The sequence below is a fragment of the Diadema antillarum genome, unplaced genomic scaffold (assembly GCF_040938485.1).
Source record: "Diadema antillarum isolate AM-2024a unplaced genomic scaffold, OU_Dant_1.0 seq00000442_RagTag, whole genome shotgun sequence".
In the NCBI taxonomy this organism is placed as follows: domain Eukaryota; kingdom Metazoa; phylum Echinodermata; class Echinoidea; order Diadematoida; family Diadematidae; genus Diadema; species Diadema antillarum.
This window is the reverse complement of record NW_027271417.1, coordinates 5,686-77,774: the sequence shown is the minus strand read 5'-3', so window position 1 is coordinate 77,774 and position 72,089 is coordinate 5,686. Positions and strand designations below refer to the sequence as shown.

Below are 72,089 nucleotides of genomic sequence, written 5' to 3'. Positions count from 1 at the left end.
ATAAACTCCAGGTTTTGTATATTCTTGTGGTATGATTCGCAAGTTCGACATAAGAGAATCGAGAACACAGCATGCGCTGAATAGATACGAGGAAGGTGTAATAATGATTATCATTCTCTCGTTACAAACTATCTGTTTGGTAAAACATTATGTTATATAGCATGAAAATCATCTTTGCGTGCAGGGGTCCGTCTATCTATTTTCATTTGATTTCATTTCATTCATTCATTCATTCATTCATTCATTCATTCATTCATTCATTCATTCATTTCTTTCATTCATTCATTTTTTTCCATCTCAAAGAGAAACATATAGATATCTTACACAAATTGAATGCATAAATTACATCACAATGCATAATAAAAGATAAGTTTACTGAATTTTGTATACGGAAATACATGGTAACGACATTGATTAAGTGAATTGAATAATTCCACCTATCTAAAAGAAATTAACTGAAAGATAATGTACAGAGATTAAACGCTCTGTCTTTTTCCTTGTTTTCTTTTCAATTCGGTCGTATTACAGTAAGAGTGGGAAAGACACTATAGGCCCTACGCAAAATAGCAAAACAGAATCCATCGGAAGCATGGACCTTCAGGTCCATGATCGGAAGTAACAAGACAAATAAAACGTTACTTACGTCAACACGCTATAGTCAATGAAAAGGCGCGAAAAGGATTGTGCAATACCAACACAAGGTCAGAGATGTTTTGGTTGTATCGCAGGAAGTTATGAAAATAATACGCCAAATATCGTCTGGGAAGTCCCCGATGATGTTTTTCATCCCGCCGCGTCGTATAACAACCATACGCCCACTCACAGCCTGACATTTTTTTTTTTCTGACCAGTATAGCTATTAATCCATACCATAGTCAGCAGAATGAGACTGACTCGTGACCTTTGACCTCACTGGGTTGCATCGAGACAAGGGTGTGTATAGATATTAAGGTTCAAGTTGAAGAACGTGTCACCTGACTTGGAATACGCGTATGTGTTACGAAGCCCAATATGACTTGGTGATGAAATCAAGTTACAGCTATACAGTTGATACATTGAAGTGAAAATAATCATTCTACCGGAAGTTGACTTCTATTCCACTCCTCTTCGCGTCGTTGAATAGAACGGTTAAACATGCACGCTCATGTAATATTCGGAACCATCGCACTCATAAGAAATTGAATATTGTTTTGTATGATATAAAACGTGCATGTTCTATGTAACTTTCAGCAGAATATAATTATACAACATGCACTCTAGTAATTACCAAAATTAGGAAAACTTTGGCATCATATCCCACAGCGGTCTAATCTTCGTCACGTGACCGCCATTTCACCTGTTTGCACCCCTATGTGACCTTATTGTGTAGGCCAACATATTGTTTTAGACATGTTCAAGTTATCGATACAATGTATAATGACGTATATATATTGTCTAAATCAGTTAGGCTATTCTACCTATACCAGGTCGTCCAATCACCTGTTTGTTCAACGTATAGGCCCTGTTTAGTATTTCAATTGTCTAAATCTCATTCTTCTTCTTCTTCTTCTGATTAAGTCTGCCTTCTTCAATAGACTGAAGATTCTTGCAGAATCATCAGAATCATCCTTGCAGATTCATTCGTCGAATAATATCAATTTTGTCTTGTTACCATTTCGTAAAACACATAGTAGTAATGCACATTGGGCTACATCCACTTCGGCTAAAATCCACATAGGGAATTTAGCACCAACAATATCGCCAATTCGGCAGATTTCCAGTAAAAATCAGTTGCACTGTACTTGTTGCACTGTTGCACAGGCCTACTGACCAGCTGGTCGAATTAATGGCTACTTAATCTTTATACACAATAATGCACACTTTGTTTAATGTTCACTTCTTTGTAGGCAGCCATTCACAACCAGGTATTGCTGCAGTGTTGCCAGGTTTAATATATCGATCAGTTACTGAGTACCCTATCACCAAAATTAAAAGTTAGATCTATTTTTAAGACTCTCGCCGTTACTTAAAATCTGCAGGTATCTCCACCGTATATGTGAAAAATACGATTGAAGCACACTCACTCAGATTTAAATCTACTTTGGAGCCTGTTTAGACAAAGCGAGAAAAGCTTTTCGGGTATTAGAATATTCTAAAAATTAGAATTAGAATACTGGTAAATTGCTTTCTAGTCGAACCAAGCGGTATTTAAACGAAATGGCAATTGACTTTGAAAGGGCAATTAGCCAAAGTGGGCTTTAGACAGTTAGACAGTTAGTACTGACTGGACCAGACTGTAATAGTAAATCAAATGACCCGAATTCACACAATGTAGATGTATAGTTGAAATAAAATCCTTGAATTAGATTTAATCTACCATTTTTAATTCGGGCTAAAGGGTTTAGTCATATAAACCTCCCCATTTCCACCATTTCCGTCTTCTTACAATATTTTGTAAACTTATCCTTTATTATATACAATGATGACATTTATGTATTCAATTGGTGTAAAATATTTATATGTTTCTGTATGAAATGGAAAAAATGAATGAATGAATGAATGAATGAATGAATGAATGAATGAATGAATGAATGAATGAATGAATGAATGAATGAATGAATGAATGTGTGTGGGTATTCTTTCCTGCCTATTCGAAATTCCAGACAAACTTATAGCAGCAATGGGTATGGCGTCGAACCAGGAAATTACCTCATAGTCATATATACCAGCCATCGCCAAATGTTTGTCTGGAATTTTTGACTGCACTAACCTTTGAGTCAACTCAAACCTACCGGTGGCGTGGTTGGTGTTCTGGTCGCTCTGGATCCGTAATGTGTGTAGTAATTTTGAGTGACCGTGGAAACGGCAAACGGTTTCACGTCACGGACGGGCGAGCTTGCAGTTATCTTGCGGAGTCGTCTAACGTAGATCGTGTATCAAAAAGCTGTCGCGGTGCATTCTATTCTTTGCATGCATGCGTGAGGCTAGACCACTCATGTGTGACGTCACCTTCCGGCGTCGACAGGTCGAAGAATGATTAAAAGCCCCCACCCCACTCCCTGCGCTGTGTCAACATTGCATTTCTTTTTCAGCTTTCATCGTTGGTAATTATGACCTAATTTGAAGCCTTTGATCAAGGCACTGTCCAGTTTACGTCGTTAGTTTCCTTTTTTCACTCTTGTTTTTTTTTAAGGGCACAGATGTAGCCTAGAACTGTCGACTGTATATCTACTGTTCAATCTACGCCCCACCTTTGTTACGGAAAACAACCCCTTGTTGCTTGGTGTGTGTGGCGTTGTATAATTTTGTACTCTGTCTGTCTGTCTTTCGATCTTTCTCTTTCTCTCTCTCTCTCTCTCTCTCTCTCTCTCTCTCTCTCTCTATCTCTCCCTCTCTTTCTGTCTCCTTTCAAGTTCATCGGTTGAATAGCAGTTTGAACTTCGCCAGCAGGACACTGATGTGATAGACACGTCACCTTTCCGTATCGTACAGGGCAATAATTGTATTGAACTCGTCTTACCATTGTTAAACATTTAAATTCAATTCAAATTTGTATTTCATTTTTTTTTTACAAAACCTATGCAAATAACTTTTTTTTTAAATAACAACGACTAAGGTAAGCAAAACAATGTGAAATGAGTGTACAATATTGCGGAACCTTATAATGATATACATTGTCATGTATACTGAACTGTGATCAAAGTGAAGTAAAAGATACGCAAAGTGCGAAAAATGAAGGAACCCACTAGAAAGACAAATTTTGTAGGATGATGGCCCCTCTTGAGAAGAACATTGAGGTGAAAAATCAGGGCCGATGGAATTGGGGGGGGGGGGGGGGGGCTAGGCCCCCACTTTTTGGATAATACATAATTATAGAAATACCACTTGGGGCCCCCACTTTTGTTTGTCTGTTTGTTTGTGTGCTTTTTTTCCCCCCGGAATTAGTCATGGAAGTGGTAACAGAAATGTAAAGAAAAGAAAAGAAAATGCGGTTAAAGAGATGGTACAGTATTGGTGAAGATGAGAATTGGGTATTTAACTTTTTGCGAGATACCAAGAAAACACTTATGACATAGTACAGGACATACCATTCTAAGAGGAATTCAAAGTTTATTTAATGAAAATCGGGTTTTGGATATCTCAGCCATTTCAAAACCAATTTTCATCAAATAAATGTTGAATTCCTCATGGAATTACATGCTCTTTCATATTTCATAAGAGGTTTCTAATTATCTCACCAAAAAGTTAGAAACCTGAAATTAGGTCTCAACCAAAACTATAGGCTTTCTTTGTGTTCAGAAGTGTTTTTTTTTTTGCTGGTTTGTTTATTTGTTTGTTTGTTTGTTTGTTTTGTTTTTGTTTGTTTTGTTTTTGTTTTTGTTTTTTTGCTTGTCAGCTGGAGAAACCCGAAAGTGGCATCAGAAAGTAGAAGTAGATGTCGTCGTCGTCGTTGTTGTTGTTGTTGCTTTGCTTTATCATTTTTTGTTTTGCTTGTTAGCCGATGAAACCCGGAAGGGGCACCAGAAGTCGGGTCCCCCACGTGATAATGTTATCAACATGAACCAAGGAGGTGTGTGATACTCCGGGGTATAGCTCCATTCATAACATTGCTTTTGTGAGCTAAAATTGCAGTCTTTGGCCACATGACACTGTTCGTTACCAATCATGTTACAGTGTCAGAGGAATATCCCTTACAAGACACTAAGTGATTGCTTTTGGTTCTTTAAGTCACAATTTTATTTTGAAGGAGGGCAAAGAGTAGCTTTTGACTTTTTAAGAAATACAAATGGTCTTTTTAATGCAACATATATCAAGTCTTTGATATAAAGGAATATACAGCTGATTTATCTTCCTAAATTCAAAATATACTTTATTATTTAGATGGTCCTCTACATTCCAGTCATATTCTATATAGACCTACACTTTACTCTAAAATGCTCCCTCTTTTAGTGTACCAAACATTCAACGTATGTTATGATACATCTATATATCTTTACTTTAAACGTTTTTCTTGTGTGTGTTTCTTACGCAATAGTATAACTTTTTATTCAATTATACCAACACTGACATCTTGCTTGGTCAACTTGTTGGTTTGACGTTTCCAGTTTCATTCATCGATTCACGCTGTCCAACGGTGATACAAGAAAAACAAACAAAGAAATAAACGCACCCGAGCAAAGCCAAGTCAACCAAACAAAGATAAAGAGAATGTCTACAACAACCTGCAACAACAACAACAGCAACAGCAACAGCAACAACAACAGCACAGCAGCAGCAACAACAACAACAACAACGGATTCTTATTCATTCTGATTTGAGGCAGAAAGATCGTGTTTAATCTGTTTCATTTATCCAATATGAAGTACTTTAAGGGAGGAAATATATTGTCACTCGAAATTACTTACTGTGCAAAGTTTTGGAAAACGTAGTATACAATAGTTGTGAAATTTGCGAAAAAGATGATATTTATTCTCTCGAAAATTGATGCCTCTATATAGTCCTTCCTTGGTGTGGTGAGGCATAATATTCTCATTTTGTCTGTTGCAAAGAATATTAATTTCGTCTTCCAATATACAGACCTAACAAGACAAAAAGAAAAAGAAAAGTGAATTCAAGAAAAAAAGATGTAATAGTTAGATCCAGTTATCTGCAATATACACATTAATCTCATTTTCCATCTATAAGAAGAGGGATGCAGAGACTCCAACCCCAAGCACCTTCTGATCTGGAGATTCTCCCGCCTGAAACCCCTAGCGAACGGGAGACTCCAACTTGATATGCGCGAAGTGCGAAATGATAGGGTTCTAGATGCTCTCTCGTGCTATCTAAGGCTTATTTTTCAACACACTTAGTAACACACTAAGTATCATTTCAAATCGGAGACACAGAGCCAGGGCGGGAGAAATTAAATCTCAAGCGGGCTTTCGGCGGGAGATCTCCCATCGAAAGCGGGAGAGTTGGGGATAAAGGGGAACTTGCAGTCACTAATTCACTGCGACGCTAGATGAGGAAGAGAGAAAGCAGTAAATCCACATATATGATAAAACTGCCTGCTAAAGTACCGTCATAATATTGATAAGTGAGCCCATGGGAGACATGTTATTTTTCGTCCTGCTGTGCATGGATCGGCGTCTCGGGTGACGTCGATTTTTCAGAGTCAGTGTATTTAGGCAATGTAGGCGCGATATTAAACCGATCGCACGTGCGATGGCATACACAAGCGTGCTTCAAGTTCACGAGCTGTTCACAGATACCCAACTGTGGTTGACCCATCACCTTGAAACCTCAACACTGGCGGCAAACATGACATGACCCCCCCCCCCCCCCCCCCCGCCGCCCCTCCTCAAGTCTTCAGCTGTAAATTTTCGGTTTGCTTGCCGATGTCTTCACATGGAGGGATATGAATAAACCTTCTAGTCATGCATAATATTTTCCGTTCTGTGCATTTATTACGTATTTTGAAGAGAGCTTATTTCAACAATGCCATGGGATTAAAACGTCCTCTCGTAAAGACTTCTCTCTCGTTGGTCTACCTTTCAGTTTTCTTCTGGAACCATGCAGGGAGGTGATGCAGAAACTAATTTTGTTCTCCTTTAAAGTTACGGACGACATGCACCGCAGCGAAGTTTCGAACAGGATTAACCACAGGTGGTGGTACCCAGGTGCTTTGAAAAAGCTCACCAGTTATTAGGATTAGCTGCACTTAGTACTGCAGATGATACCTCCTCTGCCAAAACCTGTTGGCTATCTCTTTTAATGTGCTGGCAACACTGAATGTATTTGCTTTGAATTGGAGAAGCAAATCAAAATCGAATTGATTGAGCAAATCGACACACTGGCGCAAAATAATGTGCGCATCATGGAAAATAAGTTTTTGAGACCACTCAGTGTTCATTTAATTTCTATTTGCGCATTACGAGAAAAAGAGAACTACACATTAAAGTATAATTAAGATTTTTTTCTATCTGTTCTAAACTAATTTTTGTCTTGCTAAATTTTACGTTGAAATACAGTTTGCAGTTTGATGAAATGAGATTTTTTTTTTCTTCGTCACCAAATCTTACTTCAAAGGCACCTATACATGATCGTTAGACATCTGCTTGTTATTCTTTTGGACCAAACACGTATTTCTTTTTTGGATTATAAAGAGTTGCAAATTCTTCTACAACACCTCCATGCTTCGATTGTGAGCTCTGAGGTATTCTATAATTGTCATTGCATTATCACGTTTTTTTTTTCGTATCCGAACGTCACGGTTCGCCCCTTATGTCACAAAAGGAAAGGAAGTTCTCGACGCTGAAACCTTTGATATGGTGCAAAGAATAATTATGACTTCGTCGATACAACTTATTGCAGTGATACCCTTATCATGGTTTGGTGGCTAGTTTGTGAAGACAGCACGGTCGCTCTTTTCAGGCAGTTATTACTAGGCGAAGAATGAATGCGTCACAACTAATTCTGCTTTGTGTTATTTGAGTTATATAAAAGAAGACAGAAAACTGAAGGGAGAAGATTTGTGTTTTTTGGTTTCCACGTGAATGATTCGTCTTGGTTGAAATGGATCAAACAAATCGAACTCCATGCACAGACTCATTTGTGTATTTTCATTGATGTGCGAAGAGTTGGAATAGGGGCATTATTTCACCGACACAATAGAACAGGATGTTTTGTTCATGCACTTCTTTTCGTGTCGACCATGATGGAGCTACAAACGTTTGTACGATAGCTTCAACATTCCTTCCGTTGGCTGTCTTTGAAAAAAGATTAAGAACCGCTGGTCTATACCGCTGAAGACAGTAATCTCGCGATGACGACCATTGGGGAATCTTTCTATTTGTTATTCTATGATAATGTGCTTGTATATGATATAATATGTTGACCGTGACACTCACCGGGCGATTGTTATAATTTATAGAGGCCTACTTTGAATGGAACTGCGTCAATGAGTGACACCATTCACTTCCGGTTCTACAGCAGTCTGGCGCGAATTTAAGTTGCGAATGACAGACACTGGTCGTCACTGCTACACTCAATGGATAGGTAAATGATTTCAGGAAAGAAAGATGTATATTAATACATAATTTGTGTGTACATGTGTGTGTGTGTGTGTGTGTGCGTGTGTGTGTGTGAGATAGAATATGTCTGACACTCACATAATTATACGGTATGCCCCCCCCCCCTCCAAAAAAAAAACACCAGAATTTTTGCAACTATAACTTAAAAAATAGTAAATCAATAAAGTTTTAAGGTATTTTAAGGCAATTTTAAGGTATTTAACTACAGCTCATTATTATCTTCCGGCAAACCCCATTACGATTTGCTTCAGTGGTCACAGAGAAAATGAGATGTTTTTAAAGCTTGTCAAAAGTCCTCACGTTTCGTATATACAGGAAACGTGTTGTTCATTGTGTTTAAGCCTTATTGCAAAAACGAAGTTATTTACTGTGTTCTCGCACAAAAGTATCGCTTGAAAGAGTGATTGCTTGCTTCTTTTCATTTGCAAATGACGCAGTGAATAAATAATCACACACAAAAACGGAAGCACATTTCTGAGATTTGCAAACATTGGTAACGTGTGAAAATGAATGGTTGAAGAAAGATATTGAATATTAACTTATGGAAGATTGGATTTACCACTCCCTTCTTTTTTTGCTTTCTGTTTTCTGTTTTACTTTTCATTTTTTTCTCTCTTTCTTTCATCAAGGCGATGGTGAACAATAACTTTGACATATTTACGTAGTTAAATATTTACATATTGATATCATGTTGTACACAGAATTTGGATTCATTTGTTGGTTGCCTTGTGTCAATTGTGAGCAAAACATTTTCATTCATTTGGATGCCAAGAGCGTCCAAGTGCTAAACTTGGAAGAATCAGACCCTTGATATGCTGATAACAAAGATCCACATTTTCTCCGTGACCACTGAAGCAATCTGAATTGAGTTTTCTGCAAGATGTTGGTAACAAGTTATAGTTTCATTCCCTGAAATAGCATTTGGAAAGTTCGATTAACTTGAAAGTTATCAATTCGGAAACTCCGACTGTTGTTCTTGCTGTTGTGAATATGGGTGTATAGCTGTATTATTGTGTTGAACATCTAAACAATCTGTTTTCGTACAAGTAGTGCTGACTCACTACACATCTGCTGACCAGGTTTATCTTGAAATGCTGGGGAGATTCAAAAGTCTCTGTGTTAATCATAATGTATTTATAGTTAATTTCTTGGATCAACGAATTCATAATCGTAAAGATTTTACGAACTACAGTCCTGTAGCCAAATATTTTTGTCTATTTTTAGCTATCAGAAAACCATTGAGACAGCTGCAGTCATGATACTAACTAAATGCAGAACATTGCAGAAGTAATTTCTTCAATTTCACTCCAGGCACATTATTATCACGCAGTCTACGTATCCCTCCAATCACGGTCTTGAGTTGACCGTGCTTTACTTGAATGAATTGTCACTTCATAGAGGTGGAAAAACTGCATGTCCCATAATCACTGTTGGATTTCCGTTTTATCTGCCTTTGAAATAATAAATCATTCTAGCACGGTTTGAAAGGGTCATGAGGCTGCTCTTTCGTGGATTCAGGATACACTGGATGTCGCTCTCATTCTCTTTCTGTCGCTTTCATTCGCTTAGTGTAGGTCTGTTGAATATTATGGTTCATTTCCAAACTGACGGCGTATCACAAAGGTCGGTTTAGATCCACTTGCATTTTCTGTGGTTATGAAATATGGTACCTCAAAGATGACGTACAGTTTTGTACAGATAACAGTTATACCTGTTTGCTGCTATCAACAAAGGAAAAGAAATTGTCTTATTACTACCGAGCTTCTTTGTTTGTTTGTTTGTTTGTTTGTTTGTCCATTTCCATCTGAGCTAGAAGATGGCTGGATAGCCCATATTCAGCTATGCTAAGCTGGTCTTCCATGGGGTCCAGTTGGATGTGAGGTGGGACCACTTCACCGGTTTAAACACCCTGCTCTTTGCGATGAATGAATGAAGCGGGATCTTTTACGTGCATGAGCTGTGACTCTCTCACATACACGGGACCTCCATTTTATGTCCTATCCGAGGGACAGAGTGTTTTGCCTCTTGCTAGAGGGGACGGTATGTTTACACACAACATTGCTCAGTCCAGACTCGGTTTCGAACCCGGGTCCTTATAGGATCGTGAGGCAGACGCACTACCGACTGAGCCAACTCACCGCCCTGTCCATCTAGACCATCCATAGTCGTGTCCATCTAGTAATTTTTTGGAATTAGTATTCTTTTAAAGTTTTTTTTTAACTAAGTGAAGAAAAGACTCAGATCACTCATATTTCTCATGTTTTCGCCAATCAAAATTGTTTAATATTCCTTTTTAAAAGTCATCGCTTATGTCAAGTTGATAGTGCTTAAGGAATCTTGGAGTCCTGTATGACAAGGACATGACTTGTTATTGGTATATATAGGTCAGGTTAACGAGATTTTTTGACGTGATGCCTCTCTCGCGCTGTTTAAGATCAGCCAAAAGGCAATATTTGGACAGGAAGTTGAACTAAAGACTCGTCTACAGTCTTGTAATGTGTCATTTTGATAATGGAAAAAGTCTCTAGTACGATATTTTGTGAATTCGTATCAAAACCAGCTTAAAGTCTTAAGCATTAAATTCTGCTGCATGCCCGCACCTTGTCACAAACATATAATTCACATTCATGTTTAGTAAACACGAAGGTGCTTCCATTATTGTTTCAATAACGCCGCTTGCTATACCTGCTACTTTAAGACGAATATCGGATATAGTCCAAAAGTTTAAACCTTTCATTATATATAAACGTTTGAAAGGTTTTACCCAAGTATGTCTATGTGATTAACGCATGAACACATTCCTTCAAGTATAAGATCTTCGTCCAGTTCAAGCACTTTTCTTTTTCCAAAGTTAAAAGACGTATGATGGGGAAAGGGTTGAATTTCATGAATTTTACGGACCCATTTATAAAACAAAAATTTAATGATGCACAGGCCTGTGAACTGGATGCTCTCGTTTAACTTTGGTAACAGTCTAAAACCCCGCTGTTTAAACTCACGCATCCAATTCTCACAGATCCACTCAGTCCTGTGCATCATTTGTATGAGATAATCCCGTAATGTGCAAAACAGCAGTAACCCAGGGAATCCCCTTATTTCGAAATCTTTTCCAGATGTCAGAGATCAAGTAGAATTGAAGCCCTCACAAACCCTCGTTCTGTTGTAGTTGTCTATGTTTATCGTTACACGTCTTATCTATACTCATATACCTACATTTGAGAACGGTCCAATCTCCGGAAGTCGTTCGCTGTCAGAAACAGAATGACTCGTTTTTTGGCGCGAAGATTAGTGGTGTGTGTGTGTGGGGGGGGGGGGGGGGGGGGGCGGTGATCACACATTCACCCACTGAAGACTATAGTCTCTAGTACAGGTACTCGTGCAGGGGTCTTAATGGAAAACATGTATTATAGCAACATCAGCTCGTTTTTAACGGGTTATATAAGCTCTCAATTCAATTGATTTCATTGATTTCTAATTAGTTGAGTGCTGACCTAAATATCTCCAACTATACAGAACAAAAACAACTCGGAGAAGATTCAATATAGAAACAATGTATACACGTGGTTCAGAGAATGATGTGTGTAGGTAATATTTGTCCTATCTCAGGATTGCATGAAGGCGAATCCTGCATCTAAAGGGACAGAGGGAGAGAAAGAAATGGAAACAGATCGTGGTCAGCGTCCATTCGCAACGCCAGTACTTTCGTGAAACAGCAGTTTATCCGTTGAAACTTGAAGACATAGTCCCGAGTATACGTCGGCAGATATGTCATTGGGAAATACGTCTTCCAGCAAAATACGTGTTGTAGCAAGATCAGCACGTCCTCAACGGGTTGAAAAAGTGTTCCTTTTAATATTGAGGGGGGGGGGGGGGGGGGAATGAATATCGTTCAAAACGCATTAACTCGAATAACTTTTCGACCATGAATTTACCAACGGTAGCAAACTTCCGTAAAGAATTGAAAAATATTCTTATAAACTGTCCTTTTATCTACTTGTGTGTTTTTTTTCGGGGGTTGTGGCGTCACGTTAGACATTCTGATGGTGGACAATGCTTGATATTTTGCTTTCTGCATAATTCGTTACTAAACCCTACTTGAAGCATTATGGTGATAATGTAAACCGTGCAAACACTAGTTATGTCTTCCTGTCACATGTTTTGCTTGCATACAGCAGCTGCTATCCCAAGAGTTTTTTTCTTTCTTTCTTTCTTTTCTTTGGTCTCTGTCAAACTATGCCAGTTTGGTCTTGAATAGTATCATTCTGATTTTTTTTTTTGTTTCGTTCTGCACAGTACTCGCATGTTACCACAGAAGCAACTTAACCTTGAAAATACATGTACAACAATAATAAGGAATTCCGGAACTACCTCTGCGAAAGCTTAGAGTGGGAGTCTATAGACCTACATACCCTACAATAAATGTCATTCGGATGGAACGAGAGACTGCAAAAATAAAGCTTACAATCATCATATAATACAGTGTATTAGTTCAATCAACATTTTGTTAAAAAGAAAGATTTTGTCTAATACATCGTATCTCTTCTTTTATCTCTTTGCTCTCTCTCTATCCCCCTCTCCCTCTCTCTCTCTCTCTCTCTCTCTCTCTCTCTCAAGATGTTATGTAACTATATGAATGCATACTTATAAAAACGTGTCAGAAATGAGGCAACCTGATTGTGGAGAACCGTTTCAGAATTTGAACGTACGGATTTTATTCACATTGTCTAATTACAATTACAGTGTACATGATGATAATAAAGCCTCGAATTCTCTTACATCTCAACGCAATGAGAATCAAAATTGGTATATATATTTACACTGTCTCTTTAAGACACAAATGACACACTGTCGACACGAGAACAACACGAGAGACAGAATACATGAATGAAGTACAGACACGCCTATCAAGAAAGGTGACCGCACGGAGATTATTCGCCGTGTCACAAATGAGCAATATGACTTCACTGTCCCTACCACACTGCACAGAATACATTTTGCAGTCAAATATTAACTTCCTTACTTTTTTCTTTGTTTTGTAAGTCTAAGAACAGTGGTTCGCATGATTTCCCACTAATGGGTCCAATAGCAGGCACTTGCAATTTTTATGGGACTAGTAGATTAACAGAGAACGTTTGGTTTTGATTTGCTTTCTTCCTTTACACAGAGGTTGACCCGTCGTTTGATAGAATATCTTACTATTAATGTGCACCATTGTGACAACCAAAAGATAATCTTTGTCTCCAGTGGCTTTGAGAGAAAAACATGCCTCACTTGTAAAGCGCTATAAGGGTGAAAGTAACCATACAGTCACGATATCATCTTGCAATGTAACAGGATCACATAAACCTGACATAAACCTGAAATGTTAACACCTGCAACGAGGGAGCAAAGCCCCTACCCCTTGCCCATAATAATGTTGAGTGCTAACTGCTGTTTATATGTCATGACATTACATATAATATCAAGAAAGAGGCAATGGAGTGGTTTACGATGACTATTTGCTAATGTATGCTAGGGTATTTTGTTTCTTACACCTTCACACATCATGAGCGTTGCAACAACCACAAAAAGGACGGGGGGGGGGGGGGGGGTTGGAGAGGCAGGGATGAAAGATTGGCGCAAACACATTCCACAATCTTGTGTCAATATGCAAACCAGTGCCACGTAATCCTTTGAGCAAGCAATAATGGGAAGATACCAGGCTACGGATACATGTATAGACACATGTCATCGTGCAGAGATCTGATCACAAACATGACAGGAGTTGATCAGAAGGATTGGAGGGGGAGGGGGAGGGCCCATTTTCTGTCCCTCCACATGAGGAAGATAAAAAAAAGAACTGCAGCAACATTTCGTGCACATCACAGAGTATACTGCTGCATGTGATAATCATTGAACACACATGTATATCACAGCACAGAGGTACATGTAGCATGTTGTCCATATTGTATGGGGGAGTGGACGAGTATGGGAAAATAACAAGCATCTATCACATACATTGTCATTTCAGCTGCTTGGTGGCTAAAAAATTAACCAGGTTCACTCAGTAAAATGTTGGGGAAATATGTAAAGAACGAAAAGTTGACCCAAGGCAAGCCTTCTTACACATCAAACTTTAAATACACCCAATTCATTGCCCTGGCATTTAGGGCCTACATTGTCTGGTTCCCAAAGGGGTTTACTCCTTCATGCTTGGTCCTGGAAACATACTCCAATCCTAGCTACCTCTACTGAGTCTTGTTGCGAATCCTTGGAATTTTAGTGCAGTTACATTAAGTGTGACACTGCGGTTTGAAAAAAATAAACACACACATTAGTTTCTTCTAGTTTCCTGGCAGTGCACTGGATGAAATTCTTGCAAAATCAATCACGATATACCACAAGTTTTGCAATTATTGGTAGACTAGGTTTGAAAGAGTGAACGGTAGGATATATATATACCAGAAATATGGCAAGGACCTCACACGAGAGCTAAATGGAAGAAGCAAAGAAAGCATCAAATACTACACTACTGACACACTGTACACGAGACAGACAGTGACAAAGAGAGCGGAAGAATCACAAACTATTTCATGTCAAAATATGCTGCTGTTTCACACTTTAAACGATCTTGGTACAGTTAAGTCTGCTGAAGTCAAATCTCTTTGGACTGAAGGAAAAAACTTCGACTTCATAGAAAATTTAACCCGTTCCATACTGAATTCTGGATTCCCCATAGCCTCAATACAAAGGCCACCAGTTTCCCCGCATGGAACGGGTCAACTTATGCAAATGACAAACAGACGAAAAGAAAGAAATAGGTCCAGAAATAGATGTTTGACATAAGTGATATTTGACTTATGCAGCGTTTAGTGTATTTGAAACCATGTCACACCCCATACCATGGCTAGCCTAGTCTAACAATTCTCTCTAGATTCTAATGGCCTTGTCTAATGACAGTTATTGTTGTTGTTGTTGTTTTTTAATGATCAAATTACTAAAATAAAAAGTCTGAATGAATTCTAATAGTGTAGTGTGAGAAGAGTGGGGGGGGGGGAATATTTGGAGGGAGGGGTGTGATATACAGAATATCTCAAAGTATGTACTGATTGAATAGAATTCATGGCACTCAATTTCCGGGCGTGTTTTGGCACAAGAGGAAAGCATAGAATTCAGCGATGAAGAGAGGTGTGCAGGCCTGTTTACAAAGGTGAGATTGCCTCCTTTGTTTACAGACCTTGGAATGACTGATGAAGGCAGGAAGTGTTATGCAATCACAGAGAGCACTGAAAGAACTGGGCTTGCCATATCCACACTATGTTTCAGAAGGATTCATTCTTGCTTCAACACTCTAGCATCCTTAGCCCATCCCCCGCAATCCTGGTCTTGTTCTTGATCATGCTAGGACACTGCAGCATAGTATGACAGAGCCATGATGGTGTTTCAATAACTTACTGCACAAACTCTACTTCTTTTCTTTGGTGATATCACTTGCTTGGGAGGGAGAGAGAGACTGAGTAAGTGAGAATGCATTGGATAAGATGGGCGAAGGCTTTAGAAGCCAATGAAGAAAAGGGTAACATCGGCCATTGGCTAATATGCCAACATGCTTAGCACATTCCTCCAGAGCAATCGTGTCCAGATTTGACCGTAGCCTGTTACAGGGTTTCAAATGACTGTTCACCGTCGAAAGATGGCGCTATTCACATCAGACTCTTATAGCTGAACTGCTCACAGCCGATTCTGGTTACTGGGCAGCCACTGCCAAGGTACATGCCAGTCCTGGAGGATTCACTAATTGTTGTCGAGCCTATGCCTGATAGCACCGAGAGTGATCCATGGATGCATGCTTTATTTTTGGAGTCAAAATAAATGCTCCGCTTGATGAAAGATACTACAACTGGGTCCTCACATCTCTCAAGAAAGATAAATTCAATGGCATGAACAAAAACTGGAACAAATCCATGGCATAGCATTCATCTTACACTTTTGGCTCCTCCTCCCTCCCCCTCCTCCCTCCCCCCCCCCCCCTCCACTATCTGCAGTCCAGCAAGCTTGTAGTGTCATTGTCTGCTTAGAATCACATCGACTTTTCAACAAGGCACACACTACATCTGAAAGTACAGGATTTGGCATGAGGAGACACCACAATACAAGCAAGGTACAATTTCTAGTTCCAACATACTGACAAAGCGCTTGAAGTCCAATGACAGCCTGAGAACCGATTGCAGAAAATCCTGGTAAGATTATTGCAAAAATACACTCCCTCTACGGATCAAGTGGAAGAAGGTCTAATTGTGTTGTCAGGAAGGCCAATTGAAATTGGAAAATCAGTGTGAATACCAATATCATGATATTCATTTTTTTCCCGAATTCACTGCAATTTATTTCTCTAGTAAATTAAATCTTACTCATACTCTGTACCCATACCTGTGATGATAGCTCATATCATACATGACCTTCAGCATGTTCTATAATATTTGCTTGATTCTGCTTGGTGAAAAAAATCATGGCCTCACTGAGAATTTGACAAAGAAACCATTTGAACACCTAAAAAATATTCACACTACAAAATTTCTGTCAATATAATTGCTATTGTAGCCAAAACTGCTTGGCAAATTATTATTACTAAAACTTGTTTCCCTTTTTTCTTTAATAATAGAAATACCAATTTCAGTTTTGTGTCACCTGTATTGGAGAGCAATGGCATACGATTCCATCCCCTCTCAAATTGTCCACAGTGAGTCATTCACATCACTTAACATTTCAAGGCATTTGTAAAGATGTACAGAGACTTACAGTGTACACAGAAATCTAGAACACACCCTCTACACTTTTGTTCAGGCGATGAGAAAGTATGTTCCTGTCATTCATGTGACCAATCAAGGGCAAACTCTTCTTTGTTTCTTTCCTTTTTTTTTTACTTTGATGACACATTATGCACAGAAATTTCTTAAAAATTCTTAATGTTAGACTACAACTATTTCATACATATATACATGTGATTGTAACAAAACTACAATTAGAAAACATGACTGAATGAATACATCAGGACTGCATGGTTTCTCATCAATAAATGAGAGAACGAAGTACTGTATCTAGCAGAAGAAAAACACAAATTTGCTAATAATATTTCTCCATTTTCAAATTTCAGGATGGGTGACGGTTCCATCACTGTAAAAAATGTCAGTATTTCCAGAGACACAAACATCAGAAGTCATCTTGATTTCACGTTGTGATCTCCACTGGCGATGAAAGGCAGTTTGTAATTCCTCCGTGATGGTGCCATACGAAGACATCATATGTGTATGTCTGTATGCTATCAAGGGTGATGACAGGATTTGAGTGACAAAGCAGTGTCCATCTGGTTATATTCGAGAGCTATTATTCACATGGATGATTGCACATTCTTTTGTGGTACTTGAATAGTATCAGAGGCACTATCGTACACCACCATATCTGTAGAGAGAACGAGAAAAAGAGATAGAAAATTGTCATTAACAAAGGCCATGGAGAAATGTTCAATTTAATAATATAAAAAAAATGCAATCATTGTTGCCACATTTCAACTTCAAATGTCTAGAAAAGTTCTGAAGATGGAACTGACTGAACTGAAAAGTTTAAATCACAATCATGACAAAGAAATGAAACTCAACAAATGAACAACATAAGAAAACCTCAGCAACATAATGCAAAAACACCACAATGTATTCTTTGATTTGAATATGATATAGGATAATTGCCACTGCTTATGTTTCAATTTGCTCGGACCTGAAAAAGAAGTAACAGGTATTTTGCGTCTTTGCTGACTGAACAAGGCAGGTGTCAAATTGTGTCTCGCCCATTCGCGTACAGGAAGTTAATATTTTCTTAACTCCCAGAAGTTAATTGACCTGCCTATGACCTTTGACCTTGTGGTGACCTTCAACTCCCCAAGGGACATTTACCATCCAAGTTTGGTCACGAACGGACAAAGGGATCAAAAGTTATGAGCCACAATCGAAACGCGCCATAAAAACTTAACATTGGGCCCTTAAAGTTCGTTGACCCCTGTCTGTGACATTTGACCTTGTGATGACCTTTAATTCCCCAAGGGACATGTACCGTCCAAGTTTGGTCACAAACGGACATAGGGATCAGAAGTTATGAGCCACAATCCAAACGTGCCATAAAACTTAACATTGGGCCCTAAAAGTTTGTTGACCCCTTTCTGTGACCTTTGACCTTGTGATGACCTTCACCTCCCCAAGGGACATCTACCATCCAAGTTTGGTCACAAACGGACAAAGGGATCAAAAGTTATGAGCCACAATCGAAACGCGCCCTAAAAACTTAACATTGGGCCCTAAAAGTTTGTTGACCCCTGTCTGTGACCTTTGACCTTGTGGTGACCTTTACCTCCCCAAGGGACATCTACCATCCAAGTTTGGTCACAAACGGACAAAGGGATCAAAAGTTATGAGCCATAATCAAAACGCGCCATAACAACTTTAACATTGGGCCCTAAAAGTTTGTTGAACCCTGTCTGTGAACTTTGACCTTGTGGTAACCATCAACTTCCCAAGGGACATCTACCATCCAAGTTTGGTCACAAACAGACAGATACATCAAAAGTTACGAGCAATAAACGAAATGTGCCCTAAAAACTTAACATTGGGCCCTAAAGTTCATTGACCTCTGCCTGTCACCTTTGACCTTGAGGTGCCCTTCATGTTTGGTAAAATGTGTAACTTTGTATAACCACTCTTCCCTCCAAGTTTAATTGAAATTAAAATCCTCAGTAGAGAGTTATTCAAGTTTTTGTAGCGTTACGGACAGACGACGGACAGACGACGGACGGACGGACGACGGACGGACAGACGCCGCAGGTGATCCCTTAGTCTACCCACACCTCTGGTGGGCTCAACAATAAAAACCAGCCTAATGTCATGAAAAGCCGACACAATCACAAATCTGTACACTTCACACCTCTACATAGTACACGAATGAATTATGTTAGAGTTAAATGAAGATACAAAAATGAAAACATTACCTCATATTTTTGCCATAAAGTTGCATCCATGCTGCATGTATGTCAGCACAAGAAAGTCATAATCAAGCATAGTGAAGCTGTCATTGAGAAAGACACTGTATACCTAAAGCAAAGCATCGCTGCAGAAACTTACTTTGACGTCCAGTCTGTTCGCCCATGAACAGGCTGCGCCCGAAGGCCGTTGTTCCGTGCCCCTGAGAACGTTGAGGTCACCCCAGTCTGCCTTGTCTTCCAAGAGCTTGGGTCTGTTGAATAAAAAACAAGAATTCCACACTTAATTTGCATGTCGACATCAGACTGTAGGGAAATTAGTGTTATATCCAAGCCTAAGTGTATTAGAGCGTGTTCTATCCCAGCTGGTATGCCACCTACAATTCTTAGACAAATGAAACATTCAGTACATGGTCTGATATGGTGTGTTAAAAAGCAATTAAGTTCAATGAAACTATGAAAGAAAAGAGAGAAAAGAATGGATGATGACAAAAACTCCCAATTTACCTGCCTTCATGATATGGAGACACGGCTCACTTCAGTTCATAATTAGCATCAGTAAACTGAAATTTAATTCGGCGCTGAATTCTACTGGATGTAAACTACTGGTGGAATATGATCAGTGTTTTGTTGTAACAGAAATTGAGAAAAAGACATGTCTCGGAAAGCAGTGTACTGCACACCATGTCACTGGAAGAAATACATCATATGGTGACCCCACCACTGTTTCAATCAAATGAAAAAAAAAAAGAAAACAGAGATAATGTATTCGACTCATTGAGGACATGCTGATTTTGCTATAACACATATTTCTCATAGACATCTGTCTGAGTATACAGTATTCATCGCATAATCGGGCATCTGATAATGGGGAACCTCGCTTAAATGACATACGCTTCCCAGAAACATTTCCAATGCATGTTATTTTCACTGGATAATCGGGCGGGGACCTCTGATAAACGGGACAATTTTTCTTCAAGCGATCTTTGTTTTTGTTGATATTTTACACAAAAAATCTACCAAAATACCACAACAATATTTCAAAGATTCCCTATCAGTTGTCGTTGACATCGAACTTACAAAGCAAGCTTCGGACTGGTGTGTTTTGACCTCCGTCCATCCAGTACACGTATATGCATAGCTGAGGGGTAGCGTGGTTGTGTATTCATTTACATGTACAGTACGTCAGTATGCGTGTGTGTGTGTGTGTGTATGTGTGTGTGTGCACTACATGTACATGTCGTATGCCGTTAGTGTATGGTGAGTGCTCATCGCGAAATCGGGCACCCCGCTTAAAGGGGCCGTGTTTGCTACTCCCAACCTGTCCCGATTATGCGATGAATACTGTACTTGGGACTAGTCTTCAACAAGTGAATTCTTCACCATTAACAACATTATGCTACTTTCCAGAAGACACTTTCTAGATATCACATACATGTTAGAACAAAAAGAAACAGAGAGAAAGAAATGAATACAACATTGGCATTCACCAGATAACATTTGTACCTTTGATATGATTTTGACAATTTTTCCCCGTTTTGGAGAATATGAATAATCATACTGACTGTGCCATGACACACATGAAAGAGTCTGTACACAACTGAAATTCTTACCGTTAAGACCACCAATTCTTGTCGCACTGTCCTGTTTGGCACCAAAAGAGGGCATGTAGCTACCTCCATAGTTACTGTCTGTTCTTCTTGTGTACTTTGACCCTGTTACAAAGAAATAAGAAGTTGAAGATCCAAAATTGACTTATGACCGCACCATAAACTGTCATAATTTACTCCACAACTCTGCCTCCGAAGAGCCTTGCAACACAAGTGGATTCAACTAACTGCACTCATTACAACAACAGCTACAATTTTTAAAGCTTATTGGCTGTAACTGCAACTGTACTTGTTACCCTATAACATTGACACTGGTGGTCCACAATCCTTGTACTTATTTTGAAGTTTTTTATTCCTCTGGCTTAGACCAGGTTTTCAGCGTACTCAGATGGCCTCTGAAAATGTATCAGTTTGAAAAATCACTAATTTGTTGCAAACAAATGACCCTTTGACTGCTTTCACATAACCTTAGCATTAAAACTCCCAGTTTTAGACACAGCATAATATGCTGCCTAGTTATGTGCGGAAGAGCCATGATATTCTTCTATTCTCACGACTTCGATATAAAGAGATTCAGTTGGCAGTGGCACCCTAACGTTGAACTCACATATCAGTTTTGCATGAATGCATGCACCATTCAACTGAATATTTCAGCAATGAGTAATTTGATACAGTCCACTGAAGAGGTATGTACTCTGCCAGACATCCAATTGTTTCTGACTACAAGAGAAGACACCCACATCCCAACTCCTCCCCACCCTCTCGCTACCCCCACCTCCCTTCCCCCTCCCCCCTTGGATCTCAATGAACTCACCTAATATGTTGTTTCTGTGTGCACTGCCTGAAGACACTTTGTTAAGGGGTGGCAAGCCATGACCAGAATCCTTTCGTGGACTCTTTACATTCATGCCTGGGGAAAAAAAGGAACCATGCATTTCACATACACTGTATAAGAAAAATCACCGTATTATTATTTTTTCCCATCATAAACTTACCTTCTTCCCCAAACTTAAAATCATCATAAATGTCAAGTTGATGCCACAAGATGGGATAAAATGTGCAGATGTTGGCACTACTGAGGTGTATGCATGCTGTAATTCATCTGTGTAGGACAAGGTATTACAAAACAAACTTAAGCAGCAAACTTCCATCAAGCGTCTTGCAGGAACCATTTGCAGTGTCATACAAAAGCTGATGTCTTGGTAGAAATAACTCCCTCCCCCCCCCCCCCCCCCCCCCCCCATGTCAATCTATGTCAGATCATCGCTGTAGTACCCTCGGTACTTTGTTTTAAAAGTTTCATATTTACTGAAAGATAACCTGTATAATTGTTTCCACATGAGCAAATCAATTAAACAAACAAAAAACAAATAAATGGACAGACAGATAGACAGATATAACAACAAACAAATAAAAAAACCCCAACCATTTATCAAATTCCACATGAGCTCACCAGGAAGGTATCTCGCCTTGCCAAGATAGAACTGTTTTGCTGATGAGGCAGAGGAGTGACCCGAGTCAAGCCCCACTCGTGCCACGCCCGCTTGGTTCCTGGTAGACAGCGACCCCATCTTGTTCTTTGGCGGACTCCTGCAATGAAAAAGGAATAGGGAATTAACATTTTAATATGAAAGCCATATCTGATAATCATTCTCAAACGTTTAATTGAGGGATTTATTTCAAAAGATATCACAGAGTCCTAAATCACTTTTTGAGAGGCAGCAGATTGCAAATACTAGATGTCAACTGTATGACATGAGGCTATGATTCTTTTCTCATAGAAACAGCAGAACTAAGCTATAGAAAAACAAAATAGTTCTAGAGTTGGGTTAACAATGACATTACTTCTAATGTGGTCTTATTTCACCAGTGTAGACTTATTACCCTAGCACTGCCCGATGGCCATTACACTCGAGTCATGTGAAACATGGGCAAAATATCTCATCCAACTATGAACACACACGGAAGGTTTCCAACCCAGAGAGGTGTAACATCACATTTCTACTGAAGTCAAGACTACAGACGGGTTATTTGCTTCTTGTTATAGATTTGCAATTCATCATCTAAAAATGCACTCTCATGAATGATTTCCTGGTTTTTTTTTTCAATACAAGGTATCTTATCAACAAATCTGCACATTCATTGATGCCTGTTCAGAGCTTAGGAGGTCATAGGTTTGAATCCTGCTCGAGTATGTACGCCCATGATTTCGTCTATCATGGCTATTATCAAAACACTGATCAATTCAGTGCTCATTTACGTCGATTTAAGGCAATTTGTCAATCAGTTGCAAATCTACACATGCTTGGGTCAATCCACGTCAAATCATCCAATTTTCAGAAAAGTTGTCACCCGACCCCCTCCGATTTTCTTTAAAATCGCACCAAATGTTCCCCAAAGTGTCTGACGGAAAATTGCAAAATATTTTGCCCCAAGGTCAATTGGTTGCTAAGATACAGCCTCACATAGCAACCGATGCACATTCCAAAATATTAGTTAAAAGAAAATTATGCATTTTTGATTGATTGTGGTAGCATGGATATTTATGCAAAAGTGTTCATTATCTGGAAATTGAGAGAACTTTATAGTCTTTGCAAGAAAAAGTGACTAAGACGCGAATTTGACTTTTCGTTAACGTGCACGAGGTCGCCGAAAATGGTGTTAAATGTTAATTCCGAAAATTTTAATGCATATTTAGAGGCTAATATCTTCCACATTTCATCACCTTAGGTTCTAAAATATTATGCTGTTGAAGGCTTTGACTTGCTCAGTAATTTTGAAAAAAAATTAGCGGATTCGTGCTCACCGTTTTCACGGAGAGCGCCCTCAAAGTTGACAAAAATGAAAAATGTGCCAAATTCAAGGTCACGGATCACCCTTCGTCCCACCTAGGAATGGCATCAATTTTTTTGTATTGATAGACGTTTACCTATATTATCTTGGGTTACCAAAGAAATTTTGCTACCGAAATGTTCAATGGTAAATTTACCCCACTGAAAATAGTCGTAAACGGCCAAATTCCCATGTAATATCATATATTGGGTTTAGAGGACATTTCAAATGTCCATGCTTTCAAGATAAAAAACCCTAGCCCTGTGATATTTGCTGTAGGGGTAGTCTGTTATACATATTTTAATAATATATACCACAAAACACTTTTATTACATAATAATGACTTTGAAATTTAATCCAAGATTTGATAAAAACAATAAGTCGCTCCATTTTCCTCATTGCACTGCATGTAATAATGTGTTTTGAAAGACTTTTCACAGAGCAATATTTCAAGAGTTATGAAAGCTGACAGCCTACCATATTAAGGTTCTAAACTATTTGTGCTCTTCTTTCAGATTTAGTGTCAATTTGATCATGAATGTTATACCCTTGACCTTGAAGTGCTTCTAAAAATAGCTGTAAATTTGTTAAAATTACAAATTACACACACAACAGGTGTTTTATGGCATAACATACTAGTGATTCTTTCACAAACACAAAAGTTTTTACAGTGTACATGTTATATACTGGAATAAATCTATAGGTTCTGGCAAGATATGTTACAATCAATTACTTTGTTCTGACAATGACCCTGAGTTTATGACCTTCAAAATCAGGAGAAATGCCTATTCCTGCCCATAAAGACCTGTATTTAAGTAATAGTTGATATTATGGACATTGCACCCAACACATAAGATTCTTATTCTAGCCTGTGAAACGCACATTAAAAGCACTGAGAGTCTTCTTTTTGGGGGGATTTGTTCTGTAACTTATGACAACTTCCAAAATAATTTCCATTCTTATGTATTTTCTTGTTTTGGAATATTTGTTAAGCATTTCTTTGTTTTTTATTTTCTACAACATTTGTGGGGGTTTTTTATTGGAAATTGTCACAGCCCACTTTTTCTACCATAATTTGAATAGAATTAATCAATCAAAGTGATAAATAGTAAAAATGGTCAAGTTTTTTTATGAATTTCACCACAAAGCACTGTTTTCCATAGGAAATGCACACAAAATCACAAAATATTACTGTCCCCTTTTGTGATTGAAATTGAGGGTCATTGTCAAAACAAAGTAATTAATTGTAACATAATCTTGCAAGCACGTATAGATTTATTCCAGTATATAACATTTACACTATAGAAAGCTTTTGTGTTTGTGAAAGAATCACAAGTATATCATGCCATAAAACACCTGTCATGTGTGTAATTTGTAGTTAACATATTTACGGCTATTTTTAGAAACACTTCAAGGTCAAAGGTATAACATTCATGATCAAATTGACACTAAATCTGAAAGAAGAGCACAAATAGTTTAGAACCTTAATATGGTAGGCTGTCAGCTTTCATAATTCTTGAAATACTGCTCTGTGAAAAGTCTTTCAAAACACATATTACATGCAGTGCAATGAGGAAAATAGAGCGACTTATTGTTTTTATCAAATTTTGGATTAAATTTCAAGGTCATTATTATGAAATAAAAGTGTTTTGTGGTATATATTATTAAAATATGTATAACAGACTACCCCTACAGCAAATATCACAGGGCTAGGGCTTTTCAGCTTGAAAGCATGGACATTTATAATGTCCTCTAAACCCAATATGTGATATTACATGGGAATTTGGCCGTTTACGTCCATTTTCAGTGGGGTAAATTTACCATTGAACATTTCGGTAGCAAAATTTCTTTGTTAACCCAAGATAATATAGGTAAATGTCTATCAATACAAAAAAATTGATGCCATTCCTAGGTGGGACGAAGGGTGATCCGTGACCTTGAATTTGGCACATTTTTCATTTTTGTCAACTTTGAGGGCGCTCTCCGTAAAAACGGTGAGCACGAATCCGCTAATTTTTTTCAAAATTACTGAGCAAGTCAAAGCCTTCAACAGCATAATATTTTAGAACCTAAGGTGATGAAATGTGGAAGATATTAACCTCTAAATATGCATTAAAATTTTCGAAATTAACATTTAACACCATTTTCGGTGACCTCGTGCACGTTAACGAAAAGCCAATTTCGCGTCACAGTCACTTTTTCTTGCAAAGACTATAAAGTTCTCTCAATTTCCAGATAATGAACACTTTTGCATAAATATCCATACTACCACAATCAATCAAAAATGCATAATTTTCTTTTAACTAATATTTTGGAATGCGCATCGGTTGCTATGTGAGGCTGTATCTTAGCAACCAATTGACCTTGGGGCAAAATATTTTGGGATTTTCCGTCAGACACTTCGGGGAACATTTGGTGCGATTTTAGAGAAAATCGGAGGGGGTCGGGTGACAAGCACTGGATGATTTGACGTGGATTGACCCGCTTAATAAAACTGCCAAAATGAATGTGTGGGATATTAAGCCTATTTAACTGACAACCAGGAAAATCATATACTCCAGGTAGGTGTGAGATAGGTTTTTTTTTTTTTCCAACCAACTTCACTTGGGCCTGACTAGGATTTGTTTGCTTTCATTTTCTATGTGACAAGATGGCTGCACTAGTTGGTCTTCCATGGGGACCAGTTGTATGTACATTTGGCGCCACTTCACTGGGTTATGCACCCTGCTCTTTGCGATGAATGGATGAAGAGGGATTCTTTACGTGTGTGGGTTGTGACTCCTTTTTATGGACCTCCATTTTATGTAAAATCCAAGGGACAGAGTATTTTGCCTTTACTAGGGGGAACAGTATGATGATACACAACAATAAGTATTTTCATTTCTTAATAGGTTCTCTTAGGCCTGTAGAGCAAAATACATGCACTATTTCTTTTTTTTGTTGTTGTTGTTGTTCATACATTTCTTGACATAAATGGCCTGAATGACCCTGTAGTGTAGAAGGGACAAAGTGTAGTTGCCAGTAACAAGGCAAACTATGATCTGCGAGTGGCTCCATACCTCAAGAAGTCATCATCATCATCCCAGTCAAAAGGTGCTTTCTTTCCCACAGCTCCTCCTCCTCCTCCTATTGTTGGTAGGGCATTTGAGTTTATCCCGCCCAACTTCTTGGCAGGTTTGACGTTGCTTCCGCCCCCAAATCCCTGGCTCATGTCCAGGTCAAAGTCCCAACTGTCCTCCACTTTCTTGACCGTCTCCCACTTTCTCCGGCCGCTCCTGTTCCCGGCGTTTGCGGGCGCCGCCGGCTTTGGGGGCTCCTGTTCTTTTGGCTTGCCCAACGTGGCGAAAAAATCGTCCATACTGTCCTTGGGCTGGGCTTCCTGCCGGACTGCGGCAGGCTTGGGCAGCGAGACCTGCGAGGGCTCCCTTTCCTGTAAGACGTGTCTCTTGGCAGAGTTCTGATGAACCGCTTGCCGCTGGTTCTGCTGCTGCTGGGGGGCTGGGGGGACTTTTGCGCCCAGGTTTTGTCCGACTTGGAAATATTTGTACTTGAGACACTACAACACAAAAAGGGGTGAGAAGACAAGAGATAGAAAGATCAATGATAGAGTTGGATTTCAACAGCTGCAGAGAAATTATAAAGTTCCCTCATGATTAGCTTGGAATGTGATTTTAAGGCAATGTTGATAAATCATGCGGTCTGGTACATAGAAGAGACAAGTACAGCCATTTCTTCTATGTATTCCCCTTTAAGGTTGCATGTGGTAGTTTTGCTTTTCTTTGTTCACATAAAAGTTGTATCTTTGTCTTTTCATCTTGTGTGTACTGGCACTTTATCACTGCTGAAGGAACTTCGTAAGAAACATCTCAAAAACAATCTCTGAGCAGTCATGAAAAGTCTGGTACTTTCAATAAACAAAATGTACTGCTGTCATTGTATGTAGTTCAAATACAGTGAAGTACTTGAGCAAAAAGATAATCTCCATGACCATAAAGACTGCCTCTTTCAGATGCCATGTAACCATGACGGCCGACTGGCTGACACTCACACTGCCATAACTTTTGTCATATTTTCACTCAAAATGCTTTCCACTGGATGAGGAGATGCTAACCTTATGCAAGCAGCATTGCAGTAGGGTTAAAAGGGCAAATTTTTTGGGGGAAAAACTGTATTATACCTTTTGCTGCAACAGACATATGTAGTAACACAATTTGAGGACAAATATTTCTGTGACACCTGCAGTATATCCCCCCCCAAAAAAATAAATAAAATAAAAATAAAAAAAAATAAAAATAAAATAACACAGTACAAAATAGTGCAAACAAGTAACAGTTGACATCACCAAGAATGCAAAAGCCTTCCTTCACTTAAAAATTTACAGTGCAGTAAAGGAAAATGAAGGTGAGGGTGAAACTTACCTGGGCCGCTGTGGGTCTCTTCTTGGGGTCCCAAAGCAGCATGTCCCTCATGAGTTGGATAGCCTCGTTGCTGGCATTGGGGACGATGGTCTTGAGGGGCATGGCCACACACTGGGGGAACTTGAAGTTCATCTGGGAGGCAAGCCGGTACCCTTCCACCCAGTCCTCCTGTCGGGGAAAACATTGGCATTTTTCAAGTAATGGTGTCAACGGCCCCGTAATATTCTTAAACCTATCAGGTGTAGTACAGTAATTGCACTGCAGAAATTATTATCTTATGCTCACTAAATTGGCAACTCTGAATTTGACCTTCACAGCCCATACTGGAGGAAGAGTAAATGATACTGGTCAGTGTCACTGAAACTGAAGACAAGAACAAAACAATAACAAATGTAAGCCAATTTGAGACCGAAACATGAACTTCACTCTTCCAACATGCTGCCAATTTAAGGATCAGTTATAGATGTAGTGATTTGGAGGCCCTTTTAATTTTGTACTGCAATGAGAAATGGTGCATAATGAAAAGCTTTTATTCTACCTTTAAAGATATTTTAGCAATGAATGATACAAAACAAAGTGAAAGTGATGATAAACAGATCTACACACCATCAAGACACAAAAGGGTGATGTTTGGGACTTCCTCAAGTAAGGATGCTCAAATATGCCCAGAGTCACATACCCATGATGTAATATCGTCAACTTCGTTATTTTACAGCAAGCAACTGGGGCACTCTGTGTAAAGAAGTTACATAAAAGGATGTGATGAATCTCACCTTCTTCGGTGTGCCCAGTACCGTTGTGATCTTGAAGATCTCGTCTACCTCACTGCTGCCAGGAAACAAGGGTCGCAGTGTGTAGAGCTCGGACATGATACAGCCCACTGCCCACATGTCAATGGGCGAGCTGTAATTTGTGGATCGCAAGAGAACCTCTGGCGCCCGGTACCTGGACAAAAATGATGTCGACAGAAGTTTTTAGTCAAACCAAAAGGGGTAAATATGATTCATTTTGCAAAACGTCACATGACAGGTTGTACTTCCTGCTCAGTCATAAAAACAAATCATGATACTGTTCTTTACAGTCTCGCACTTCAATATTTTCTGGACCCCTCGGTAGAACAGCAGTGTCTTGTAGGCACAGCTGAGCAGGGCAATACAGCCGTATCTCAATTAACATGTATGATTATTGTTTTAGTAATTTTTATGTTGATTTTATGCGGAAATAAATACAATTCAATACAATACAATACAATATATTAAGAAATAATAATGTCAGCAGTCTAACGATGAGATCACCATTTCAAAGGGGGGGGGGGGGGGGGGGGGGAGAAACTTAAATAAAATAGCTACATGAGAAATATTCACCTGCACAGTATTCTACAAAAAAAAAAAATGCATAAAATGATATTCACAATTTAACTGTTCCATTTGGTTTGAAGTGCTCAATTCATAGTATGTTTGTCTACAGAAATTTAACTAGAAATGTCGCTATGGCGGCTGGTATGCCTCCGCCATAATGCATGATTCTCCTAATAGGTCTAGATAGTACATGTGGACAATGTGTGATTACATTTTCACAAAACTGGCAAAATATTGAAATGACAAGTTTGTCACAAATGTGTTGAATGTTCACCTTCCTTGACCTTGGTTTAATAGGATGAATAGGAGAGCATGTATTTGGGGATTTAAGGACTTTAACTTGACTTTGACCCATTCATACATTTATGCATTGAGTAATTTTCATGGTACCAGTATGGAGAAAAAGTGCAATTTCTGTACTGAATAGTAAATTGTTACCATGTTCATCTGGCCTTTGACCCTAAAATTCATAAGATAATCACTTTCAGGTAGAACATGCATAAATATGCAGTAAGTTTCAAGATAAATTGAGCCACTTCCGAAATATGGAGGAAAAAGTTACAAATGATAGTTCAGCACTTTCACTTGATCTTTGACCTTTTGACCTTTGAGGCAAAAAAAAAAAGAAGAAAAAAAAAAACTCTCCAGAGAATTTCTATTAGGTTACACATGCATACACCAAGTGTAAAAAAAATAATAATCCTGCTGGCATTGCATGAACATGAGGGAAATAGTAAAATTTTGAAGTGTTGCACTTGACCTTTGACCCCTGACCTTTGACCCCATGAACCCTACATTCTCTAGATAATCACTGCCAGTCAGTACATGTATATACTATGTTCCATGAAGATACCTTGAACAATTTTCCAATTTACAGAGAAACAAAAGAAGTTTTAATACTTTTACTCGACCTTTTGACCTTTGACCTTTGACCTCATGACCCAAACTTTCACCAGAGAATCTAAATTGGGTAATACATGTATGCACTAAGTTTCAAGAAAATATCTTCAGGCATCGCATAGATATGGTGGAAATAGTGAAATTTTATGTATTTGACCTTGACCTTTTGACCTTTGACCTTGAGCACGTGCACCCAAAAGTTGATAGGCACAACTTCACCCCCTAATACACATACATGCCAAGTTTCATTAGGATACCTCAACAGCTTTTGATAGTTACCTTGTCCACAAAATTCATTACGGACGGACGGAAAGACGGACGGACGGACGGAAGGACGGACGGACGGACGGAAGGACGGACGGACGGACGGACGGACGGACAACCCGAAAACATAATGCCTCCGGCACCACTTCGTGGCGGAGGCATAAAAATCTAAACAGGATATTCAAAACAACGCATCAAGAGCACCACACCTTCTAACACTTTATTTGGACATTGTATCAATTTGTTTTTTCCTGGTTACATAATCTCACACAAAAGGCTGAGGTAGGAAGGAACAAATCTTACCATCTTGTTGACACATAGTCAGTGTAGGGAGGCCTTGATCTCGTCTCCCTGGCCAGACCAAAGTCAGCAATCTTAATGAGCTCTGGTCCGCTGCACAGCAGGTTTTCTGGCTTCATGTCTCGATGAAAGAACCCTACAAGTGACAGAAGTGTGCAAAGTTTCATGCTTAAAATTTGAGGCAGCCCATGGATTCAGCAAATGATTACCATGGAAAAGATATCAACACACTTGCTGCACACTCTGGTTAAACTTACCGAGTAGATGACTGGTCATGACTTAGTTACTGTATGCGCCATATACTCTGTGAGTCTAATTTTTTTGTGAATCGACATTTCCGAACAATTTCGCAAATATCGTATTAAATCATGGAGTACAGTAATGGATGGAAAAATGTATGCATGCACATCACGTTCATGTGGAGATCAGAGTTGATATTTTGGTGTCTTGTTCAATTCGCAAATAGCACCCAAAATGCTAAGATCGCAAAAGCAAAAACCTCACAAAATGTATGATGTATAATGTATGTCATGTACACCATATATTTAGCAAGTCTAAAGTTTTGTGAATCGGGACTTCCCAACAGTTTCACGAGTGGTTAACAAATGCGATCGTGGGGTACTGAACTGAACGGAGAAATGTATACATGTGCGTCACATTCATATCGGGGATCAGCGTCAATATTTTTTGTGCGTCTTTAATTTTGCGCATAGCACCTGACTCGCGAAATTTGTGAAAATAAAAACCTCACGAAATATTTGGCGTACTAGTACACAGAATAGCATTTTGTAGGACAGAAAAAAATGACAAACAAAATGGAACAAAAAAGATGAAAATTGCCACTGAAAAAAAAAGAAGAGAATCTGTTGTGTACAACATCAAAATTTTAAGACCTTTGATAAAAGCAATGCAGATGAAGACTCAGACAACTCCCTACATGTTGGAAATCTGCAAAAACTCACCATTTTTGTGGATGTAGGCCAGTCCCTGCAGGATCTGATAGACAATGTTCCTAATCACTGGCTCTGGTAATAACCTATCTCTGTAAGAAGTAAACAGTGGATACAATGTAGATGGAAGAACCACAGTATTAAGATCACTTTGTGATTAAAACAGGACTACTATCACACCAGAGATGACAGGACAGCATTCTAGAAGTATTACTTAGATCTGGAAATACAATGTAATGCAAGACAAGATAAATTTAAAGATTTGATCCACTGCAGAATCTTGTATCTTTAATTATCTACACATATGTGTATATTAGCATAATTTTCATTTATTTGTAAATATCTACATGTACCCATATTTTCATCCATCTACAAAGTTAATGATTGATGAAATTCATCAACATACTTGTTTTAGTTTCTTTGTTTGCCTATGTCTGGGAAACCTACTGCAGAACACTTTCCTCCTTTAAAAGATGTAGCTTTTCAAAATGCACACTGCAAAGTGAATCCCATAGTCTTGTTAAAAGGAAAAGTATGATACCACTCTTGGTTTGTATCAGTCTTACCTTCCTTTCATGAGTTCATACAGGTTCTCTTGCATGTATTCAAAGACAAAGTAGAGAATGTTTTCCTCCCGGATGACCTCCTTCAGTTTGACGATGTTGGCATGGTTCAGCTTCTTTAGTGACTGCAGCACAATGAGGAAATAAAAAACAATCAACTTTTTAATCTCAGCACAAGCATCTTAAAAGTGTCTCTCTTCCTAGATCGTCAATTAATGATTTGGAACTTCTACATTGTAATTTTCAATGATAAATGCCTAAATGCCTGTATCGCTCCTTAGAGCTTTAACATGAGAAAAGAATGAAGTCTGTACAATGCTGTGATATTTTGTCTATTTTTTGTTACATTATTTTACTATCTAGCTAAATTGTCCTTTCTTTTAAGTACCTATAATTTGATTTATGCCACTTTATCAGCACCAGGCAAGCTGATGGTGGCATAGAAGCAGGTGACTGATAATAATATCTTGTTTTTATAACTGAATACGTAAAGTAAATCCAAAGAGTAAAGTCCCTAAATCTTCATAAAACTGCCTTTGTTGATGTCAACCAGAGAAGAAAACAACTGAAAATTAAAATCACCCATCTCAGGCATATTGTACCAATATGACCAATTATGCACCATCTACTACAAAAATAAAGTTTAGGAGGACAAAAGCAGCTCTTTACATCTGTACATCTCATGTAGGAAGAACTGAAGGACACTGGTGATGAATATCAGCTGAAGAATGAATCCTTTAAACTAGCCTCTCCCTATATCCCCTATAATAGCCCCCACCCCCACCTCCACATCATAATGTGGGCATAATTGTGTTTTGTTTTCAGGGCTGTCTGGGGGTAAGCGGGGCATGCCATAGTCCAGTTGCCAGGCAACAGAGATTGAATTTGGCAAGGAATGCTAAGCAGGTCTGTTGTCTGTTGAGAGGGCTTCATTACAATGATAAGCAGCAGCCCAATGTTTTCAATTAGCCACTTGAGTGCCTTTATGCGGTGGGGAACATACGCTATGTCCACACTCGAAAGTAGATGATTTCATGCTCCAGAATCGTTCTCTATTCTCAACACGCACTCAGTGTGAAGTGTGCTCAAGGAAAATTTACTGAACATCAGGAGTCTTTATTCCAGCTGCATTCACGGAGACAAGCAACCATGAATGTTACGTCAGGTAGTAATACCCTTTAACCAGGCACCTACAATTTATATTCTGCCTGTCTGTGGCTATTATAATAGGGATTCATCCATGCATCAAATGGAATGCAAGTCGTACTTTTTCCTGCGATGAGCTTCACATTGCAGAGCCCGTCAGCAAACGCCATGTTCAGCTGGAAACATTGCATTCCAGTGTGCATTTATTCTCCCATTTTTTCAATGGCTTTTGGCAAAATTGCTTGAAATTTTCTAATGTTATAATATCTTTACTGTCTGTCGGTGTGAACAAGCCTACAATCGCATACTATAGACTCTGTTCTCAACTTCTTGAACTCACTCAGAAAGCCACATCCTACCATTCACACAATGGCATAATAAAAAAAATGGCTGCTTGAAACATCTGCTTCCTGTAAATATTGATCCACATTGTACATGAATACTTTTTTTTTTTCTTTCTTACACTGCACTGATTGAATAAACTTGCAATGTTTACACTTGGCCTCCATTAATGAAATGTGACCCTGCAACACAAAACCAACAACAAGTCGCCAGACATGGATTTTTAGTTAGGGACAGATTCTGAAAGAGCAGACTGTAAGCTTTTTAACGATGTATAACTAATTTCAAATGGACTCCCCTAACCTATCTAAATACTGGAAAGAAAGCACACACTCATATCAGGAAAAGTGGAAACTTGGAAAAGAGGCTCTGAAGTACTGGGTCTATTACCGAGGCGTGCTAGCTGTGCGGTGAAAGGGACAAAACACAGGATGTAAACAACCGGAGTAACAACAATGAAGGGATTATCAGATTACGCTGAAATTGAGCATGTTCTATCAACACATTATGTTCATGATAAATGCCAACTTAAGCAGTAGCTTTATCATTTAACAAGTTATTAGACTAGAAAGTAAAGAGTGTGCAAAGGATTTTAAGAAATAAAAGGGGGCCTCTAAGACATACCTGATCATTCTACTCTCCCCCAAAAAGGGTTGTAGAAAAACTGCTGAAAATACACTTTTCCATTCTTGTTATGATCTCAGACTAAAGAATAGTGTAGAAGGGTAGCTCTTTCAGAAAATATGAAAAACTCAAGATTGACTACGTAGACCTGTTTGACCTTTTTTGAGTCCTCACGTACAATCAATGGGTGCGACTTTTCATTCGTTTTGTGATGCATGGTCACAAATTCTGTAAACAAGGGCATTTTTGGAACAGCTGGCTGTGTTTACACAAGAGCAGCTATGCTGCCATGGCAGCATGTGCAAAGTGTGTGTAGGTGTGTGTGTACAAAAGTAGGTGCAAGTGTGTGTGTGTGTGTGTGTGTGTGTGTGTGTGTGTGTGTGTGTGTAGTGGCATACAATTGTACATAATGCAGATATTACTTGGTGAATACCATTCGCACTGTAGGCCTACACATGTAGGCCTACACATTTTCTGTTACCATGATAGAACAATGCCCGTTTGTATATAATGTACAATGTATATCATTTTTAATTACACCTACAAAATGTAGACTGATATCTAGCATAATCCTGCCTCTATGTGAACACAAGACTAAACTGCTATGAGTGCAAATTTGAACCAAAAAGAACACATCAGTAGAACTTAAGACTAAAACAGAAGTTCTTGCCTTGTAGAGAACTATTAGTCCATGGGCCAAGACCCGAAAAATGGGTTGTTGGTACCATCTGAGGTGGCACAACCTTTTTGGTGTCAGTTTGTTTGTCGGGCATAGATATGCTTATCAAGCTATGATAGCATTTCCAAATGAGTAGCTTAGTCATAATAAATGAATTTTTAACCAATTTGGTCTCGTATTTATATCCCTATACTTCTGAATCGAAACTAAACCGCTATACAAAGAAGAGCACTGCCTTCTGTATGTCCACAGGTGTTCTGTTGTAAACGCGGTGCGCTTAGTCTTTATTCAAGGCAGCGAAGGGAATATCCAAAGGGTTATGATGTCCACAGTTGTCACGCGGTGCGCTTAGTTCTTTATCTAGACCAATGTACCGTTATCATATCTAAAGTTCCTCATAAAAGGGATTATCCATACTGTTTTTATACTACCCTATCAACAAATACATCAGTTTTAAACAAAAATCACTCTGTTCATTTACAATATCATTCATTATAATGTATCGTAGTGTACCGTTACATTGTTTTTGCATTATCTTATATTGTTGGAGGGAATAAAGCGACGTTGGCGTGGTATCAGCGTTTTCACCGTAGCGTTTTCACCGGAAAATGATAAATGATTGAAAAATACGGTAAAATTCACTAGGAATTGCTTTTGTTGTTGTTTTTGTTTTTAGATAAAAGGATATACACTGTATCATACGCTTTGGATATTCCCTTCGCCGTCTAGAATAAAGACTGCGCGCTGTGGACATCATAACCTTTGGATATTCCCTTTGCTGCCTTGAATAAAGACTAAGCGCACCGTGTTTACAACAGAACACCTGTGAACATACCATAGAGCTGCATTTTACAGCTCTATGGAACATACAGAAGACAGTGCTCTTCTTTGTATGGCGGTTAGTTTCGATTCAGAAGTATAGGGATATAACAACGAGACCAAATTGGTTAAAAATTCATTTACTATGACTAAGCTACTCATTTGGAAATGCTATCATAGCTTGATAAGCATATCTATGCCAGACAAACAAAATGACACCAAAAAGGTTTTGCCACCTCAGATGGTACCAATATCTGGCCTGGCCCACGGACTATATCTCTGAGTAAAATAATACAACTCGGTGATCAATGAAAATTTCATTTTAATTCTTTTTCCCTCTTTACACATGTCTGTCTCCTCTCTCTCTCTCTAGCTGTAAACACAGAATTATATTTGAGAACAGACAAACCATCTCAACTTACCTTAACTTCTCTCAATTCCATGCATTCATTCCATGAGTAGAACTTTTTCTTCATCCTGCAAATACAACAGAGAAAGCAAGTGTAGTAATTAGAAATTGATTCAAAAACATGTATAGAAGGCAAGTATAGCAATTAAATAAGACTTTTTCAAAAACAAACAAACAAATGACAGCATTTGCAAAATATATTAGAGGATGTTAAAAGGCAAGATGACACACTTGTGGAAACAGATGCATTGAGAGAAATTCAATCTTTGTACCTGCTAAATTCACAAAAATTTAAACAAAATATGATACACAAAGTATATTTCATAGAACAGAGATCAAGTGTAACATACAATACATACTGTAGAAATATTAAAGGGATTGTATAGTTTTGGTTGAGACCTAATTTCAGGTTTCTAAAATTTTTGGTGAGATAACAAGAAACCTCTTATGAAATATGAAAGAGCATGTAATTCTATGAGGAATTCAACATTTATTTGATGAAAAATGGTTTTGAAATGGCTGAGATATCCAAAAAAGAGCAATTCTAATAAAGTATGGGACCCACATTTTATTACGATCTTGCTTTGTTTTACTTTGTTTTTTGATGTTTCAGTCATTCCAAACCTGATTTTCATCAAATAAACTTTGAATACCTCTTAAAATGGTATGCTCCTCTGTACTATATCATAAGTGTTTCCTTGGTATCTCACAAAAAGTTAAAAGCCCAATTCTCATCTCCGCCAATACTGTACCATCCCTTTAAGCATTTAGTGATCAGCGTCTTTTCAGACAAGTGCTGTGCATTCATGGAATGCTCCCAAATTGTGATTCCATGGCATGATGAAAAGTCTGCTCTCATTCCTGTTGTAAAGATTGGAAAGATTTACACCATAATTTTTATTTCATTTGCTGATTCTTTTTTAAAAACTACACATTTGACTTGGACAGAGGTACAGTATTATGCTATTCATGGTACAATGAAATGTTCAACATGGATGTTGTACTTATACAAATAATGTATCTCTTATTGTTGTTGTTGTTGTTGTTGTTGAAACTGAATGGTTCTTTCCATCAATGAAAGATGATCCAGTGAAAAATACAATGTATGTGTATGGTCTTTAAACGTTCATTGGTACATTGTACATAATGGAGAACATAACAACTTCTTGTCCTCATTCATTGACTACACTATGGTTTACCTATCGATTTCAAAAGTTTATCAATTCCATTGTTGCGAAAGGAGTTTAATTATACCAGTCACAAAGCAATCAGGGATCCATTTCAATTGTGTTTAGAATGCAGGGAAGTCAAGACAACGCATACAATGTACAAGTACAGTGTGCACTCTGTACACAATGCGCCCCATTGCAGGGCACTGTCTTTCTGGGCACACACACAGACGGCGTCCCTGTTACTATGGAGACAGAACTTCCCCACAGACACAGTTCGATGAGGAACACGGATGCATCGACGCGGAACTAAAGTATGACTGCTCAGTGTACATGTACATGTCGGCTAGATTGCTTTGAGCACAGCTCTTCTTAAATCATGTAAATTCACAAATTTCTGCCTGATTTGGGGTTTACCAAAGCATTCACAGCTTTTGAAACTGCTTTGCTGTTCTCTGGAGTGCTCAGTAGACTGTGATGCGATAAAATGATTTCAAGCGATTTATGATAAAGCAGCAAGTATTAGATAGCATGCATCTATATATCAAAAAGCTCGCCTGGGATGTCAGGGTTGCAATCTAGAGAAGTCAATTATGTGAGTAAGCTGTGCCATCAATGCATGTAATTATGACTGTATGATGAACGCTCATCATTTTTATGTGGAGTGTAATAACTTCACAGGATCCAATTATTGCAGAAAGCTTTCACCTACTAGGCAAGGGGCCATAAAAAGTGGAAACTACAGTACGCACGCAATGTAAATTAAGGCCTTTCAGTTTTTAATTTGCAAATTTCGCTTTCCACTGGTCTGACTAGACACTGAAATGTACAAATGTTTCAGAACGATAACCATTTTTTCAACCTGTTCTTTTACATGCCCTCTTTCCCACCAAAACAAACAAAGAAAAACAGCAAGAAGGTAAGAAAGCGACTTTTCAAGGGCGAAGTAGAGAGAAAATATACAAATCACTGCAGGAAGACTAACTGTCTGACACATTGGTACAGTAGGACTTTAAGAGCTCACAAACTCTCATTTCAAGTTTGTACTGGTACTTTTCATGGTAAAACTACAATTTGTAAGAGTTAAACTAAGAAAAAAAAAAATGAACAAAACTGGGCCAGGAAGAAGACAAGTACATGAAGGCATGGTTTTGTGTGTTTTCTTGTATTTCTGGTTTGTTTTTTTAATCACAAAAATATAGTGATTACTTGAGGGCCATTTCTGACCGGGCCATGTTGCGGATAATTCTCCATTCATTTTCTATACACTAGAAAATCTAAACTGTACATTATCATCATGCTCTGGCAGCAGAAAAAAAAAAAAAATATGACTATATTTAGACGTGAGAATTTAGTCCACCGCCTGGAAACTGCAATGAATTGTTGCATATATGATGACAATGCAAACATCTTTATGAAATGGGAAACGTATGTTGTCAAATGAAGCATAGACCCAATAAATCACTGGTTCAGTACTTCATAAAATCATTATGGAATCATTCTCGAAGATTGATGGCAATTCAAACAGTCTCGTTGTTGCCATGGGCCCATGGCACAAACAATTTTGAGGTTGGCTGTTCGTACTGCAGAGGCACTGGTGGAAGATGCGTATGCATCAAAATTTAATATTGTATCCATAAAAATATAAATCATTTACACTGTAAGAGGGGGGATGGTAGGCTTGGTGGCAGACCAAGCATACATGTAACCTCCATGTTTCTCTCCAATACATGTCTCTTTTGTTAATCATATTACAGTGTAGGAACATGGAAACATGCAAGTTACAGCGTGTATGCTCAGTCAAAGAGAAGACCTGTGCATTCAAGTCAACATGTATAATTTGCATTCAATGTTTACATCTTTAGATAATTGTAGTTTCTTTAAATTCAAGTTTTCACAAGGCTCCACACTGCTAGTGCTAGCTTATTAAACAGAAAATCTAAGACATAAGATTTATTTTATTTCTTATTTTCATTTTGCTGGTATCCCTTTTATTATTTTTTGTGGGGGGGGGGGGGTGGGGGAGGGGAAGGGTGAGATAGCTTCCATTTGGGTCGCACAAATTAAATATCAACAAATATCAAAATTTAAAAAGGAGCTAGCATTTAAAGGACAAGTTCACCTTCATAGACATGTGGGTTGAGTGAATGCAGCAATATCATTAGAAGAACACATCAGTGAGAGTTTGAGCAAAATCGGACAATCCGTTAAAAAGTTATGAATTTTTGAAGTTTCTGCTCAGTCACGGCTGGATGAAAAGACTAAGGATAGCTCGTGATGTCACATGAGTACAACGATATAAAGAAAGAATAAAGAAAATTCAACATATTTCCATTTTTCTCACATAACAAAAGAACACTCGACTTCTCTCTTTCAGAAGGCAGGGGGAATAATATTACCCTCATACATTGTACGTCAGTAGCAACTCGAAGAAATGTGCACTTTATTCAAAAAGTAAAGTTTTGTGAAATTCTCTTTTTATTTTCCTTATATAGTTGTACGCATGTGACATCATACACTGTCTTAGTCTTCTCTTCCAGCAGTGACTGCGCAGATACTTAAAATATTCGTAACTTTTGAACGGATTGTCCAATTTTCCTCAAACTTTCACTGATGTGTTCTACTAAAATTGCTGCATTCTCTCAATCCTTATGTACATTGTATATGAAGGTGGACTTGTCCTTTAATGAAATTGTGGAGAGGAAAACGAGTGCATCATACCAACCACACCAGCTGCCTTTTGCGTGATGATTGCCTAAAGTTTAGCGCACTCTTGTATGATCTTGTATGGCATAAAATACAAGATTAATTGTATATCCCAGAAAACTGTAAATGTTGTTTGAAGGAGGGAAGAAATTGTTTTGTATGGCCAATAACTGACAGAAATTGCAAAATGGCAGAGGTTACTCTACAGTTTGCATTTGATCGTTAGAGATGGAGACCTGTACCTTACAATACTTATAAATGTATATCTTCTGTGCGTGAGAATGACTGTCTTGAAGACCCGGTTGCTCGGTGAGAGAAGGTCAGCTGATTTGAATGATATTCGTTCGTTGCCCACCATGGTGGAGCCTATATTTTGTGAAGACCATCACTACATGTAGCTCAGGCCAGATTTGCTTGTCAGCGAATACATGCATCAAAGCATTTATGCTCATCAGTAAAGTTCTACTCCAGTCAAAATATTGATCAGCTGAGTGTGTACTCACATAGGGATTAGAGATACATCTGTTCACAATTTGTTGCAGGTATTCCTGAAAGATATCTGAGTTGGGCCTGCACTCTATTTACATGGTATCCCATCATACCTGGGTCTTTAAGCGTCAAAGTGGTACCAGCTGTTGACTGTGGTGTCTTGAAGTTTGTGTTGATAAGTAATATATAATAATTAATAAGTGATATTAAACAGTACTTACTTCTTGATGGCCACCTTTTCCCCGTTGTCATGTCGACTTCCAAGGATGACACTCCCGTATGTGCCATCCCCAAGCTGCTTGGTGATCTGGTACTGGTTCATCTTGGATGCCGCTGGATTATCTCCTCTTTACTGACCAATCAGAAATAACTTGAAATGTCTTGAAAAGTTTGACGTGCAACGCCATCACAATCTAGCACATTGCAAGGCAGGTTCCTGATGTCATTCAAAAAAAATTGTTTTTTCCAGAGAATTCGCTGACTTTGGTGTCAGTAGAAACAAGACACCATTTGAAACAAAATAAAGATCTTTCGGCAAAATTTATACAATTGTGTGGATTTTCCTGCCTGCGGAGGGTATGGTATGATAGATTTTTCCTTAGATTCACCCTGTTGATTGTGTATTTAAATGCCCAAATAATGGCGAACATGCGATGCTTTACAGCAAGAGGTGAGGCTGCCAGACGTGAAAAGAGCAATCGATTTTATATGCTAGGGCTCCCGCAATCTCATACTACATGAATGCGGTGGTCTACGGCGAGGGATTCTGCGTTGTTTCCTCCGAGGTGGTGGGTGGTCTCTTGCGCTGAGTGCGCACACACACAGAGCACTATTCTTGCCTGGTCTCTCCTTCCCCTCTAGTCTTGCTGGAGGTGGAAATGTGGGGTTGACAACCTGGTATGTGCTGTTGCAGGTGATGGCAATGCCAGCAGGGTCAGGTTTCCAGAGTTGCTTTTTGAATACTGGGGATATTGAGATGAGCGCAGACTGCTGAATGTCGCCTGTGAGATCAGAGACCCCGTGATGATGTTACCATCTGTATGGGAATAAAGAGTAGGGAAAACATTACTGTGCATCAAGAGGTAGCAGACAGCATTGCAGGGATATCACCAACCCAACAATCTGGCACAGATGTCGCTCCAGTCAATATACAGTGTACAGACTGAGTAAACACTCATGGATGCAACCACACAAAATCTTGCTTAATTGCCACAAAGTTCACAGAAAAAAGAGGGAATAGAGAATATAATATGTAGCCTTTAAGCGCAAGTGTTTTCTTCTTCTACTTTTTCTTCTTCTTCCTCTTTTTCAGTATGACTTTGTGTATTATGATGTTTTTGTATTACATGATGTAACTTTTTTTTTTTATTAAGATGCACAGACTTGTTGAAGCACAGACTTGTTGAAGAACAGCCTGTGGCTGAAACAAGTGACCATGTGGAAATAAAATAAATGAATGAATGAATATGTATACTTTCTCTCTGTGTTCACATATAGGACACACACTTAAAATCCTGCTTAGAACTATTTTCATACGAGAAAGCATAATTCCTATCTATAGGTATGGTACAATCTTTCCCAGACTCACTATACAAAGTATACAGCTGTTGGAAACTATATTGTATGTATGCAAAGGGTTATCTCCCAGGAATTTATACCTTGTACATCCTCCTGACTTTAATCAGACCTTCTGAAAACCATCACAGATATACAGTGTAGTAAAGCAAGATATCAAATAATATAAAATGTACTTTCATTTTTTTTTCTTCATTTTACACTTTATGGTTGGACCTACTACTCATCGACCGCCTACACTGTAATTTCTATTTGCTTGATATGAATATTTAATAATGAAATTCACGTAAAAACTTGACCTACGTGATTAGCGCTATCAAATGCTGTTGTTCGCTTTTCACTTTGAAGTTTCAGAGCAAAAATATCGCCGTCGAACTTGAGTGGCCTCTTTTCAGCTCCCCTTGGTGCCGCTCCTTTTTAAGATCGACCGCTGTTTTTGCATTGACAATGCACACAAACCGAGTTGTATTGAACACCGTGTTGTACAAAGCTTTTTAGAAAATTCATTGACATTACATTACGATTCGGTTAAAATATTCATTCCAAATTTTGTCCTTGATTAAAACCATTAATGAACAGTGAATTTTCACATTTTCCCACACATCCTCATCAACGGTCAAAGCAATTTTTATACATTTTTATGTGCTCTGCGCACAGTGCAGTGTGTACTAAGTATTCTCTGCGCCAAAACTACGCGGTCGGTTTGAAAAAGGGAGGTCGATGTGTAGTAGAAGCTACCATACAAGTACACTTGTACTTCATGGGTATATCAAATAAAGACATAGATTTTAATCACAATTACATTGTTGCAGCATCACAAGTTAATTTATATTGTATCATCTTTACAAAGAGGTAATTTCAGCATCTGGTCGCACTGAAGAAAAGACAGTGTACATGTAACTCTAATGTATCCAAATGGTAACTTACTAACACTAGGTATTGACATAGTAAAACTCAAGAACTGTTTGTATTGATCGAATGATGCTAAGTAATTTTAATGAACACAGGGTAATAAATTTAAAGCTTGAAGATTGAAATGCCTGACTACACAGACTTAGAATTCGAATCTAAGTGAAATTTTACTTTTCATTCAAACTCTAACGTTAGGACATAGGACTAGGAGTATAAAGCCAAAGGACATCCAACATATTACCTGGTACATAATTTGTATCAGTAAACATCACAGACAATGTCACAAAGAGGATCTAGAAAGTCTACTAAGATAATGTTATGCTTACACTTTACAGACACTGCACTTGTACAGACACTGTACTTGTACCCAGGTTAGACACTGTACTTGTACCCAGGTTAGACACCTACAAGTACCTACATTGTACTTAGGCCCTATGTAACAAGTAAATTTATGCCACACTCAGTCGCTGTCACTCACAAGAGTCACACATCACATGGTTATTTGTCTTTGTATGTCGATTGTCATGCCTTAGTCTTGTTCTGTTCTTACGTTTTACTTGCTTCGAACACATTGGTAACAGAAATTTAACGAATGTTTTTCGGTCAGCTGAAAATAAGGGACAGTTCCTTTCTGGCTGCTGCCTACCATAGGCAAAGCAATTACTTTTAGATCTATAATGTACACTATTTACCCGATATGTTTGTAATTGTAATTGTATTCTAATGTTGTTGTATGTGTTTGTTTGTTTTTATATCTTCTTTGCTTTGGTGAAATAAAGAAACTTGAAACTTGAAACATCATCACGCACAACAACCTAGAAAAGCTAGCCTAGGACTAGGCACCTACTAAAAAGAGTTGAGACGCAACCCTCCTGTACTGTAATCTTCTTCTTCTTCTTCCGAGTAAGTGCAGTCCACCGTCTGGTGTATTTTCGCACTGTTTGGCAGGACTGGTGTGATGTATGTACAGTGCCATATAAAATAACTAGAAGGTCTACATGATAAGTAGTGTGCAGCTAAAAACAGCATTCCCCTTCTATCGGAGCTGGGGTTTCTGTACCTCCTGCCTGAAACTGTCAGTGTCAGCAGAGAGGTACATTTGATGAGGGCTTCTGGCAGCTGGCAGAGAGTTCCACACTACACAGCCTGTGAAGATGCCCTGAAATCGAGTACGATTAGATAATCCATTGCATTGGCCAAGTTTTTTGACATTGTTTGGAGTGAAAAAATGCATACAATTAAGAAATAAGGATTCAGAGTCACTAGCATGACTAGACTACTAACTAATTAACTTTAATAATATACTTCTAACATACAGTGCAGTAGCTGACTTCAAAAATACACGACCCAACCAGAACCACAATGAAATGTATTTTGAAGCCACAAAGGGTTACCGGTTAGCTGCTGCTGCTGGCTTCTTTTCTTCGTCCTGACAACAGTGAAATAGAGTAATAGACTATATAGTTCTACTCTGCATACGTACCTGTCTTTTAATTGGTATGTCAATTTCCATGTTCTAATTCAACAGATCTTTAAAGTCATTATTTCTAAGGTCCCTCCGTCGGTGAGAGTTCGGTTCGGGTGATTCAGCCCGCATATCCCCGTACGGCAAACTAGGGTGTAGAGCGTAATACGCTGTTAATCCTACACGATCGCCCCCATGCAGATCGCATTCATTCCCCCTAGACACAGTACACAAGTTATTTACCGTGAAATGCCATAGCAATATCCCAACATCCCTTTCCGATAAAGTAATCCTGTGCGACAGTAGACAGTCTTTTGTGGGGACGCTTCACCCGCACACAGCTTCTCCGCGCACTACACAATAACTTGTCTATTCTCTCACAGCCCAAAGCGAGGCTTATTAGTCTTTATATCAGACATAAATATTTTCCGTTAAACAAAATCATAAACAAACATGAACATCAATAATCTCCAAATCATATAATGATTTGCTCAATCAATGATTACCGTATTATCGATATGCATCGGTATTAAGCTCCAATTTCTTATGCAAGTACTAAATTTTACCATGCGATGCACTGCAATTTCATTGTGTGACTTCAATCTCAGACTATTCCAGTACCCCTGAACTTACTATTAACATAAAAAGGGAGAATGGAAAGCGATGTGCACTAAACACAAAAGAACAACAACGGTTGAGTAATGAGTAATCCACTAATTAGGTAAAATAGGCAATTACGGAGAAGTGTGTTTGTTACATATATTGAAGTATAAGAGTAGGGACTAGGAGGCAGTAACATCATTAATAAAATCTCTAAAATATTTTCACCCCACAAATTTCATTTGGTCTAATCACAGTACTGATTGTTGATACTTGCAGCAGCGATTGAGGTACGCGGAATATATTAAAGTACATTATGACAAAATAAAACCTAAAAGACTAATATGAAATAACAAAATTACCCCGAAATATTTGATTTCTTTCTGCCACAGTGGCGGATCCAGAGGGGGAGCACCGGGCGCGCGCGCTCCCCCTCTTTATTTATTTTTGGGTTTTTTTAAAGAAAAGAAATGATAAGAAAATAATGGCGGCGTACGCCCACTTTTTTATGTTAGGCGCCTCCCCTTTACGAAATTCCAGGATCCGCCCCCGTGCCACATATTTTCTTGAGATACAAATCCACGACAAGGTATAGGCTTATGTAATTTTGTAGATGTTCAATGACCATTTAAATCAATATTGTTGTTATTCCACATTATGTTGAATATGGATATAAGATTAATAAAACAAACTGCAAATTGTAGAACGATATAATTTTCATCAAAATTGGATAGGCCCTATATCCATGAAATAAAGACGTTACGGAGTTTTGAATTTGAATTTGTTTTTCAACCGAACACACGTAAATTGCAAGTGCTATATAATGTCATCACCCACAGCTCTCCAGCAGGGACTATTTTGTTTGAAAACAAAATGTTGTGATAAATATTATAGCAACAACTTCTCCCTGAAAAAAAAAAAAATGTTTCTACATTATGAAAGGACCACACGTTCAGTGTTACTATTTGTTATAGAATTCAATGTCAAATCAAGAAAATCCAGGAAAAACTTTGTGTATACCTCATTTATTTTCGATGGTCACTTAAGTAGTGGTATTTTCATCACCTCTGATATGCTTGCGACTATTACGACTAATAATAGGCCTATACATGGGAGTCTTTCCCTCATTACTTTTTCATCTGATATAAAACTTTGATCAAAAATATGAATGTATTATTTTGTTGGTCATTTATGTTACTCTTTTGTATGAAAACCAGCTTAAAAATGATAAAGAATTGTTTTCATCAGGCTTTTCCACTGCGCAAGGCTCACCACCACGACACGCTGCTAGTCGAACAGCTAAAATTTGTCAACAAAAAGTCCAGCTTTTACATTCTTTTGTGTATACAATCACAACTCCTAGGTGTGCTTGTGGAATTCGTCCTAATAATATCACCCAACAGATCTCAGCCGCGGAGAAACGCATTTATAGGAGGGGCAACGATCGATGAACATAATAACCATTGTCCCTAACCCTTTACGATCATGAGAAAATCGATATCTTTTTGGACTCACGCACTTTTTCATCCATTGTCCATAAATCCCAATGCAACGTGACTGATCTTCTTGGACAAAGCATAGTCGGCTGTTCATCCTTACACACTACTTTCTTAATAAATAAAGAGTGAAATGGATTGTGTTTTAATCGTTGCATTTCGAAAGAATATTCTTTTGAGGTACGCGCGATCAGACAAACTAATACAAATAATGGTTTACGTCAAAGCCTATAATGACACGATGCCTATATTTTCATACTTTATAACTAAAAGAAGCAGATTCTATATCTGGATTGGAAATTGCAGTGAGTTTTGTCTGATGAACATTTTTCAAGTCCCTTGGGTATTAGAAGATAGAGAGAGAGAGGGGGGGGGGGGGTGGGGAAAGAGAGGGAGAGAGGACTTCTTATTGTGAAAACGCAAAATTTGTACAATCATAATGAATGAAACAATAATTGTCACAGAGATAGACACACAAAAATGCCCATCAGTGACAACTATGATGCGATACTTTCCTGATACACCGTTCTATTTTCATTACATCGAAGAGATTGTCTGAATTCAGCTCTATTAATATAATATGTTTCCACACTGCATTCTGAAATGCCCAGAGACTTAATTGTGCAGGCCACCAGGCTCCCGTACAGAACGGGTTAATGAATTTTGACTAGCTGGAGCTCAACTTTAAAAAGAGGAAAAGAAAAGATTATGATAATAATGATTTTTCCCTTCTTCTTCTTCGCCCAGGCGTGAATATATAAAGATTTGATCATACATTACCAAACCGATTTAATGCTTAGCATACAAACATAACAATATAGGTTTATATCAAATGCATTGCATTATGTAGATAATAATCCTACTCATCTTTGTGTGTACATCAGTGTTTTATTTTTCGCATTGACGGTTTTACGATCTGACTTACTAGCAGTAGTTTATAGTCTAGCGCCATCTAGAGTTCATTGTACAGTAACAGTCGGGTATCACAGCTGCAGCAGGCTGCTCTCGGATGATGAGTGTCAGTTTGAGAATAAGAACCAGACAATGCATGAATATATTTTTGATAGTTTTACCTACCAGGTCTCTCCTAAGGTTGCACTCACTCCACAGTATATCGGTTTCTAGGATTTCTTACTACTTCAACGACATCTACTACTATCAAGATTGTAGTTACTTTTTTCATGCAACGGCGATGTTGATTTTCATTCTCATTTTTGGTGCGACTATGAATACTCCTCGTGTTGTGAAGAGATTGATTGCAATCAAAGATTGTTAAGCGTCACGTCTATATAACCATATAAGAATAATTCAATTATCAGACAGTGCAAAATCAGAGATTTACTATGATGCCTCACTTATTACATAACAATGAATATCCTTGAAGTAATATATTGATATTACACTATTTTCTCTGTCTTTGTAGACGGTTTTCTGGCATTAATTATCACAATTATATCTTTCACAAAAACGGAGTAAAATCGTTTGAAGATCAGACATTTCGTACATATAATAACGAAAGAGTTGTGAGATCTCCACTGTTCTCGAAACTATACTGTAACTGAATCTGCTTTACGAGGGCAGTGGTTGTGGTACTAGTATAGATACACTGACAGAATTCAAGATTTATTTCGACTCAATACGAGGTCTTACTTTTTTTGTTCTAGCCCCCTCTATCGGTCAAGTGCTGCCATAATTTTGGAAGTTCGGACAGGATGATTGTGGGATGCCTGCCGAGTTTGTAATTCAGGTACACCAGCGGATTTAATAAAATATTTAAATTTTACGTAAAAATAGAACGACGAGCGGTTGTCCTGGTGATGGTCCTGCACGGTGTGTGCATGTGTGTGTGTGCGTGTGGGGGGGGGGGGGGGGGGGGGGGTCAGGGTGTATAGAGAGATATACATGTATACTGACAAATGGATTTGTTTGTGCTTTGAATTGCATTTGTACCGTTTTTGTTCATGTTACGCCCAGAATGGGCTGATTTATGAATGATTTGAATGAAATCAATAAATATTAAGGAAAAACAAAAGAAGATATAGATGTTCTTAGAATTCAGTTCGTCTAATGAACACCTTCAATTCCACAACCTCAAAACATATTCTTTGTGTTCGTTTTTCTTTGTACTGTCTCTGTTTCGTCCAGTTTTCTATGTCGGAAAGTAATAATAACCGGTGCAATGTCTTCGCCAGCCTTGTTTATCTTATTGCATTGAATTAAGAAAAATCAAAGAAAAAAAATCAATGATAGGCCTATGCAAATGTATTCCACTATAAAAACAGAATGTTCAATGACACTCACATGGACCACCTTTATTTTTATATTCAAACAAAACGAAGCTATCGGATTTAATTTGATTATCAAATCAAAAAAATGATTATCTTAAATTAAGAAATATTCTGGAGAATCATAACGAGGACCCACCTGTACATCATGCACGTGATGGCAGCTGAACTGTCATTATTAAGCACGAATATACTGAATAATCACTGGAAAAACGAAGGGACAAAAAAAAAAAAAAAAAACTTCGATGTAAACACGGAAGGGAAAGTATATCAACTGATTGTATCGAAGGACATGGGACCGATGTAAATGGAAAAATATAGGGCTGCGATCTGGATTCCATCGTTGCGCGGAAGTAAAAATGTGTCACCCAAAGAGATTATATCACACTTTGTTGACATGACGTTGAAAGTGCATTTTCATTATACTTTCTCTCTTTGCTTTTCTTTTTCTTTTTTAAATCTCAGCATTATAGTGCTGTGTATATATTGTACTTTTGTAACCTTTTTTCAATAATAGTCCCAACATTCAATAAGAGCATACACCTCAATGTTTACACACATTACGGAGGGTCTTTTTATACAATCATTCCGCCGAACCTCATCCGCCCATCCAGGGGCACATCATTTTACTATCAGATAACAATACTGTCTTATGCTGTTGTTGTTGTGCTGCTATTGTTAATGGTATTGTTGTCTAACACAATAATGATGACATAGTAGAATAGATGATGATACTTATGATAAAATAAAGATGATAATAATAATGATTATAACAAGAAGGAGAAGAATAAATCTAATGACAATGATGATAATGATTATGCTTATAAATGCCTAAAATGATTCTTGAATTTGACTATTATGAAATGGCTTTAAGTCCAAAAGGCAATATGCGCAATTTCATATGATTGGCAAGCAAAGTTCATCATCAACGGCCCTCGCTTGGATGCTATGAAACTGGCATCGCAAAGTATCTGGTGTATCATCCCTCATCACGCCAGTTTGGAAAGTTTAATTGGATTTCCACATGTGTGTCCTTCATTGCATGTAGGCCTAATGAGAACCCTGGATAAACCTTGAAACTTTTAACAGACCGAAATCTTATCACAGAGTTGGAAATTTCCACCTTCCTATCGCGCCAACAACAAACCAGATGAAAACATTACATCGTGCGAATTTCATGACAATTTTGTAGAAAAGCCAGTAACTCCTTGCTTAGTAACGTGGAATAGTACCCCGCCGCCGCCCCCCCCCCTCATCTGCTTTATTTCCCGCCTAAGAAAACCATTACGTAACTAAGAGACAATGCATGACGTCAGATTGGATTAATGATAGGGGCGGGGCGGGGCTATCTTATCGAGTTGATCGAACTTGCCGATGAAGTTCAACCGCGACTACAAACAGAACTGTGTCGTCATCCGCAAGATGTTTTGTACACATTGGGCCGAGTTTCCCAAGGAAAATCCTTTCGATGTTTCCGAGAATGGCGTCATAGCCACCATGGATGAAGCTGAATTATCCAACAAAATGAAAGACTCTCAATGCGAATTAATTGGTGAACACTCCTTTCGGGAAAACCAAATCATGCCAAGCATAATTATAGAACATTGTGCAAGTCTAAATTCATGATCACTTACCATACACAACCTCTTTGCCCTTTGCCAGTCAAGCTGATAGTGCCTGCGGAATGACGACATAGTATTAGGGGACAATATTTATGACAGAAGTGGAAACACTATTATGCTGATTATCACTAAGTAAAATCTGCCAGCCATGAATTTTGTTCGTTTATTTTTCTTGCGATTCTTCAAAAAATAATAAAATTAGCCTATATTCGTCTCCTTGTTATTGATAAAAAATATTCTTGAGAGCTCTGAACAGTGATTGTATAGTGTAAAAACAACAAAAAGACAGTGGTGTAAATTCAAGTGATTATAGCACAGTTTATATTCACTGAAAGTATATATCTCAACAGTTTATCGTGTCCCCCTCAAAAAAGAAAGAAAGAAAGAACGAACGAATGAAAGAAAGAAAGTCGTGATTAATCGCAAGTGACTATTCATGTGATTGTGATCGATATATCTGTTTTGTTGACACCTGTCTTCATCAGTATTTAAATCATATACTTTCGCTGCTTTTAAACGATATCATACAGTCATTCTTTCAATCCAAAGATCATGTTGAACCTTGGAGTGGGGGTTGACTTCAAGCTCCTAAGAGTAGGAATGCATGCTATATACTATACATGCACCCATCATTGTCTTTGAAATCAGATAATCAAAGAATGAAAAGGAAGGAGTGAATTTTGGACGCCTGTTTATGGTGAAGCCACGGAATAAAATGGAGGGCAATCCTAGTGAACAGTTTCAGAAGAGGCAAATAAAAAAAATGTGTAAAATAGAAATAAAAACAAACAGATGAGAAATAGCAGCAATCAAAACAAAACAAAACAAAACAAAACAAAACAAAACAAAACAAAAGAAATTAAGAAACAACAAGTGGGCCAAACGTTTTTTTTTCTCATCACTGAAACATTATTTCTGATATTGTTTCTGCCATTGAAATTGAGTGGCCATAACACCATTTAAAGGTGAATAATATGACATGAAATGCAATGCGTGGGAGAAGTTTTTATATGTTTTTACTAGAACAGGAATGTATATTATATAGGCCTAAACCACATGAATACCTATTTGAAGGGAAGGGCTTCCATACAGTTTCTACAGGTTGAATTTGATTAGAGAGTAACCCTCATCAGCTTTCGCTTATTGCTTATGTAGCAGATAGTTGGCATATCAGCAGCTCTCAATTCCCAATGATTAATGTTTATGCAGTATTATATTTCAATATTCCACGACTGGTACATGTATCTTGTTTATCTTCTCCCCTCATGAGAGATCGGTGCGGAAGGCTAGATACACCTTTGCATAGATTTACATACTTCATTGCGTAAAAATGTGAACATCCCTGGATAAACGCTGACCTTTTTGTCCAGGACAACTTCTGAAAAAAGGCCATCAGCAAACCAAATGCGCGAACTCGTGTCGATTAACGGTTTTACTTTCCCGCCTAGCGAGAACCATTACGTAATTACAGTGTGTGACGTCAGAATGAGATTAACAGGGGGCGGGGCATCTTATCGGGTCATTACCGTACTGTGAATACGAAACGAACTTGTGTCATCGAACTTGCCGAAAACCGAAAACTCGGAAGTTCGACAACAACCAACTGCATGGATTTCTTGGAACGAATACCCCCCCCCCTCCCACCAAACTACCTAGATTTCCGCGAAATTATGCTTTTAAAACCAGCTACCTGATAATGAATAATTCATGATGCATTCAGACAAAATATGAAACTCTCATTTGGTTACTCTCCTTTCGTAACCCATTTTCATGGGAATGCTATTCTGGCGTTAGATCAAATTCAGACAATAATTTATTGTTGCTCTGAAAAATTGTATTATGCTAGTAGTCGAGCTGGTGGGACGACACCGAGGAGGGGACTCGAATGAAATCAGAAGTAATCACTGGCTAATTACCTTGGAAAATCTTTCAACAATATATTTTTTTTCTGCAATTCATTTAATGCCCATATTTTGTGAGTTTATCTTCCCCGTGATGGAAAGCAATTAACAATAAAAGCTGTGAGCGATGATTGTAAAGTGTACTATGTGATCGAAAATGAAAAGAGAATAATGTCAATTCATTATACAGTACATATTAGTAGGCCCTACACATGCAGTATATAAACACTGAAAATCATAAGACTATATCTCCCAACGTCAAAAGTCGTGTGATTTTTCTGGGTTGGTACCCCATGTGATACTAACCGATATCACTATTTTTATTAATATATTTTCACTTTTTCACTCTACCTTCACTGTTTTGCTTCATTCAAGATCAAATTGAAGATTTGGCTAACAACGGAGTTCTATACTTTGTGCTTCTCAAGGCGCAGTCCCATTCACTTTGTGCTTCTCAAGGCGCAGTCCCATTCAATTACAAAACAATGGCTGAATTGAAAAAAAAAATGAAAATTTAAAACCCAAAACGCCCAAAATGCATGCTTTCTGAAGGAGGTGAGGCTAATGGAACAGATAGGTCAATCGCAGTGAACAGAACAGGAGAGGCAAAAAAAATAGATGAAAAAGAATAAGAAGGAAGACGAAAAAAGAAAACAATGATGAGACGATCAATTAATAAAAAAAATAAACAAAACAAAAAACTAACAAACAACCAGATCAGTAACGGGAATCAAAAGTAATTAAACAAAAGAAAAAAAAAACTAATCAAGCTTAATTGAATTGAATTGAACTGATTCACTGATGGTTTATTGATATCAACATCGTCGCAGCCAAAGGCCGAATTGTAAGGTTTTACAGCAAATGATTAAAAAAAAAAATACATCAAAGTAGCTCCAAAAAAAAAGAATACAAAAAGTTGAACTACACATAAATATTCAGAATAACTAGAATCAAATGTACAACTTATTCCTTGAAACATGAAATATTGCACTTAAAAGGGGAATCGCGAGCTTGATATTGCACATGATATGTATTTCACACTGAAAAAAATATCCAGTTTTGTTGTCTCGCCTCCCATTTCTCTCTCTCTCTCTCTCTATGTCTATTTATCTCCCTCTCTCCCTCTCCCTCTCTTTACTATATGTTTCACTATATCTATCTGCCTCTTTTTCTCCATCTCCTTTTCCTCTCCCCCTCTCTCTCAATACACCATTCACTAATAAATATCGACATCTATATCAAATCAAAATCAATCAATATCACCCCATATGGTAATTCTTCTAATGCTTGTATACGTATAACAATGAAAGATATTTGTCATAGATATCTCATAATTTTGGATGCTTTAGAAAGATGCACAACCCACGATCAAACTCAGTGACAAGAACCCGAAGGTGTGAAAAAACAACAAATACAAAAACAAAAACAAAACACACAACAACAGAATACCACTTTTTCTAAACGAAATCATCACCCATGTATATCTTATATCTATCAGTTACAATAAAATACAATATACATAAAGCATCATAGATATTCACCTCTATTCTCCTTCGATATCCTATAGTACATTGTATTATCAAATTGAGATTCAACTAAAAATCATAAAACATACAACATTCTTTTAGACATACACAAAAATATACAAAACTGATTAACATAAATAAAACTGATAATGATATAAACAGCCTACACTATGATCATACTCACACAACAGATTTGCCGTGATCAAAGAGAAAGAGCCAAAAACAAACAAACAAACAAACAAACAAAACAAAACGAGGGGAGAAAGAACATCCCTGTTTGTTTTGTTGTCGTTATTGATTTTTTTTTTTCTCGAGACATTCCGGATTGATGTAATTTTTGCTGATTGTGTGACTGGAGGTGCATGACGATAAAGTACCCATTGTTCGCTGGCTCTCAGAGAAGTTACCATGGTGAGTGCTCGTCCCTTGCAGCTAGCTGTAGGGGCAAGCATGGTATTACCGGACGCATGGTATTACCGGACACGCACATTTTTGCGTACTAATGACATTCTGTACGCGCGAGACTTCGTAGATTAGCCTCACAGAACTTTGTGTGGAACGAAATCGCACAAAATGCCACATAAAAATGTAAAAACACGAAAAAATCCACATTTTACCTCAAATTTATAGTTGAGTGACCCGCACCTCGTCATAGTTAATATTCATGCATGTTTGAATCACATTTCGCGACTGAAATTCTATGAAATCCCACTCACATACAGGAAAAATGCTGAAGATTCTATTAGAACCAAAAGTTCACTGATCAATATCGGAAATTTGTAGCTATCCTCCTCAAACGCGAACGATGCGGAATAGTTGTGCGCTGGGGCACGCAACTCATCACCCGCGCGTGCAGCTCCCATAGACAAAGCACGTATACTCTAACCAGTAATTGTCGATTTCTCACAAGGCTTTATTGCGTGAACTGTTCGATAAATGGTCAAGACAGACATTTTACTGTAAAATACTAGATTTGAGCCTCATTTGCCGATTTTTTTTTTCATCCGCTCGGTGAGAATGTGTACGGTGATTTGTGGGATGAATTGTGATTCTGGTGCAAGGATTAGGTGCGAAAGACCTCGATTATTCGATTACGAAAATCGCGTCCGGTAATACAATGCGATTTTGCACCGCGCAAAAAACCACTATTTTTAGAGGGGTATGTTTGAAGCATATTTTCTAAAAACTGGAACGAAGAATTGACATAAGTTGGCTGAATTCGTAATTTCCATGAGTCTGTGAATAAGTGGTGTTATTTTTAGCCGAAATTTCATTCTATGAGTACGGAATTCGAAGCCACAAAGAAAAGCGTCCGGTAATAGGATGTGCCACCCTACATGGTTTGTTTATACACGTGTTTTGTACTTTTTATTTTGCTCTACTATCCCTCGGACGACCTCTCTCGACTTGACCTCGTTGCCACCATCCAGGGAAAAGCCATGCGCACGATACCAAAATTTACACACGTCCCCCCATTCAGGAGAAATTCAGAGGGTCGGCGCCCACCCGAATGGACCAATCAGCAATCATCGTAAATAATTTGCATAAGGCTGAGCGCCTGCTGCATACTCCACACAGTCTCCATTCGTTCCAATTACATACACATTTTACTCGCTGCGCGCGGAATCATCAGTAAAGACGTACACACAGCATCAAGGCGCAAATGATGTTTCGTTGACTCCCGACGTCTGTAATCCTCTCTATGGTCGAAATCTGCGAGGAATTTTTGGGGAAATATTCATCATCTCAAGCTGAAATGTCGTGTGAGACCCTACCACCTAATCCCCACCATTTTTTAAATGGGTGTGGGCCAAATAATTCGGCAATAGACGAGTACAAACTCAACCAAATTCGGACTTATTATCCTGATGGTAAGCGGAAACGTGCTGCGTGTTTATGCTTCAGAAACGAGGCAAGGAATGAGGTAAGCATTTCATAACTATTTGACAAATTTATTGTTACTTTTTTGGTACTGTGCAATAAAGTTAAATGGAAGTTAGAAGTCTACCAAATCGTTGTACTACCTAAAAAGTCCGTAGATGTCTACTAAACATAGCTGAACTTATGAGTTTTTTATGCATATTCGCAGGGGCAGCTGGCAGGGGCCACAGCTTGCAGGCCGTAACGTTACTCCGTTAGGGCCTACGCTACGGTAAATCTTCCGAGTGTTTACGTTCTAAATATGTGACTGGAGTTGAGTAATTTAGCCGAGTGGTTATAACTAAGCGAAGCGTGGACATCATGTTCAATTGCCATCTTGTTTTAAGGTGCCACTGCTAGGGCATTGTGCTCATAAAATGAAACAATTCGTCGATTTTCTTGCGGTTCTCATTGACAGCAGGATCTTGACTTGCACGTACACACGTGAATGCGTTGGCACGTGATACACGTGCCGGTTACTACAGTACGGCCTGCCTGGCTAACCCGGCTGTCGGCCGTCGGCGATTGTGTTCCCTGTCTGTGGCCCAGTCTGTTGTGTACTCTTGTCCGTGTTCTCTATATGGTTGAATGCGTGATATAGTGGGGCACCACACCTAGTGACCCATCATGAATGGTAGGCAATCCAGCCAGTGCCAGTGGCCACTGGAATGTTGGACCCGATACCAACCGCCTAGGCTAGCGCTAGCCATGGCTGACCTGGCTATTTTTTTTTTTTTTTTTTTTTTTTGAAAGTCATAGACACCGACCAAAATGAAATAACGAAAATTCAATGGGAGGGTATGGCATGCACTGTACAAATGTACAAGGTTAGCCCGACCAGACGTTGTTAATACGCTGTGCGAATTGTCACTACTTGCAGCGTCTGGGCTGTGTATACAGTTTAGTTAGTACAACAAGGTCAGATTGACTGTGTAAATGTGAATACCAGGTAGATACACCTCTAGTCGGTACAGTCAGTATTGGTGAAGATGAGAATTGGGCTTTAACTTTTTGCGAGATACCAAAAAAACACATATTATAACATAGTACAGAATATATCATTCTATTTTCTAAGAGGAATTCAAAGTTTATTTGATGAAAATCGGGTTTGGCATGACTGAAATATCCAACAACAGGGTAAAGCAAAGCGATCATAAAAAAGTGTGAGTCCCACACTTTATTAGAATCGCTCTGTTTTGGATATCTCAGCCATTTCAAAACCAATTTTCATCAAATAACGTTGAATTCCTCATGGAATTACATTTTGTACATGCTCTTTCATATTTCATAAATGGTTTCTCATTATCTCACCAAAAAATGTTAGAAACCTGAAATTAGGTCTCAACCCCTACTAATACAATCCCTTTAATGTGGAATGAAGGAACATTGTGCATCTAGTTCAAATAATGCAATGGCTTTTTTTTAAATCTAAGAATCCTAGAAGAATTGTACACATCTTGTTATAGAATATCTCTATTTTCAAAATATGATTTGTGTGTGTTTTCAATGGTGTTAATTTAAAGTGACATTTCACTGTACATGTACAGGTTTTGTATGCATATAGGCATTGAATTATACACATTGTATGTATGTAAATGAAGGTCTTCTGTGTAACAGGGAAGGAAACTAGGTGATGCAGTAATCTAGCCATTAATGAATACCAGTTTACAATTTGTATATTCTGATGTGATATGATCTGGCTTGGTATGGAGAACATCTTCTCTAGTTCATATCTACTGTAAGTGCTACATTGTAACTCAACTGCTAATTGATTTTTCTACATTTTCGTTATCTAAGGTTCTCCTTGTGTCCAGTCGGACCAGCCCGGGCCGTTGGGTGATCCCTGGTGGTGGTTTGGAGCCCAACGAAACTCCGGCAGTGGCAGCTGTCAGGGAACTGGAAGAAGAGGTGAGATAGGAAAAGAAGAAGTCCACCCCTTCCTACAATGTACAGTTGTACACCTTGACCTATCCCAGGCAATTCTTCTGTTTCACAATCCATGCACAACCAATGTCCACACTGTGAGAGGCCTTATTTTTCCACTTCTGGATTGACAACAGAGATTAATGTGTACAAACATTGTTGACCCTGAGATAGATTGTCAACTGTAAAAGTGGACATTTTTGCAGTGTGGAAATTTTCACGCATTTTGTATGACGAGGAACTACTGTAGTGCAATTAAAACATGCAAATACATTTGCTGGCTATATGTACCACTACTACAAGTACACTTTGTACTACACTGTATGTTTACATTTGTATGTCTTGATTCAACAGACTTTAGAAATGTGAGATTCATCTTACCCAAATGAGTGAAAAACTTACTCCTGCAAAAATACACATGTGTATCCCACTTTTAAAGTACTAATTACAGTTGTACATAAGTGTGAGGTTTACTGCTTCTACTGAGATATCAACAGTTGCTGTTTCCAAGATGGCAGACACAGTAAGTGAGGCTTGCAAAACAAAGGTCAACTAATTGAAGAAATATTCAACTGAACTCCAAGAGCTGCTTTTCTGGATTTGTCTAGCCTAGCTTTATCTTGCAGCAAGCATGTGCACTTGGTGTTGACCCATCTCCCAGACAGCAACATGCTCAATGGGCTGTTGCATTTGAACCGAATGAGGCTGCATCGATTGCAAAATGTGAGAATTGACTAAAATGACTTTTCCCACTTGCCAAAATGAGCACTACATGTATGACAAGTACCTCAAACTTTTGATGGGCGAATGTCCATTCATATTAGTTTACTTGCCAGAGAGCAAGTTAATTTGCCCTTCAGGAAAAAGTCATGTATTCAGGAATTCGTACAAATATGTAACACCCTTCTACCAAATGTTTGGGTGGGAGGGAGCCGAGTGATGGGGTTTCGGTTATGTAAATTTGTTGCACGTGTACCCCATGAGGGTGTCGTGTTTTATGTTTACTGACAGCTGCTATCTCTGGCATGTACTGTTCTTTGAGACCAAGGGGTCCGGGTTTGTGTTACATCGTCTGAAACTCGTGAGGTACAACTACATGTAATTAATCTGTGCATGCACTCAGGGAGTGACTGCATAAACTTTGTAGAACTATCCTGCGGTACTAGGGCATACGGTTTTAAAATCCTTATCTCAAATGAACGATAGTAATATTGTTATGGAACAAAATCAGTCTTGTGACACCAACTAGTGGTTTGATGGGGAAAATGGCAGATTGTCTGGAAGAGTTGTTAGTAGATTTGATCTTCAGTTGTGTTGACTAACTGCTGTTGTATTACATGTGCACCCCTATTGTAGATCCACAAGAGCGACACACTCAATTTTGTGTGTGTGTGTGTGTGTGTGTGTGATGCAAGATGGCATTTGGAATGTCAGACAGACTATGATATCTTGTATGTTTACGTTGTACATTGTACACATTGTATGTGGTTGAGGGAGGAGAGGTTAGAGATAAAAAAAGATGGAGGGAGCTCTCAGAAGCAGACATGCACAATGCAGACCCGAACGATGCGTGTAGGCATGCATGCCCGATTCAAGATGTTTAAGTCTTGTTTCTGATTGTGTATTACTGCCTCTGCCCATTGGCCATGACTAATCACAGAATTGAAGTCTTCGTTGATCTGATTCGTTCAAAGTAACAATACCAGCCTTACAGAGGGAGAGATGGTAATAAGAAGCATGATTTGTGACAATGACAGGCACACCATGCCACAGCACTTGGGAATATCAGTGATGAACGAACTGAGCAGGGAGGTGGATCCACCTCCCTGAACGAGGAAGCGTAGTACAATTTGTATAGACCTTTTGTACTCGGTGCACCATGCATGATTTGTTTACACATTGAGAAGCATGATTTTCCTCTATAGCATTTATAGAGTTTATTAACAGTAGCCATGTTTCACCATTCACAAATTTGTAGCGTGGGGACCCACGTGAAGTGCAAATGTACTACAAATGTACAGTATAGGACCTACTGTACTTCACAATAGGTGGGGAATGTTTCTGTATTTGCACAGAGAGGTGAAGTTCTACATTTGATTGAAACGGTGTCAGACAACCACAACTTCAGTACAAGTACCTCCTCACCTTCTTCACTACTTGTGAAGTTGTGCTTGGATTATCCAGCTCCTGTACTTACAGTATGTACTCTTTGGGAGTATTGTATCTTATTCCAATGGTCATTTATTTGCAATTATTGATGGAATTGGTGCCTATTTACTACTACCACTACACAGAATGATTTTAAAGAACGGGAAAAAATGATAAAAAAAAGGAAATATGATTTGATATTCATGTAATGGATTTTATTTTTATTTAACTTCTGAAGAATGTTTGTATATTTGAAGGTAGTGTAGTAGAACATTTTTTATTTTTTTTTTATTTTGAAAAGAAAGAGAAACATTATCTGTAGATGTGAGTAAACAGATGTTGATTTTTGGAGGACTGCACCTGAATCTTTACACACCCACTATAATACCCAGTACGTGTACTGGCTTTCTAGCAGCTACAAAGGGATACGGAAAGTGTAGGAGGATGACAGGTCAAAATGACAATTGCTTTAATAATCAAGATGTTGAAGGGGAAATCCTAGCCATGGTGTTTTCATGCTGGAAATTTCTACCCATAATGTGAAATATGTTGATTGGCAATAGGCCTAAATGGAGACAGCCGCAGGGGGAACCCCCGTCAATTGCGTTGGTCAATTTGAAAGCTAAACACACCCAGGCAAGGGGAAGTGGAAATCTACTACGAGTACTCCTCTGGGTGTATTATTGACTGGAGGTATTGAAATATAAACATAGGGAAGGCACCCCTCGTAAAATGCCCTGCCACCCAGGGCCAAGTCATAAGAGTTGCGCATGCGCAAGGTTGGGTACACTCACGCTTTGTTGCCCACATGGTGATCACATGTACACCAAATGTTTTGACTAGTCTAATTTCAATGCTAGTGCGCAGTTGTGTGAGGGCGCTGTGTCTTTGGAGCGTAGTGACAAGTACTTACGTGTTTCGAGTGTGAGATAGCCTTGCCTGGATTGAAGTCTACACAGATTGGCAGCCTATTTGGCAGATACTGAATGAATATGCAATAGGGTGCAGTGTGCAGAGAGAATGCATAATGCATGATGCACTCCTGATTGGCTACCGAGGTGCAGTGTATGTATTGTATCATGTACACTGTGTGCTACAAGAGTATTATGTTGGCGCCAAAAGCCAAGGCAGTTTGCGCCCTTTCCTCCTTTTTTTTTTTCTTTTGTCCCTTTTTTGATGGGCACAGTTTAGTGTATTGTTTGTATTTGTGGATGTCCGTAGTTCACATCTTTTACAACTGGTGTTGAAGTTCTAAATCCCTCTACTGGGCTTTGTAATCTAAAGACAACGATAATTGGAAAAGGGGGAAGGGAGATGGGTGTGTAGTAGGTACTAAATGACCAGGGTTTAATCCTCATGGGGGGGGGGGGGGGGGGGGGGGGGGGCGGTTAAATAATAATCCTCAGTAGGTGCACTTGGCCCTCCTTGAAAATGAACAAGGTGCACAGGTATGTCATTATGTGGGTAGAGTGCAGCTGTTTACCCCTTACCTTTTGTTGCAATATTAAATCCCCTATTCCTGGGAATGAAGATTTTTGCTTACAACTAAGAGCTCTATTGTGTTTGTGTGTGTGTGTGTGGGGGGGGGGGGGGGGGGGGCTGAAGTCTGAATGGAAATGCCAATGTAAAGCCTGTTGAATAAACATACATGGACTTTGTAGTTGAATCCTGATGGGTAATGAAAGGGCTCTAAGTCTGAATGATGTGCACACATACTATACAGAAGCTAAGACACAAAATTAACAAACAAACAAACAAACAAACAAACACTGTATGTAACGTGGATGGGCAAAAATGCAGCAGTTCTGTCAGCAGACTAGCAATAACAGAAACTATTATGTTCAAAAATAAATGTCCCTGCAAAAACCTGAATTGAACATACACAGCACTGCTGAAATACAAGAGTTCCTGATATGTTGCTACGTCATTAAATGAAGTAAACAGACAGCAAGGTCAGTTCCTTACTGTTTGCCTGATTTGGAATGAAGCAATAAATTGTCCTGTCTAGACTGTGTGTGTGTTCATGTTGTAATGTATAGATCTTATCTCTTTTGCTTGAAGGACCCCCCCCCCCCCAAATCCAATTTTGGTCCTGTGTCCATGACTTAGTGCTTATTATAGAGTATGGAAGCTCTTCCAATCACATATTCAGAAATTGTTTGATTGAAATACACTGTGCAGCCAATAGATGATTATTTGTTTTTCATTTTTCAACCCTTCAAAAATCTTTCTTGCCCTTTATGATGTCATCAGCCGTGATGTCAGCTGAAATTGCTACCAAATGAGTTCAGTGGGTGCAGAAAACAATTATAAGTAAAAATGTAAAATAATTGAACATTTTTGATACATTTTTCCCATAAAAACAAACAAACACACCTGAATTTGTGATTTGTACAAATGTAGACTTATTCATATCAGCAAAAATCATATGTATTGTAATGGATGCCAGTGGACCTTTAAAGGAGAAAGGGTAGTTTTTTTTCCGTTGTTTATTGTGTGGTGTCTTCACACTGTTGGGCTTTAAATAGCCCACAGTCATGCAGAGATGTCTTTGTACATAAATTACAGTACATGGCATTTTCCTGTGAATTCCTCTGGTTTGTATTTCCTTGACCTCTCAGGCCGGTGTCAGCAGCAGACTTATCGACTTCCTGGGCAACTTTGAAGACGCCACCAACAAACACAGAACGTCCGTCTACGCCTCGGTGGTGATTGAAGAGTTTGATTCGTGGGAGGACCGAGAGAGGATAGGTGAGACATGGGGCAATGAAGAGGTTTAATTGGATTTACAAATTGTTGAGTGTTAGAGCTCTGTCCTACTTACAATGTAAAGGCTTGGGAATCATCGAAAAGGTCAGCAACTGAATTAAAGTGCAAGCCAGCTCATACACTGTAGATGAGTTTTGAAAAAAGAAAATGGAAAATTTTCAGAATTGCCTTACAAAGAACTTTTAAAATTACTCGATACATAGTAATGTTTTTGGCATTGCTGTGATCGCAGAAGACATCTTTAAAAAAAAAAGAGAAAAAAAAAGGTCAGTATGTTTGCAGGATGTGGCGGTCTACATACTGGCTACATTCCTGTCTCTACCATTGTTCTATAATCAGAATTTTGTTCCTAAACTGGTTGTATTCTGCCATTCTCCTCTTAGGAAGCTGCACAAGTGTGTGTTGGTGAGGGTGATGTGAAGTTGAATTTGAGAATGCTCTTGAAGAAAATCTTGATCCAGAGTTTCAATTTTTTTGTTTCTCATTCGATAGGGAGGAGCAGGAGATGGTTTTCAGTGGAGGAGGCCTCTAGGAGACTAATAGAGTACAAGCCCTACCAGGATCAGTACCTCCAGGTCGCCATGATGTCAAGATGATCATTATGCGGACAAAGGTGTGGTGTTGCCAGGGGACAACCAGGGGCCTCTCTTTGCCACAAGGTTTCCTAAGGACTGGTAGGGGAAAGTCTCCCAAAGATAAAGACACTGGACATTGACTCTCAATGCGGTGATAATTTTTTTTTTTTGAGGAGTACTATTAAACATTACGTAACATGCCTCAGCAAAGCAAGTCCGTCCTGGTCTCTGTGGCTAGAGCTGGGGACGGAGAGAACTGATGAACCCCAAGAGGTCGACACTGAGGATGTGTTTGTCTTTCGCTCAACTCAAGAGAAGTATATCGCGGTATGGGGTGAAGAAAACATTATCTGTAACAGACTTTTTCCGTTGCGATGTGAGTATCACTACCAGCGTACAATATAGACATTTTCTTTGCTCGTTTGCTGTTGTTTGTTCTGCGGGACAAGCTTGACAGCCTTTGACGTCTCTGCTGAATTATCTCCCCGAGGTAGACATACAGTATGTGGAAGACCCTTTCTAAGTCGTATACAGACATTCTGTCTTTTGGGCATTCGACCCATCAAGCACACTGCCTAAGATGCAATAGCCTTGAATAAGGATGGTATTAAAGCTAGTCACAGTTGGTTGATTGAAGTTTTGATGGTACGGTCAGGATTATATTAGTGAAAACTACTAATTAGTCAACAACTTTTATAGTTATCTTCTTCCAAGTCCGTAGCTACATGTATGTACTTGTACAACTAATCTGGCATCCCCTTCCCAACCCTTTCAAAAATAAACAACCTGACCTATTTTTTTTCCTCTTATTTTTTTTCCCTAGATAGAGCAAGACTTGACCAGTTAATGTGTGAATAAGTATAAATTCATAACTGTACATTTGACAAGCTTTTCAAGATCTGGTGCCTAATCAAATATAATGCTTATTTTCTTATTTTTTATCAAGTGTTGGCAGCTCTTGATACACTGGTCAAGCTCACTTGTTTGGCTTAAAGAGGACTATTTGGAATTTAGCCACTGAGGAGTTTATAATAGTTTGATCATTTGTCTCCAATAGGGAAGAGTGAACTGACCTGCTCTGAAAAGAGATTATGCCTGCAGATCATTATAGGACATTTGCCAGCAGTAATGACTGTGCAGAAATATTTTAAGCTGTACTCTTTTTTTTTTTCTTTTTTCTCAAGTTGACCTGTGCACAGAATTCAATCTGAATCAATATGTGTGTCCCCATTCTCGTTAATCATGTTTGCATGGCATTGAGGTCAAAATGATAATATCCCTGATGGGTTCCTAGATTGTCAAGGAGAGGTAAAAGAACATCTGTAAGAAAGCAAAACTGACATGGTTCACTTTTCTATTTGAACTATTGGAGAGTCCTCGCCATGTGTTCAAATGTAGATGACTGCTGACTTGTATCCAGTAGATGTCTAGGAGCTTATATGGGATGCACTGTGCCAGTCAGTTGTCATTTTTAAAGTTAAAATCAACAGTGTTTTATGAAGAGTGCTGCTTCATTTTAAGTCTTGACATTGTAACATGGTACAATGTTGCAATAGTTCGTTATTATTTTATTATTAATCATATAGGCTTCATAGGCAGAATTGCAGCGCCGATTGTATCTTAACTTTTGAAATACCTAGTAATCATAGGCCATGAAATGAATAACACAGTTCATCCATTCTCGAACTGCGGTACATGTAAGCCAGTGAGTTTAAATCAGTTTTAGTATTGAGCCACAAGGCCTAAAATTCATGCATACTTAAGATAATCTAAAGTGAATACTTGTACATGTAACACTGCCTTAAACATGTTCTGTATTTGATATATTGATATGCCCTCTCCCATTAACTTAGAAGTGAATTTCACTACCATGATATCAAAGAGTCATTGAGATTTCAGTACTGTACTTTTATGGAAAGGGCTGGTCTGTGATTCAGGAAGATGCTACTGTATGTTTACTTCGCAAAGTAGCCTTATTTGGTTTACATCCATCCATACAGTTATAAGGATTGTCAACAAAGCTTGTATTAATGGCGGCCATCTCGGAATCCTGACATAATTAATGAAAGCTGATTGTGGAGATTGCATATTTTTTCTTCTTAATACATTATACATGAAATAATGGATTCAGTATCAAGTTATCACGCAGTTAGGGTGTAAGCAACCACTTTATTGGTATTCTCCTCTTTGATATACAATAGAACTTGGGACTTATTCTGCACAAATCTTGGTTTTCAAATGATGCTGACCATGTCTACTTTTCTGTTTTGATGTAGAAGGAGTGGCTGAAAATGAGAAGATAATTGATATCAATTTTCCACAGTTGCACTGACTCCAGTACATGTATATGGTGTCACATATTTACAGTTTGAGCACAAGACGTATTCAAATTCACAACAAATGCCTCTGTCAGGTATTTTGATGTACAGAATATTAAAGTGAGGAGTCATTTGCGAGCATATAAAGATCTCTATGATATATATGGGACTGAAACCCCCCCCCCCCCACAACTCTCTAAATTTGATTACGAGGCAAATAATGGTTAGAAGCATACGCTAATCTTGTGATAAAAATACTTGTGGAACTGTGTACAACAGCAAATTGTGTTATTATCTATTGACACTTACACATATTATGATACATGTACTGTATTTACCCTTTAGGCTTATCATGCCAACTCCGATGGGAGTATTATCAGTGTATCTAAATTCAATCTCATGGTTCTGTAATCTGTGACGCTCATTTGAAAACAATGTGCAGTGATGTAAAAGGCATAGATTATGTGCATGATGATGAAATACAAAGCAAAAATATAAATCGATTTGCTCCAAGGGCCAACATACTGGTACACACATCATTAGCATCATCTTTGTCTGTAGAAAACCAGGTCCTAGCCTGGCCAGATAGTTATCAGTGGAATAACTTGCATATGACAAGAAAGGCCGAATTCACACTCGCAAACTAATGATGGTCTGAGTGGGGTTATTTTGGGAGACGACTCATAAGGTGAAAAGCTGCCTTTTGACATACACAGATGTATGAGGAACATTCCTAACTATCATTCTCAGCTCAGCTCGGTCTATATCATTGCCATTTATCAGCTAGACGAGTTTGAGCAGTTCAACTTTTTGAAGGTAAAATGACACAAATTGAGTCGAGGCCTGGGGAATGGTCCACTGAATATGTATCTACTTTCAACTGAATTTCGGGAAAGACATTATGGATAGTGCAAGCAGAAAATGTTAATCTATGCATTTTTTCCCCCTGCACTGTATACAATAACTCAAGTGTATGTAAAATGTATATATTTACAAAATTATTTTATTGCAATTATGATGTGTGCGTGTGGATGTATCGAAAGTGGGAAAGAAATAAAAAAACGTTTTACGTCTATACCATGATTTGTGCCGCTGCCTTTACAGTGACTCCGAGGTACAACGTTGACTGGTTTGCTGCTCAACTGTACTGTGTGTCAGCTGGATGCTGAATTTTCGGAAACTGTGTGTGTGTGTGTGTGTGTGTGTGTGTGTGTGTGTGTGTTTGTGGGAGGAATATGTACACGAAGGCCGCCTTCTATTTTTTTTTTGCAATACACTACATAAATTATAGTACATGTATATGAGATTACATCCTTGCAGTCAATGATAAAATGTTGCAATCTATTAAACGTGTAATTTATTTGTCCTGCAATGACGTCACAAACTGTTGTAGTTCTCTCATCCAGCGCGGGGCGATGGCGGCACTTCATAACTTCTGAACGGATTGGCCGGTTTACGTCACGCTTTCACTGATGTGTTCTACTATTTTAGTACATTGTATTACACATCGCTGCGTTCACTCAATTTACACATGAGTCAACTTGTCCTTTAACCCTTTTACGAGGAAAGCAGTGGATCTGCATATAACCCATCAAATCTTTGGAGATTTTTATATTGCAGAATTTAGCACAATCTTCCTCACAAATGGAATGTCTAATATTGACATCTAGGGATTTTACGAATACAGCTGAACGGTCGGGCAGGGGGAAGGGAAAAGAGAGGAGCAGAGATCGAGATTTCGTAAAACATAATTTAATAGCAAAGCTTTGATAAAGCGCATTTTCAGCAGTGAAAAAAAAAAAATAATGCACTATGCAAACAAAATACAACAATACAAAATATACCAGCAAAATTCCGGAATTTTCAATACAAATTACAATGTCACCCTGCAATGATTATTTTACATAAATCATAACAGCTCAGAATTTTCAATAGAAATATATATGACACAATTACATGAATATATTCAAATCTACTATAACATTATATGCTATTCTATAAAAATGTGATTTGAGTTTCTGTTTGAAATTGTCAATTGTTAATAAAATAGGGCCTATAACGGATCTGCCCTGATTTTTACAGTAGGCCCTATGTTGTCGTTTTGTTTGTGTTTTTTTCCTACAGCGTTTTAAATTTTGTCCTTTTATTATCTAAATGATCTGGAACAAAAACAGTTTTTAATAGTCATCAGTACCTCCACGTATTCTGAAAGTTTCCAATAATTGTGAGGTTGGTGTATTAATATTTTTTTTCCTTTGAATTTTTGTCGATGAAAACACACGGGTGAAGATATCAGAGCAAGATTCGAAATGACAATGAAAAAACAAAAGAAGAACAGTAAAACAATCAACAGATGACAGAAAATACAACAAAGTGCAGGTATAAAGTGTTGGATTGTCTAATGTGTGCTCAATCGAGGACCCCATTTTGTGGCCAATCGCTACATTAAGTTACTAGTACACGATTGTAGATGTATACACCAGCGGGGCGTGTCGATACCCGCAAATTAGTACATCGAGTACGATACTAGTATGTGACGACAGTAATGTGAGATGCCGGAGTCGTGGTCGCGTGTATGAAAATAGCAGCTGTGTATGGACGCTACCTAGGCCAGGCAGTAAGATCACGATATGACCTTCTGTCTGTGTATGACATATTGTATGTGCATGATAACCTCGGGGCTCGATTAATTCTACTGACGGGCCTACGTCACGTACGTGCATGACGATTTGTTTTGTCGCGACCAGCCTATATGTCAGTCGCTCGCAGCTCATCACGGAACCTCTCAATCATCTCTATAGACAGGTCACAGGGCATTCGGTCAATCCGCCAATTGCACGCAGTTCGTATGTGGCGTATTATACTGAGTATGTATTGGGGGATTATATATTTAGATAGAGACAAATTCATATCATATCCTTATATCCGAATCCTTGTTTCAAGGACTGCAGTTCCATTCCAAACAAAAGGATAAAACATCTGTAAGGAATGTGGGTTGTTAAGATCATAATCAATGTAGTATAGGGTCTACATAATACACTGTAGTTATCATATAGACAGCGATCCGGCAATAAACAGATACAGGGTCTCTTACATGGCTTTTCTCTCGGGGGGATTTTCAGTGGCCGCTATAGACAAGTGGCCGCTATAGAGAGGTGGCCGCTAAGGCAAGTTTGACTGTATACATGATTGTGTAGTAGCGAGCTTTAGAGATCTGCGACTCGAACGCTATCATGGCTATAGACGATGCTGGTATAGGAAAAAAAAATATCGTCATTTTATGACATGTTAAAGAGCATACAATTCTAGAGGAATTCAAAGTTTTATGATGAAAATCGGATTTCAAATGGCTGAGATATCCAAAAACAAAGTAAAACAGAGCGACCGCAATAAAAAGGTGCATCCCACCTTTTATTAGGATCGTTTTAATTTGGATATATCTCAGCCATTTCAAAACCGATTTTCGTAAAATAAACCTTGAATTCCTCGTAGAATTATCCGCTCTTTCATATCTTATCGGGTTTGTTTAAACCCCAAAGAGTTAAAATTAAGGATTAAAGCGCACAGAAAAAGCGAAACCAAAACACCGATAACTATACAAGCGTGTAAAATTACTGAGCAAATCCAAATCGAAAGCATTACCTCTTCTCTAAAGGTTGACATTGCTGTCAGCGGCAGTAAGAGGGTTATTTTTTTGTTTTGGTGTGTGTGTGTGTGTGTGTGTGTGTGTGTATGTTTATGTGTGTATGTTTATGTGTGAGTTGCATGAGTGAGATGTTCCACATAATTATAGACACGGAGGAGAGGTTCTAGAACAAGATGGGAAGTATCATACAACAGCGTGTACAATCGAAATGTGAACGGTTGTTTTTTATTTGCGAATCCTCATAATATAGAGAGAACGACACGATCCACAGACTGGAAAACTGCATGTTTTTATCTTGAGGTGCATTAGTGTCTCGATTGAAAACTACTCGGGCTTTCAAGAAGGAAAAAAAAAGAAAGAAAAGGAGACAAAATAGGTCATATTTGTCATCATTCATATACACCCGCATAAACAATAATCCACAAAGGCTTTTGCGAAGATTTTCATATTGAGGAAAAAGACCGCTTTCCAGGAACTGCATTTGTATTTACAAAGTAACCATTTCACCAATTCCTCTCATCATGGTTTACCGCAACCCATGACGTCGGTGAGTGTATTCTGTTTTGAATTCTACTTCTTTATTACTCCCAATGAAAGAGGCAGCTATAGATAATGGCGAGAGGGAGGGGGGGGGGGGGCGTGATAGAATTTGTTTTTTTTTTTTTTCGTTTCTGTTGTTTGTGGACTCGGAGGGGAACAATAATGTGCGTGCCAGTAAACACGACATTTCATTTTCTGACTCCTGCACATCAGTTCATAGTCATGATTATAATACTGGGGGACCTGCTCATGTTGGCATATGGAGTGAAAAAAACGAAGAAGATAATAGCTCGTCCTCAATAGGATTTGTTGCTGCGGGGATCAACGTAGAATCAACCCGGAATTTCTTGGAAGTAAAACTAGGCCATGCAGCCTACTGAATAGTAAGAAATGTTGTTTTGTTTTTGTATTGTTTTTTGGCATTTCAGATCAACCTCGGATTAGAAAACAAACTTATCCTGCTATTTGAGGTTATTACCAAGCGGCGCTCTATAATCTTTGGAGGTGCTCCCTAATAATACTTAATTTTCCATAAATTCATGTAAAATAAAAATGAAGTAATCTGAATCGTTCTGAAATGATTTGAATCCTTTTTGTTTTGATTTTGTAGAAGCAAAGGTGGCATGATGGTATTCCATCAGAATAACAAATTCAATATTCTGAGAAAGTTTTAGAATAAAGTTGACCGTGCCATGTAAGAACCAAAAGATTGTTGGAAATGTAATTCTATAATTAATCATACAGCGTATATAAGACTGGAAAAGTGAACAAGACTTTAGCAGTACAAAACAACTGATTTAAATAAACTAGAAAAAGAAAACGAGAGACCAAATCAAAACAAAAACTACAAGTTCAATATGTCCATATAATTATTGAAAAAAAAAAAAAAACCAAGGACAACAACCAAGAAATCCATAAAGTATTCTAAATTAAGCAACGATAATAATGTCCGAATGAAAATAATGACGGCTATAATTTTTTCGGCAGTTGTGCACGCGCAGGTAAGAATGTGCTCCACCTTGCTTGTCTGATGACTTAGTATACATGTGATATCACAGCACACAAACAAGCATTATCAACCATTCATACTGACAGGAATACAATATTTAGGGCGACCAAACAATACTGATGTCTCTTATCTCAGTTAAATACATGTCGTGTGTAAAGCTGTGCTCGATACATACACAGTACTAAAGTTTACTTCGCGTTCACCTCACGTGTCATAGCAACGATATTTTACCTTCCCGCATGCACAGAAGCGTGTTCTGCTGAAAGGCACGGTTCTGCTGAAAGTCAAGTCACCGTGCCTTTCAGCAGAGCACGGTTTAGTTGGGCGACGGCCATTACGAATACGATGGATAAAAACATCTTGTCCACGGGTGAAGGTTACCTACTTGACGGGATTCGAACTCGGGGATTCAACCTCCGATTGAGTACCAAGCGTCTTATCCACTCTGCCACCGTGCCTAATGGGTGTCACGTTAGAATATTTTATAGAATTTGATGAGAAAGTTTATCAATTTTACAATCATAAGTTTTAGTTGTTGTTCTTTTACGCAATAGCGCCATTATTGCAACCATATACAAATTAGTAGAAATGATAATGTTGTGACTTCGTAATCACCCATTGATTAATACGTTCAGTTTTACGGAATTTCCTTAATTGACATGTATCATGGTATTTGATAAAAAAGTAAGTTTTATCCCTGCATCAAAATAATCATGAGAATGACCCTATGAAATACGAATAAAAAAGTAAGGGAAAATTAGCGGTAGTCCTCAAATCACAACCCCCAACCAAAAGGTACTTTTTATACTTTTGTCCATGGGCGAATAGGAGAGGTGTGTAATGATGATAATTATCACATCTGCTGTAATTGCACTTTCCGGCAATATCATGCAAATTCCATTCACTAAACTTGTAAACCCCTAAAGGTCAACGGTTACTTGACATTGCCTACTGTTGTTAGTTACTTAGTATTTTTTTTTGGGGGGGGGGGGTGGGGATGGGGGCATAATATTGTATCTATGCATACATGACTGTAATCATGTAAAGAACCTTGGGATATATCGGATACGACGTCCTCTCTGTCACTATATGTTTCATTCCCTGTTTTTCCTTATTTCGTTCTTGCCATTTTTTTCCTATTCCATATCTCTTCTCTTCTCTCCTTTCTCTCCTATAATTTTATGCTGACCAAGTAACTCACATTCCTATGGATATCATGCTGATA

General features: G+C 38.4%; 2 protein-coding genes across 2 annotated transcripts; one reads left to right on the top strand and one right to left on the bottom strand.

Annotated features, from left to right (window-relative positions):
- Positions 1-17,033: 17,033 nt before the first annotated feature.
- LOC139732640 (serine/threonine-protein kinase MAK-like) lies at positions 17,034-44,720 on the bottom strand. The gene is made up of 14 exons (XM_071643496.1): positions 44,605-44,720; positions 40,856-41,670; positions 36,284-36,338; positions 32,255-32,376; positions 31,701-31,780; positions 30,742-30,874; positions 28,690-28,861; positions 27,917-28,084; positions 26,558-27,054; positions 22,120-22,256; positions 21,481-21,576; positions 20,670-20,771; positions 19,199-19,310; positions 17,034-17,492 (listed from the first exon to the last, which is right to left on the bottom strand). Exons 2-14 carry the CDS (start codon positions 40,954-40,956, stop codon positions 17,474-17,476), a joined length of 1,794 nt encoding a protein of 597 aa, XP_071499597.1. The 5' UTR covers positions 40,957-41,670; positions 44,605-44,720; the 3' UTR covers positions 17,034-17,473.
- A 10,897-nt stretch (positions 44,721-55,617) lies between these two features.
- On the top strand, positions 55,618-66,742 carry LOC139732666 (diphosphoinositol polyphosphate phosphohydrolase 1-like). The gene is made up of 4 exons (XM_071643516.1): positions 55,618-55,940; positions 57,734-57,844; positions 62,629-62,758; positions 63,269-66,742. The coding sequence occupies exons 1-4, from the start codon at positions 55,719-55,721 to the stop codon at positions 63,370-63,372; spliced, it is 567 nt and encodes a 188-aa protein (XP_071499617.1). The 5' UTR covers positions 55,618-55,718; the 3' UTR covers positions 63,373-66,742.
- The last annotated feature ends 5,347 nt before the right edge of the window (positions 66,743-72,089 follow it).

Bases quoted from the DNA above. Each gene is read 5' to 3' on its own strand.
- LOC139732640 (XM_071643496.1), bottom strand. From the start codon at position 40,956: ATGAACCAGTACCAGATCACCAAGCAGCTTGGGGATGGCACATACGGG. The intron at 30,875-31,700 runs GTGAGTTTTTGC...TGTCACTTGTAG, and splicing joins GGCCTACATCCACAAAAATG to GGTTCTTTCATCGAGACATG. The intron at 20,772-21,480 runs GTGAGTTCATTG...TCTTTGTAACAG, and splicing joins ACACAGAAACAACATATTAG to GGTCAAAGTACACAAGAAGA.
- LOC139732666 (XM_071643516.1), top strand. From the start codon at position 55,719: ATGGTCGAAATCTGCGAGGAATTTTTGGGGAAATATTCATCATCTCAA. The intron at 55,941-57,733 runs GTAAGCATTTCA...TCGTTATCTAAG, and splicing joins GAAACGAGGCAAGGAATGAG to GTTCTCCTTGTGTCCAGTCG. The intron at 57,845-62,628 runs GTGAGATAGGAA...TTGACCTCTCAG, and splicing joins TCAGGGAACTGGAAGAAGAG to GCCGGTGTCAGCAGCAGACT.